Source organism: Dendropsophus ebraccatus, chromosome 3 (assembly GCF_027789765.1).
Source record: "Dendropsophus ebraccatus isolate aDenEbr1 chromosome 3, aDenEbr1.pat, whole genome shotgun sequence".
NCBI lineage: Eukaryota > Metazoa > Chordata > Amphibia > Anura > Hylidae > Dendropsophus > Dendropsophus ebraccatus.
Window position 1 is genome coordinate 103,265,880 of NC_091456.1, and position 72,089 is coordinate 103,337,968.

Genomic DNA, 72,089 nt, shown 5'->3' on the forward strand with positions numbered 1-72,089 from the left:
CGACCGCCGCGGCCTGTGATTGGATGAGTGTGGCCTGTCAGCTGACCGGCCATTCAGAAGATAGAGCGCGGGGGACCCGGGGAGGAGACGGAGCGGAGGACAAGCCCTGCAGCCAGGTAATGTATGATGCTGCAAGGGCTGCAAGGACATCGGTAACAATGTCCTTGCAGCCCTCGCTCAACGATCATCGGGCCGTGGAATAGGCCCAGTAAACGAGCGGCGATCTAGCAGATCGCCGCTCGTTTACATCGTTGATCAGGCCCTCCTCGGCCCGTGGAATAGGACCCTAAGGGGTCTCAGGGCAATATGGTCTAAAGGAGTGACCGCAAATAAGGTCTTAATGTGTGAAATTACAAAGAGCTCCCGTCTGGAGGAAGCGCAGTCAAGGGAGATTGGCACCAAGCATTTCAAACCTTAGTGAATTTCCTAGGCGCACATAAAGGACTTTTTCATACAGTAATACAGTATTGACTTTTTGCTCCACATCATCACAGATGGAGGGCATGGATCCATCATTCTAATTGCTATGGATTTCCTGGCCAAAAAAAGGGTTTCCCTCAAAAATACACATGTGGTGTGTCGAATCCTCCTCCTCAGGAAGCCCAAAGAGGGAAATAGACAGGGTGAGCAGTACTGGCATAGATAGTACTATAGACAACATCTGAACCACCTCTCCCCAAAAGGAGGATATAGATAGGCACATCCATACCATATTCCAGAAATTGCCAGGTTCAAATTGGCACTTAGGACAAGTAGGCACTTGCATGCGACCCATACGATGCAGGTGCAATGGAATTAAACACGCCTGGTGTATATAATAAAGCCGGGTCAGCTTATTGTTCACAGCCGGCGATACTAATTTGTGGGATTCCAGAGAGGATTCACAATCATCCTCATCGAGTTCTAGGATGAGAGATTCACATTTTCCTAGTGCTGGAGGAGGAATGGATGCTACCACCGCTTTGATCAAGTGAGAATGCAATGATGACACCAAACACCCTGATCCCTGTGATCTTATTACTCCTATCAATGGGTATGAGGAAATATTAAAAGATGGGGTGGGAAACTGCACGTTCACAGTATGGCATAGTTGCAAATAAAGGTATAAAAAAGGTACGAGGCAAACCAAAGTTAACCCTCAACCAATTCAAAGGTAATTAGGGAATTATTTACATACAGATCCAAGACATGTATGTGTGGTGCCAGTAGTTGTAATCTTGTAATTGTTCTAGTTCAGGTAGGACTCTATTTAACCAGAGAGGCACCTCTAGGGGGGTACCTTGGAAACCTAAGGTTTGCTTATCCACTTCCCACACCGGCCGTTCAACTGTATGAGCTGGAGTTTGTAGACCAGGGGACGATCCACAGGGGAATCCACAAATGACCACAGTGTATCCAGGGTAATACAATCTGCTAAATGTAGTTCCGGGGAAGTGGTGGGAGATTTTTAAGCTGATCATTGCGGAGCCCAACTCCCGAAAGAAGGACTTGGGGACCGGGACAAGTACATGTTGTAGTGTGTAAAGGCATTTGCGCAACACCACCATTTTTATAAGATTGAACTGTAGCAACGACTTCCCCAATTGATAGTTTAGCCTGAAAAAATCAATGAAGTGAATGACCCTGGACAGGGATGCCTCTGGATTGGACATGAACAAGATTAAGTCATCCATGTACAACTTGACTATGTCCTTCCCAGCAGAATGTGGAACTCCTGACAGATCTGGGCATGCTTTAATTAGGGTGTCTAGGGGTTTAACAGATAAAAGGAGGGGCAGCAGTGGGCATCCCTGGTGAATCCCACATTGTAGTGAAAACAATTGGGAAACCAAGCCAATTAACTGCTATAGTGGCTTTGGGGTCTTTATATAGAATAGAAATCCAATTAACAAAGTTTTGCCCGAATCCCATCCGCCTCAGCACCTCAATAAGAAAAGGTATCTCAAAGGCTTTGGCTGCATCAAGTGAGGCCAAGACCCAATCCCCTTGCACACCGCGTTGTACTATGAGTTATACTCTGTGTAAGTTATCAGAGGTGCTGTAGCCAAGGATAAACCTCGACTGGTCTGAGTAATGTAGCTACTTTGTTGTCTTCAATTGACTAAGCAATGAAAATGGACTATATTTTCTGCTGTTGAAAAAGATGCCAAGGGGGCATCGAAACGCATCCAGCCATTAGAAGTAACTAATACAGATATATCCATTCATCTTATTTGCAATTTGCACATAGCAGCTTACCTTTTTGAATTTGGCGCCAAAACCCACACGAGGTCCTACAGGCAACAACTGCATCGGAGCATGCTCTAAAGTAGTTATCCTATATACCAAGCACCAGCAAGCGCTGAAAGACCCGAACACCGCAGAGACACCAACATCACCACTGAATTGGCTGAAACGTCACCAGTCAGGACACTGTTGCCGGATCAAACCCAATCCACTGCACGGACTTTAGAAGGGTGAAAGGTGTCTAACACCAACCTATATGCACGCTATTCAGTGAATCTCTGTAACCTACTTGGAAAGCTCTGACAATCTCTCGCAACACAGAGAGCTACAGCGTTCTTTTCAAATCACATGTACTGTATTGGCCATTGAGATAAAGGTAAAAGAACACAGCGCTGTCATAAATTAAGCTGAGAGGACTAACCACCTAAACACTGCCCATTATCAAATACTATTCAACATCTAAAGCCAATCATCTATTATTGCTAATATCTAATGCTGCTAATTATACAATGATGCTAACTATCTAATGCTGCTAACAATCTAACAAATACACTATTATGCATATCGGATGAATGTGATAAAAACTATGAACTATTACTAACTGATATGGATTACTTTTAACTTTTTTTTTTACATGTTCTTTGATTTTTACCAGACCTATTATACATCCTTGAACTTTCCTCATATAGAATCATTCATTTTTTACACTTGGACTTATCTATTTTTATTTTAAATTTTTTCCTTTTTAATCTTATTTTTATACTTTTTCCATACTCCCATCAGCTTTTTTAATTTATTTTAATAATTTTAATGTATTTAACCCCTTGCCGCAAAAGCAGGTAGTTCCCGCAACATGACGTTCCCCAAACGTCATGCTTTCCCTGCCTCCCCCCTCTGTCCCTGAGTGAGATCGGGCAGCGGGAGGAGCATACAGCATCCTCCCGCTGCCTATGCCCGGAGGGGAGCCGCGACCGCAGCGTCTATGGGGGGATCTGCTGTCTGCCGGCAATCGGGCAGCGGGAGGAGGCTGCAGCACGTTGCCTCCTCCCGCCGCCACTGTAACTGTGTCTCCCGGCCCCCCATCCCCTACCGCCGGTACCGGAGATTGCCGCGATCAACGTTATAGCGGCGATATCCAGTACCGGCGCCGCCGATCGCTTTCATCTCCCCCCACCGTGAATCCACGGTGGGGGGAGATGAAAATGTATTCAGCAGACCCCAGATCAGCCCCCTAGTAGCCAGTAACTAACCCGCTCCCCTCCCCGGGCGGCCATCATTTCCAAGATGGCCGCCCCCATCCCTGTGAACAGATTATATCTGTTCACAGGGATAAAAAATAAAAAATGAATGAAAGCTCCATGCTCTCCGCCACCGAAGGTAGCAGAGAGCATGGGGCAGTGATCGGGGACCCCCCTGTGGGGTCCCGGTACAAGCGATCAGCGGTATATACTATATACCGCTGATCGCTTGTGCCATGTGCCGATCAGCACTTTTTATCCCCTGTCACCATGAATGATTGGTGACAGGCGATAAAAAGTGATAGTGTCCGTCCCCCAAGTCGCCCCCCACCCCCCCAGTCACCCCCCGTCCCCCAGTCACCCCCCCCCCCCTTCCCCTTATACGTTACCTGATCCTGGGAGCTCCTTCCTCCTCGGCGTCCGGGCTGGTTATGAAGTGCATATGCGCTCCACAACCAGCCAACTCATTTGGTCTCTGTCACTAAACTATGAATACTGTGATAGAAAATATCACAGTAATCATAGTAATATAGTGAAAATGAATGTATAAAGTACAAAAAGTGAAAAACATACAAAAAAATAAAACACACTTTTTTTATTATAGTAATAATTGCAGTTTACTCCCAAATTACCCGTAACCACCACAGGTTTCCCGTAACCACCGCAGGTTGCCCGTAATCACACCAGATTACAAATAACCACCGCACGTTGCCCGTAACCACTGCACATTGACCGTAACCACCAAAGGTTGCCCGTAATCACGCCAGATTACCCGTAACCAACGCAGGTTTCCCGTAACCACCGCAGGTTGCCTGTAACCGCCCCAGGTTGCCCGTAATCACAAAAGATTACAAGTAACCACCACATGTTGCCCGTAACCACCGCACGTTGACCGTAACCACCCAAGGTTGCCCGTAATCACGCCAGATTACACGTAAACACCGCACGTTGCCTCTGACCACCGCATGTCGCCACTGACCACCGCACGTCGCCACTGACCCATGCACGTTGCCACTGACCACCGTATGTTGCCAATGACCACCGCACGTCGCCTCTTACCACCACACGTCGCCTCTGACCACCGCACGTCGCCTCTGACCACCGCACGCTGCCATTGACCATCAAACGTTGCCTCTAACCACCGCACACTGCCTCTAACCACCCTAAATTGCCAATGACCCCCCCCAGATTGCCCGTAACCACGCTAGATTGCCGTAACCACACCAAATTACATATAAGCACTTCAGTTTGTCCGTAACCACCCCATGTTGCACGTAACCACAGGAGGTTGACTGTAACCACCCCAGATTGTCTGTAACCTCAGCAGGTTGCCCGTATCCACCCCACGTTGCCCATATCCACCCCACGTTGCCCGTAACCACAGCAGGTTGCCTGTAACCACAGCAGGTTGCCCGTATCCTTCCCACGTTGCCCGTATCCATCCCACGTTGCCCGTAACCACCCCACATTGCCCGTAACCACAGCAAGTTGCCTGTAACCACAGCAGGTTGCCCGTATCCACCCCACGTTGCCCGTAACCACTTCACATTGCCAGTAACCACCCCAGACTGTCCGCAACCACCCCGCATTACCTGTAATCTCATTTTTTTATTGTATTTTAGTAACTGCACTATTCTAATAACTATTACTAGCTGCGGTTTTGCTCCAGCAAATTGGCGCTCCTTCCCTTCTGAGCCCTGCTGTGTGCCCAGACAGTGGTTTATGCCCACATATGGGGTACCGTTGTACTCAGGAGAACCTGCGTTACAGATTTTGGGGTGAATTTTTTCTCCTTTTCCTCGTGAAATTTAGAAATTTCAAACGCAACAAACATTTAATTGGAAAAATTCAGGTTTTAAATTTTTAATGGCCAATTTTGAATACTTTCCTCTAATACCTGTGGGGTCAAAATGCTCACCACACCCCAAGATTAATTCTTTGAGGGGTGCACTTTCCAAAATGGGATGATTTATGGGGAGATTTTATTCCGCTGGCACCACAGGGGCTCTGCAAACGCACCTGGCGCTCAGAAACTTCTTCAGCAAAATCTGCACTGAAAATGCTAATTGGCGCTCCTTTCCTTCTGAGCCCGGCTGTGTGCCCATACAGTGGTTTATGCCCACATATGGGGTACCGTTGTATTCAGAAGAACCTGCATTACAGATTTTGGGGTACTTTTTTTCTCCTGTTCCTCGTGAAATTGAGAAATTACAAACTAATCAAACATATTATTGGAAAAAATCAGGTTTTTCATTTTAACTGTCTAATTTTGAATACCTTCCTCTAATACCTGTGGGGTCAAAATGGTCACCACACACCAAGATGTATTCTTTAAGGGGTGCACTTTCGAAAATGGGGTGACTTATGGGGGGGGGTTCTCTCTGCTGACACTACAGGGGCAGCTGGCGCTCAGAAACTTCTTCAGAAAAATCGGCATTAAAAAAGCTAATTGACGCTCCCTTCCTTCTGAGCCCTCCTGTGTGCCCATACAGTGGTTTACGCCCACATATGGGGTACCGTTGTATTCAGGAGAACCTGCGTTACAAATTTTGGCATGATTTTTTTCTCATGTTCCTTTTGAAAATGAGAAACTTTAATCTAAACGTATATATTATTGGAAAATTTAAATTTTCCATTTTTTTACGGCCTAATGGTGAACACTTTCCTCAAGCCCCTGTAGGGTTAAAATGCTCATTATACCCCTAGATTAATTCTTTAAGGTGTCTAGTTTCCAATGGGGTCACTTATGGGGGTTTACAGTAAACAAGCCTCCTAAATCAACTTAAAAAAAGAACTGGTCCCTAAAAAAAAATCCGTTTTGGAAATTTCATGAAAATTTGATAATTTGCTGATACATTTCTATGCCCCATAACACCCTAAAAAAGGAAAATATGTCTACCAAATCATGCCAGAATAAAGAAGACATATTGGTAATGTGACTTAGTAACTAATTTATTTGTTATGCCTTCCTTTTTTAAGAAGCAGAGAATTTCAAAGTTCATTAAATGCAAATTTTTCTAATTTTTCATGATATTTTGATGTTTTTCACACAAAAAAACACAAAGTAGTGACCAAATTTTGCGACTAACATAAAGTGCCATATGTGACGAAAAAACAATCTCAGAATCGCTAGCATACGTTAAAGCATCACTGAGCTATAAGCGCATAAAGTGAGACAGGTCAGATTTTAAAAAATTAGCTCAAACAGGCTTTAGAGGCAAGGGGTTAATATAAGTCTCTGGTACCAGAACAATCGTTTTTATTTCAAGTTGTGCATTTATTTTGAATAAATTTTACACTGAACTTTATATTTGATGTATATTTACACATAATTTAAATTCTACAATTCATAAACTCCCTCCTATTCTAACTTCTTACTTTTGTTCTTTTCTCAATGAAAATGGACTCTAACTTAGAGCAAGTTTCCGCAAGCCTATCCTCCACCAAGGGTAGCTTACCACTTAAGAAAGGAAATGGAGAACTGAACACATCTCTATAGGTACGCCTTCAAGGCTTCCCAGAAGCATACATAATTGACATCAGGGAGATTAGCCTGGAGGAACAAACACAATTGGTGTGGAATACTATTATGTTCTCTGAACAGCGACAACCAGAATGGATGTATCTTCTATGGGTCTAAGGACACAAATAAAGGGGCAAAGTCTAGCTCCACCAATAGAGGAGAGTGGTCTGACACCGGACTCTGTTGTTTGTGGGTTGTAGCGGACATAGTTGCTAAAGCTTGGGGATTACTAAACACGTAATGGTTCCATGAAAGAGTGTTTCTACCCACTGTATGGCAAGTATATTCCCAAACCCCGAGGTGAACCTCCCACCACAAGTCCAACCACCCACCTTCCATTATTAGCCTTGCCAAGGGGGTGGTCATTGTCACCAGGCATCTCCTGAGTCATAAACCTGTCCAGGCATAGGTCATACAATGGATTAAAATTGCCTATACATAAAATTACCGAATACAGATACAGGTAGCTGCAAATCAGAAAACTTCATGTATGACAGATATAGGGGCTGGGGGTGATCATACACAAATTTCATTATTTATTTTTGAGAGAGAAAGTAGGTTACATTCAGAAAAAGATCTATTGTCATATTTTCATACTTTCATTTACTACTCTATGTGTACACACTGTATAAAATAACATCTGTAATTGAGTATGACCATCCTAGTGATGAACTTGCTTATTATTTAAAACTTATTTACTTTTACAAAATATGGCCTTTTTTTTCATCTGTTGACACTGATTTATCTTCATCTGATTTATGGCTATAGTTCGCTTTTATTTTACTATGAGTAAACATAGATGACTTTTTTGGCTGCCCCATACACATTAGATGATTATCTCATCCGGACAATTTTTTTTCTTGAGGTACAGCTTGTCTTATAGAGAGCCAGCACAAGCACAGGTTATGCCTTAAGAAATAATAAAAACTACAGATGTCAATCTAAATATAACACCACATCAAAGATTCTTCTATATCTTGAAACAGATGGCAGTCGGCTAAACTGAATCGTGAAAGTTACTGCTATCTAGCTATGATTCATTTAAAGCCTAAATAGGCGTTTGAAAAAGCCTATATCTGATTATTGCTGCTTCCCAAGATGATGACTCCCCTAGGTTTGTAATTTTGCTGGCATTTTTACGAAATTGTGGCAAAAATGTTGATATTCTATCATGAACTAAGCAATTTGCAGCAAAATAAAGCTAATTATCGCTAAATAAATGTGCATTAAACGGTATGTGTGAACATAGGTTTAGATATCTTTTAAGTAGCTTTGGGACAAGGCAAGAATGCCGACTCCCACTTCTTTTCTTTGCCATTGCAAATGAACTGTTGGCAACTGTTGGCAACGGACCATACTTGTGGACCCTTGATAGAAAAAGGATCCATGTATGCCGATATACATAGTAACATAGTAACATAGTAAATAAGGTTGAAAGAAGACAAGAGTCCATCAGGTTCAACCTAGGAAAATCCTACTGTGTTGATCCAGGAAGGCGAAAAACCCCTATGAGGCAGAAGACAAACGCCCCACCACAGGGAGAAACTCCCCCCCCCCTCCCCCCTCCCCCCTCCCCCGACTGCAATGGCAACCAGAACAATCCCCGGATCAACGTATCACCAGAAATCTAATGCCCATAACTTGTAATATTATATTTTTCAAGAAAAGCATCCAGGCCTCCCTTGAACTTATTTACTGAATCAGCCATGACAACATCATGTGGCAGAGAGTTCCACAGTCTTACCGCTCGTACAGTAAAGAACCCGCGTCGATGCTGATGATGAAATCTTCTTTCCTCTAGACGTAGAGGATGCCCCCTTGTCATTGTTACAGACCTAGGAGTAAAAAGACCACTACAAAAATCTCTGTACTGTCCATTCATATATTTGTACATTGTGATCAGATCGCCCCTAAGACGTCTTTTTTCTAGCGTAAATAACCCCAAGCGTGATAACCTGTCCTGGTACTGTAACCCACCCATTCCCTTAATGACCTTTGTTGCCCTCCTCTGCACCCGCTCTAGGTCAGCTGTGTCCTTCTTATATACCGGTGCCCAAAACTGTACACAGTATTCCAAGTGTGGTCTGACCAGTGATTTATAAAGAGGCAAAACTATGTTCTCATCTTTAGCATCTATACCTCTTTTGATGCATCCCATTATTTTATTAGCCTTGGCAGCTGCTGCCTGGCACTGATCACTAAAGTTGAGTTTACTGTCCACCAATACCCCCAGGTCCTTTTCGGAAGTAGTTTTACCCAGTGTTTTATTATTTAGCACATAACTGTACTTATTATTTCTATGGCCCAAATGCATAACCTTACATTTATCCACATTAAACTTCATTTGCCATTTCTCCGCCCAAGCCTCTAGCTTCTCCAAATCCCTCTGTAATATGATATTATCCTCCTCTGTACTGATTACTTTACCCAGTTTAGTATCATCTGCAAAAATGGAGATTCTGCTCTGTAGCCCCTCTACAAGATCATTAATAAAAATATTAAAAAGAAGTGGACCCAACACTGACCCCTGTGGTACCCCACTAGTAACTAAAACCCAATCTGAATATGTTCCATCAATGACCACCCTCTGTTTTCTATCACACAACCAGTTACTTACCCATTTGCATACGTTTTCCCCGAGTCCCAGCATCCTCATTTTGTAGACCAACCTTTCATGCGGCACAGTATCAAATGCCTTTGAAAAGTCCAGATACACAACATCCACAGCCTCCCCCAGGTCCAGTCTATAACTTACCTCTTCATAGAAGCCGATCAGATTAGTCTGACAGGACCGATCCCTCATAAATCCATGCTGGTGCTGAGTCATAAGATTATTTTCATTAAGATACTCCAGTATAGCATCTCTTACAATCCCCTCAAATACTTTACCTACTATAGATGTTAGACTTACGGGCCTGTAGTTTCCAGGATCACTCCTTGACCCCTTCTTGAATATTGGTACCACATTAGCTATGCGCCAGTCCTGTGGAAGAATCCCTGTCGTAATAGAATCTTTAAATAATAGGAATAACGGTCTGTCTAACACAGTATTTAATTCTTGCAAAACTCTAGGATGGATACCTTCTGGGCCCGGTGACTTATGGATTTTAATATTTTTAAGGCGTTTCCCCACTTCTTGTTGTGTTAGGCAGGTGAGATTTATGGGAGGATTAACATTATCCCTAGTCATATCGTCTGTTATGGGATTCTCCTCTGTGAATACAGTAGAGAAGAATGTATTTAGTAGATTGGCCTTTTCCTCTTCCCCCTCCACCATTACACCCAGATTATTTTTGAGGGGACCAACATTTTCGGTTTTAAGTCTTTTGTTATTTATATAGGTGAAGAACATTTTGGGATTTGTTTTACTTTCTTTGGCTATCCTTCTTTCTGTTGCTATTTTTGCTTCTTTTATTTGCGTTTTACACATTCTATTCTTCTGTCTATAGTTGCTCAATGCTTCCCCACTACCTTCTTGTTTTAGTTGTCTGAATGCTTGTTTCTTATCATTTATTGCACCCCTTACAGCTGTAGTTAACCACATTGGATTTCTCTTATTTCTACTACGTTTATTCCCATATGGTATGTGTCGTTCACACGATTTACCCAGGATGCTCTTAAATATGTCCCATTTCTCTTGTGTACTTTTATTTCTGAAGGCATTGTCCCAGTCTATGTTCCCAAGGTCCTCTCTTAGTTTTTGGAAATTAGCCTTCCTGAAATTTAATGTTTTTGTAGCCCCTCTGCTAATCATTTTATTGAAGGATAATTGAAAACTTACTATGTTATGGTCACTATTACCTAGGTGACCCCCCACCTCTATTTTTGATATTCTGTCTGGCCTATTGGTTAAGATCAGGTCCAGAAGGGCCCCCCCTCTTGTTGGTTCCTCTACTAGTTGGGAAAGGTAATTATCTTTTACTATTTCCAAAAACACGCTTCCCTTCCTGGAGCTGCAGGTTTCTGCTTTCCAGTTGATATTTGGGTAGTTAAAGTCCCCCATAATAATGACTTCCCCCTGCTTCGCTGCCGCATCTATTTGTCTTATAAGAAGATTTTCTGATTCTTCCACTATACTTGGCGGTTTATAAATCACTCCTATAAGAATTTTATTATTCTTCGTCCCTCCCCTTATTTCTACCCAAAGAGACTCCACATTATCATCACATATATCCTCCCGCAGAATAGGCTTAAGGCATGATTTAACATATAGACAGACCCCTCCCCCTTTCTTATTTTTACGGTCATTTCTGAATAGACTATAACCCTGGATATTAACAGCCCAGTCATAACTCTCATCCAGCCATGTCTCGCTTATCCCCACTATATCATATTTCTCTTCAACCATTATGAGTTCTAATTCCTCAGCTTTATTAGTGAGGCTTCGAGCATTAGTATACATACATTTAATATATTTGTCCATATTCCCTTTCCTTTTATCACTAGTGACTGTTCTAACCCCTCCCGCCGCTCCACCCCCAGTTCCATAATCTAGGCCCAGCTCTCCATCTACTCTGTCTTTACTTACTATATTGTAGTTGCCCTCCCCCCCGGTCCCTAGTTTAAACACTCCTCCAACCTCTTAGCCATCTTCTCCCCCAGCACGGCTGCACCCTCCCCATTGAGATGCAGCCCGTCCCTACCGTAGAGCCTGTAACCGACCGAGAAGTCGGCCCAGTTCTCCATGAACCCAAACCCCTCTACCCTACACCAGCTCTTGAGCCACTTATTTACCTCCCTAATCTCCCGCTGTCTCTCAGGTGTGGCTCGTGGTACAGGTAATATTTCGGAAAATATCACCTTGGAGGTCCTAGTTTTAAGCTTCCTGCCTAAGTCCCTGAAATCATTTTTAAGGACCCGCCACCTACCTCTAACTTTATCATTGGTGCCAATGTGCACCATGACTGCTGGGTCATCGCCAGCCCCTCCCAGTAATCTGTCAGCCCGATCCGCGATGTGACGAACTCGAGCGCCAGGAAGGCAACACACTGTTCGACGATCCCGGTCTTTGTGACAGATTGCCCTGTCTGTCCCCCTAATAATTGAGTCCCCCACTACCAGTACCTGCCTGGCCTGCCCTGAACTCCTGTTTCCCACCTTACTGGAGCAGACACCCCCCTGGCTTTCAGAGGCAGTGTCCTGCTGCAGCAATGCCACCCCTGAATCAACATCCCCCTCATCCGCCAATTTGGCAAACTTGTTGGGGTGTGCCAGATCAGGACTGGCCTCCCTCACACTCTTCCCTCTACCCCTTTTTCTAACTGTGACCCAACTAGCTGCCTCTTCCTCCTGTACCTCCATGCTATCACTCTCTCCCCCATCTACCCCTTGGAGTGCTTGCTCAGTCAGAAGCAGACCCCTTTCCAGTTTGCCAATGCATCTCAATCGTTGCAGCTGCTCATTTAGATCCAGGATCTGGGCTTCCAAACCAGCAACATGCACACATCTCCCACAATGGTATGCACCCTCGATCGGTTGATCAAGGATTGCATACATCGCACAAGATGTACATTGGGCCGCATTGTCAAACATGGCTCTCATTTATATGGGGATTATACCTTGTGGATGATAGCCCTAATTATTATCCAGGTAGAGGTAAAAAAAAAATGAACTTTCTGCAGAAGCAAATAGCATTACTTACCATTCTATCCCAGTTTTGCAACTACCAAAAATCCATTTGTTTGGGGGGTCTTTGTTCTGTATTCTGTACTTTCTGATTGAGCAGTTGTACACAGTACTACAGGTTCCAGAATGCATTGCTCTCCCTCAGCTGTTCATCACAGCCCTCCACCCTGCCAATTTCCTGCCCAAATCTGTTGCAGAACATCTAGACTATATTCACACATTGCAGTTTAATTGTGTTACTGAATTATTTAAAGTACTTATTTCATTGTGGTCCCACCCACACAGCATGCTCTATTCTCTACCTGTAACACCACACAGCACGCTGTATTCTCTACCTGTAACACCACACAGCACGCTGTATTCTCTACCTGTAACACCACACAGTGCTGTATCCTCTACCTGTAACACCACACAGCACACTGTATTCGCTACCTGTAACACCACACAGTGCTGTATTCTCTACCTGTAACACCACACAGCACACTGTATTCTCTACCTGTAACACCACTCAGCACACTGTATTCTCTACCTGTAACACCACACAGCACGCTGTATTCTCTACCTGTAACACCACACAGCACGCTGTATTCTCTACCTGTAACACCACACAGCACACTGTATTCTGTACCTGTAACACCACACAGTGCTGTATTCTCTACCTGTAACACCACACAGCACACTGTATTCTCTACCTGTAACACCACACAGCACACTGTATTCTCTACCTGTAACACCACACAGCGTGCTGTATTCTCTACCTGTAACACCACACAGCGTGCTGTATTCTCTACCTGTAACACCACACAGCGTGCTGTATTCTCTACCTGTAACACCACACAGCACACTGTATTCTCTACCTGTAACACCACATAGCACACTGTATTCTCTACCTGTAACACCACACAGTGCGCTGTATTCTCTACCTGTAACACCACACAGCAAGCTCTATTCTCTACCTGTAACACCACACAGCACGCTGTATTCTCTACCTGTAACACCACACAGCGTGCTGTATTCTCTACTTGTAACACCACACAGCACACTGTATTCTCTACCTGTAACACCACACAGCACACTGTATTCTCTACCTGTAACACCACAAGCACACTGTATTCTCTACCTGTAACACCACACAGTGCTGTATTCTCTACTTGTAACACCACACAGTGCGCTGTATTCTCTACCTGTAACACCACACAGCACGCTGTATTCTCTACCTGTAACACCACACAGCGTGCTGTATTCTCTACCTGTAACACCACACAGTACACTGTATTCTCTACCTGTAACACCACACAGCACACTGTATTCTCTACCTGTAACACCACACAGCACACTGTATTCTCTACCTGTAACACCACACAGTACACTGTATTCTCTACCTGTAACACCACACAGCACACTGTATTCTCTACCTGTAACACCACACAGTGCGCTGTATTCTCTACCTGTAACACCACACAGCACGCTGTATTCTCTACCTGTAACACCACACAGCCCGCTGTATTGTCTACCTGTAACACCACACAGCGTGCTGTATTTTCTACCTGTAACACCACACAGCGCACTGTATTCTCTACCTGTAACACCACACTGTATTCTCTACCTGTAACACCACACAGCACACTGTATTCTCTACCTGTAACACCACACAGCACACTGTATTCTCTACCTGTAACACCACACAGCACACTGTATTCTCTACCTGTAACACCACAAGCACACTGTATTCTCTACCTGTAACACCACACAGTGCTGTATTCTCTACCTGTAACACCACACAGCGCGCTGTATTCTCTACCTGTAACACCACACAGCATGCTGTATTCTCTACCTGTAACACCACACAGCACGCTGTATTTTCTACCTGTAACACCACACAGCCCGCTGTATTCTCTACCTGTAACACCACACAGCACACTGTATTCTCTACCTGTAACACCACACTGTATTCTCTACCTGTAACACCACACAGCACACTGTATTCTCTACCTGTAACACCACACAGCACACTGTATTCTCTACCTGTAACACCACACAGCATGCTGTATTTTCTACCTGTAACACCACACAGCACGCTGTATTCTCTACCTGTAACACCACACAGCATGCTGTATTTTCTACCTGTAAGACCACACAGCACGCTGTATTCTCTACCTGTAACACCACACAGCCCGCTGTATTGTCTACCTGTAACACCACACAGCGTGCTGTATTTTCTACCTGTAACACCACACAGCGCACTGTATTCTCTACCTGTAACACCACACTGTATTCTCTACCTGTAACACCACACAGCACACTGTATTCTCTACCTGTAACACCACACAGCACACTGTATTCTCTACCTGTAACACCACACAGCACACTGTATTCTCTACCTGTAACACCACAAGCACACTGTATTCTCTACCTGTAACACCACACAGTGCTGTATTCTCTACCTGTAACACCACACAGCGCGCTGTATTCTCTACCTGTAACACCACACAGCATGCTGTATTCTCTACCTGTAACACCACACAGCACGCTGTATTTTCTACCTGTAACACCACACAGCCCGCTGTATTCTCTACCTGTAACACCACACAGCACACTGTATTCTCTACCTGTAACACCACACTGTATTCTCTACCTGTAACACCACACAGCACACTGTATTCTCTACCTGTAACACCACACAGCACACTGTATTCTCTACCTGTAACACCACACAGCATGCTGTATTTTCTACCTGTAACACCACACAGCACGCTGTATTCTCTACCTGTAACACCACACAGCATGCTGTATTTTCTACCTGTAAGACCACACAGCACGCTGTACTCTCTACCTGTAACACCACACAGCATGCTGTATTTTCTACCTGTAACACCACACAGCGTGCTGTATTCTCTACCTGTAACACCACACAGCACACTGTATTCTCTACCTGTAACACCACACAGCACACTGTATTCTCTACCTGTAACACCACAAGCACACTGTATTCTCTACCTGTAACACCACACAGTGCTGTATTCTCTACCTGTAACACCACACAGCGCGCTGTATTCTCTACCTGTAGCACCACACAGCATGCTGTATTCTCTACCTGTAACACCACACAGCACGCTGTATTCTCTACCTGTAACACCACACAGCGTGCTGTATTCTCTACCTGTAACACCACACAGTACATTGTATTTTCTACCTGTAACACCACACAGCACACTGTATTCTCTACCTGAAACACCACATAGCGCACTGTATTCTCTACCTGTAACACCACACAGCACACTGTATTCTCTACATGTAACAACACACAGTGCTGTATTCTCTACCTGTAACACAACATAGCGCACTGTATTCTCTACCTGTAACACCACACAGCACACTGTATTCTCTACCTGTAACAACACACAGTGCTGTATTCTCTACCTGTAACACCACACAGCACACTGTATTCTCTACCTGTAACAACACACAGTGCTGTATTCTCTACCTGTAACACCACATAGCGCACTGTATTCTCTACCTGTAACACCACACAGCACACTGTATTCTCTATCTGTAACACCACACAGCACACTATATTCTCTACCTGTAACACCACACAGCACACTGTATTCCCTACCTGTAACACCACACAGCACACTGTATTCTCTACCTGTAACACCACACAGCACCCTGTATTCTCTACCTGTAACACCACACAGCACACTGTATTCTCTACCTGTAACACCACACTGCACACTGTATTCTCTACCTGTAACACCACATAGCGCACTGTATTCTCTACCTGTAACACCACACAGCACACTGTATTCTCTATCTGTAACACCACACAGCACACTGTATTCTCTACCTGTAACAACACACAGCGCTGTATTCTCTACCTGCAACACTTATATTAGAGTTTTTTACATTTAATTTAACTTTTTTTTCTTTTCATCTACACGCACATATTATGGTCAACCATCTTTTATCTTTGAAGTTGAGCCCCACAATAAGGACTTAAAGGGGTATTCCAGGTTATTTTGATATTAATGCTACTGATTTCTCTTGTAATATAATTAATATATCTCATTGGTTTCTATAATAAATTTTGTCTCTTTCTCTCTATTTTTATGTAAGTCACGTGTTTCTGTGACGTCACCGAACCGGAAGTGTGGGGACTTCCCCGACTCGGCCGGCCTCTTGGTGTTTATGTAGTTAGAAAGCTAGCAGAGCTTTACAAACGGCCTCCCTGCACACGGGAGGTCACATGACACCCTGTTCCCGGGCGGCCTGTCAGTGTGAAGGAGGTCGCATCCACCTCCTGTATAATCACTAAAACCCTCCACCCCCTGCCAGTGTAACCATCCCGATGTCCCCCCCGGCCCCCTCCATCCTGTGTATACAGTCCTTTTCAAAGATCTCTCACCCCATCCCCCGGTCTCGGCACCTCTTGCACTCAGCTGACAGGCTCTCTCTCTCTCTCTCTCTCTCTCTCTCGCTGTGTGTGAAGCAGGAGAGATTTCTTACCTGCTCTGTACACAGCTCCTGTCAATTGCCCCGATAAAACTCAGCTGCCAGGCACTGTGTACGGAGCAGGAAAGAAATCTCTCCTGCTTCACACACAGCGAGAGAGAGAGAGAGAGAGAGAGAGCCTGTCAGCTGAGTGCAAGTGGTGCCGAGACCGGGGGATGGGGTGAGAGATCTTTGAAAAGGACTGTATACACAGGATGGAGGGGGCCGGGGGAGACATCGGGATGGTTACACTGGCAGGGGGTGGAGGGTTTTAGTGATTATACAGGAGGTGGATGCGACCTCCTTCACACTGACAGGCCGCCCGGGAACAGGGTGTCATGTGACCTCCCGTGAGCAGGGAGGCCGTTTGTAAAGCTCTGCTAGCTTTCTAACTACATAAACACCAAGAGGCCGGCCGAGTCGGGGAAGTCCCCACACTTCCGGTTCGGTGACGTCACAGAAACACGTGACTTACATAAAAATAGAGAGAAAGAGACAAAATTTATTATAGAAACCAATGAGATATATTAATTATATTACAAGAGAAATCAGTAGCATTAATATCAAAATAACCTGGAATACCCCTTTAATCCGATATTATCTTACATGGGATATACTGTGTATGCCTCGTTGGGACTGGCAGTATCGGCTCTGAACCTCCGTGCCGTTTAGCATCATTAAACCTCTTAAGGACCGGGCCAATTTCGTTTTTTCTTCCTTGTGCTTAAAAGGCCATAGCACTTGCATTTTTCACCTAGAAACCCACATGAGCCCTTATTTTTTGCACCACTAATTGTACTTTGCAATGACAGGCTGAATTTTTCATAAAGTACACTGCGAAACCAGAAAAAAATGTAATGTGTTTTTTCGCCATTCACCCTGGGGTAAAACTGATTTGTTATATATGTCCGTCAAGTCGTTACGATTAAAACGATATGTGACTTGCATAACTTTTCTTTTAAGTGATGGCTTGTAAAAAATTCAAACCATTGTTAACAAAAATATGTTCCTTAAAATCGCTCTATTCTCTGGCTTATAGTGCTTTTATCCGGGGCTGTGTGAGGTGTCATCCCGGGGGGGTGATCTCCGCCACTAGACACCAGGGAGCGGCTGCATCAGGTAATCGCTCTGAACTCCCTTAACGACCGCAGGACGTAAATATACGCCCGCGGTCGTTAAGGGGTTAATTTTGTTGCTGCATCATATTTGTTAAGAAGCTGCAGTACTGCCATGATGCTAAAACATGTGTGAACATAGCCCTAATTTCACTGCACATTCAGTGAAGGTATAGCAGCTGCTTCTGGCTGATCAGAGATGGTGAATCACTCAGGGGATTGGGGGATCCAGCCAAGCATCCTGTGACATCCCGCCCCGCTCCCTGTCTGCATTATCAGCAAACACAAACAATGTGAGACAGAAGAATCTTTGTCTCCTAAGGTGGGAGAGCATTGGAAGCAGGAGACAATGTGGATTGGCACAGAAGCTAATTTTTCTTCACTTTCTGGATGTAAATCAGCTACCAGTGTGGCAAAACTGCACAGATATGGTAATACATAACTTTTCATGTACTTTTAATAGAAAACAAGTTTTCCTTATGGTGGAGTTCCCCTTTAACATTATTTAGTCTTTTGGTTCTGTTTAATCCCCAAATTTTAAATGGACTAGACATCATTAATGCCTTTAACTGCTATCATACCATATGCCAGTATGCATAGACTCAATCTTAGCTCTCTCGAGGCATCCAAGCATCAGGGAGGTTTGATTTGACTTATCCTAATATGTAACATTATTTTCTAGCATCCCAATTGGTATATGCACACTTGTGGCTGGACTTGCAGCTTGCCAACACAGATATAGCATTGGTAGGCTCCTATGTAGGATTGGTGAATCTGCTCTATTGATTTCAATCCCCTTCCCTGCTTCTAGCTCATCTCAAAACAATGGTCTGTGGTCCACAAGAAGCTTCCTAATCCTCATCTCACCCCTAGAACACACTCTTGTGACATAAAGCGACTCTGTACCCACAATCTGACCTGCCAAAACCACTAGTACCTTCGGATAGCTGCTTTTAATCCAAGATCTGTCCTGTGGTCCGTTCGGCAGTTATTGTCCTAAAAAAATATGTTTAAATTTGAAGCCTGTGCCAAACAAGAGTATCTGTGCCCTAACTTTTCACCATCCCTCTGTCCCTCCTCCCCACCCTCTTCATCATTAGGAATGCCACTGAACCATTTTCTCCATGCTGAACATTGCACGGGTCCTTAACGATCCAGCCCATGTGCAGGGCTGATACAGGTGGGGAATAGGAGGCAATCTGCCTGGAGCATTAATAATGATGAAGAGGGTGGGGAGGAGGAGGGACAGAGAGGTTGTGCAAAGTTAGGGCACAGATACTCCTGTTTGGCACGGGCTTCAAGTTTAAAGGAGAAGTCCGGCGAAAAATTTTATTAAAGTATTGTATTGTAACCCAAAAGTTATACAAATCACCAATATACACCTATTACAGGAAATGCACATAAAGTGCTTTTTCCCTGTTCTTACTACTGCATCAAGGCTTCACTTCCTGGATAACATGGTGATGTCACTTCCTGGATAACATGGTAATGTCATGACCCGCCTCCCAGAGCTGTGCGGTCTGTGGCTGCTGGAGAGGATGATGGCAGGGGGACACTGAGGGACACAGGGCACTGGAGGGACACTGAGCATCCCTCTGCCACAACTCGCACAGCTCTGGGAGTCAGGTCGTGACATCACCATTTTATCCAGGAAGTGAAGCCTTGATGTATTAGTTAGTGCAGGAAAAAAAGGACTTTATAAGCATTTCCCGTAATAAGTGTATATTGGTAATTTGTATAACTTTTGGGGGGCAATACAATACTTTAATAAAATTTTTTGCCAAACTTCTCCTTTAACCTCTTAAGGACCCATGACGTACCGGTACGTCATGGATCACTGTCACTTAAGGACCCATGACATACCGGTACGCGGGTCCTTTAAGAGGGCGCCGCGGACCGGCCGCATGCGATCGGGAGAGATGGCCTGCTGAAATACACTGCAGGCCATCTCTCCCTGTCGGCATGGGGGGTTCCTAACCCCCCCCATGCCGACGATCGCTGTTATTGGCTGATCAGTTCAGATCAGCCAATAGCGGCGATCGGAACCTTTCCGGGCCATCGGTGACCCGATGATCCGGAAAAAATGGCGGTTGTTGCTGTCCGAGGACGGCACCGACTGCCATTACTGTAAAAAGTAATGGTGGTCACGGTGCCACCGGCCCGATCGCCGTGATCACGGCCTGATCAAAGTCCCCAAAAGTAATAAATACCTGCTCTGGACCCCTCAGCCAGGTAGCTGAGGGGTCCAGAGCAGGTATTTGTACATTACTCACCTGTCCCGGGGTCCTGATCGGCGTCTTCCGGGTTTGCGGCGTCCTCGTCTTCTCTTCGGGTCTTTGGCTTCTTCTGTGCGGTCCCCTTCGGCTTTTTTCAGCTCCAGCGTAGTCTTTTTCCGGATTTTGCGCTCTGCTGCCCTCTAGCGGCTGATAAGTGTAATACACTTATCAGCAGCTATAGGGATGTTCAGTATGTAGTAAAAGTTTTTTTTTTTTTTTTTTTTTTCTTCTATTTTCCGCACCCTATCGCCGCTGGGTGTTGATCAGCATCGCACGAAAGTGCGCTGCTAATCAGCAACTCCTCCTTTTTGGCATAGGGTGTTTTTTTTCTATATCCTACTGCCACGGTCTGCTGATAAGTGCCACACATAAGTGCGGCATTTATCAGCAACACCATTTTTGGCGTAGGTTGTTTTTTTTATACTTACTGTAAAAAAACACGTAAAAAACACTACATTACACCACACTACACTACACTGAATAAAGTTTGACACTACACCACTACATACCCCATATACCAATCCCCATATAAAAGTGGCCCCCGGCGTGTTTTCGGTATCAGACGCATACGTTGTTATTATTGCCTCGGACACCGAAACAGCCAGTGAGGATGAATGGGGGATCCTTTTTTCCTCCATTCATCCTTATCCTCATCATCCAGTGACGTGTCTGGGGGTAGCGTAGCGTACGCTGCCCCCCAGACACGTCTTTTCCGCCTGTACCGTCCCAATAAGAGATGACGGTATGGCGTGAAATTCTACAAACTCTGTGAGAGTACCTCTGGATACACTTATAGATTTAGGGTACGTGCACACTGCGGAATGGCGAAGGATAACCCTTTGTGCATTCCGCAGCTGGCACCCGCCGGCGGACTGATGCAGGCATGCGTCTCTGCCCGTGTCATAGACTCCATGTTATGCATGGGTGGATTCCATCGTCCGTCTAAAGAATGAACACATTGGACGGAGAGCGGAATCCGCCCGTGCATAGAATAGAGTCTATGACACGGACGGAGACGCGTGCCAGCTGCGGAATGCACAAAGGGTTATCCTTCGCCATTCCGCAGTGTGCACGTACCCTTAGAGTGTATGAAGGAAGGGACACCCGAATCCAGCCCCCAGATGCACCCCAAATCCTCGCAGTTAGTGGGAAGATCATTCGGGAACCGATCTTCCCACTGCTGGATAAAGGTCACCACCTGTACGGGGATAACTTTTATACCAGCACCCCTCTTCTGGTCCCTCGCTGCCCGAGCTACTGTAGCTTGCGGCACGATCCGAAAATATCAGAAGCAGTAATAAAACCCTAATATTTAGCAGCCATGGAGCGGACCCAGCGCTTCTGGATATGAGGGTCCCCATATCGCACCAGGGCAACATTTTCCAGGTGACGTCCCCCACACTGGAAAACAGGAGACCCCAGAAGAGTTGCAGAGTGTGGTGTAACAGGGGGATCAGGAAGGACGCCATTTTCCAGTGTGACACCTGTCCTGATCACCCCGGCCTCTGCATGCTGGATCGCTTCAAGGCGTACCACACGTCATCGGTGTTCTACATTTTCTAAATTCCTTCCCTTATTCCTATTTCAGGGGTCACTTTTATCCAGGGATTATTCTGATCGCCATTATGGAGTCGGGAAGGAATTTCTTCCCAGTGATGAGGCTACTTTTGTCTGCCTTACGAGGTTTTTTTTTGCCTTCCACTGGATCAACACAGGTTGAATTTGATGGACACCTGTCATTTTCAACCTTATAAACTAATAATTGGCCTAATACCCCCAAATAAATTAGAATTGTCCCTTTTCCCCAGCTAAATAGGTATGGCCGCCATTCCCATTAGAGACTTGCCATGATGCAATTACAAAGCCTCTGTGCTGCCAGGACAGTAGAAACCCCTCACAAGTGACCCCATTCTGGAAACTACACCCCATAAGGAATTTAACAAGGGGGGCAGCGGGTATATGGCCCCCTGGTGACTGCCACATTTGGGACGTGAAAATGAAAAAAATGGTATTTTTTATTTTCACGGCACATGTTCTACATATGTACCTGTTACCAGTGGGGTCCATATGCTCACTGCACCCCTCGTTAGATTCCTTATGGGGTGTAATTTCCAGAATGGGGTCACTTGTGGGGGGTTTCTACTGTCCTGGCAGCACAGGAGCTTTGTAATTGCGACATGGCCTCCATCCTCCATTCCAGACTCTAAATGGCGCTCTGTCCCCTTGGTGGCTTGCCCTGTGCTCATATGGCACATTATGTCCACATGTGGGCTATTTTCGTACTCAGGGGAAATTACCCTACACGTTTTGCGTTTATTTTCTTTTTTAACCCCTTGTGGAAATGAAAAAAAAATCAAGGCTAGACCAACATTTAGTGTAATTTTTTAAATTTTTTTTACTCTAAATCATTGATCTTGTCTTGATTTTTTCATTTTCACAAGAGGCTAAAAGATAAAAAAAAAACAAAAAACACAAAATGTGTAGAGCAATTTCCCCTGAGTACGGAAATACCCCACATGTGGACATGCGGGTGCAGGGTAAGCCTCCAAAGGGAAGGAGCGTTATTTGGTTTTTTGAGGCTGGATTTGGCTGGAATGGATTTCGAGGGGCCATGTTGCATTTAAAAGGCCCCTGTGTTGCAAAGACAGTTGAAACCCCCCACAAGTGACCCCATTATGGAAACTACACCCCTCAAGGAATGTAACAAGGGGTGTAGTGAGCACATGGACCCCACTGGTGACGAGCACAAATGTGGAACAATGCGGCGTGAAAATGAAATATTACATTTTTTACACTATAATGTTGGTCTAGCCTTGAATTTATCATTTTCACAAGGAGTTAAAAGAGAAAAAAAAACACAAAATGTGTAGAGCAATTTCCCCCGAGTTTGTAAATACCCCACATGTGGACATAAAGCGCCATGTGGGTGCAAGGCAAGCCTCCGAAGGGAAGGAGCGCCATTTGGATTTTGGAGGTTAGATTTGGCTAGAAAGGATGATGAACGCCATGTCGCATTTACAGAGCCCTCGTGCTGCCAAGACAGTGGAAACCCCCCACAAGTGACCCCATTCTGGAAACTACACCCCTCAAGGAATCTAAAAAGGGGTGCAATGAGGATATGGACCCCTTGATGACGGGCACATTTGTGCCGTGAAAGTGAAAAAAATGAAAATTTTCACTTTCACGTCACATTTTTCCTCATTTGTGCCAGTCACCAGTGGGGTCCATATGTTTACTGCACCCCTTGTTAGATTCCTTAAGGGTTGTAGTTTCCAGAATGGGGTCACTTGTGGGGGGTTTCCAGTGTTTTGGCAGCACGAGGGCTCTGTAAATGCTACGTGGCCCTTGAAATCTATTCCAGTGAAATCCAGCTTCCAAAAGCCAATTGGCGCTCCTTCCCTTTGGAGGCTCTTGCTGCGCCCGCTTGGCACTTTATGTCCACATGTGGGGTATTTACGTACTCGGGAGAAACTGCGCTACATGTTTTGTGTTTTTTTCTTCCTTTTATCCCTTTGGGAAAATGAAAAATTGAAGGCTAGAACAACATTTTAGTGTAAAAAATACTTTTGTCTTTTTTCACACCATATTGTTCGGAAAATCTGGGAAGCACCTGTAGGGTCCAGATGCTCACCGCACCCCTTGTTACATTCCTTGAGGGGTGTAGTTTTCTAAATGGTGTCCCTTTAGGGATGTTTTTTAGGTTTTGGCACCCCAGAGCCTCTGCCAACCTGAAGTGGTACAGTCAGAAATTACCAAATATAACGGAGCCATTGAAATACACTAGGCGCTCCTTTATATCTGAGGCTTGTGGTTGAGTCAAATAGTGCAATAAGGCCACATATGGGGTATTTCTATAAACTGCAGAAACAGGGCAATCAATATTGGGGTGCATTTCTCTGGTATTAGGTTTATAATTATGAAAAATATTGGATTACAATAAAATCTCTGCACAGAAAATTAAAATTTTCAAATTTCTTACACACTTAGCTTTTATTTCTGTGACTCCCCTAAAGGGTTAAAAAAACTTTCTGGATGTGCTTTTGCAGAGTTTGGGGGGGGTGCAGTTTCTGAAATGGGGTGCTTTGTGGGGCTTTCTAACATACAGTCCCCTCAAATACACTTTAATGAGTTCACACACAGTATATTTGAGGCTGTATTTGTGAGGCTGTATAGCAACCAAAACCAGGAGTGGATTGAAAACACAGAAAGGATCTGTTCACATAATGTTGTAATTGAGTGGATGGCTGTCATTTAATGGCAAATTTTTGCTGTTATTTTAAAACAACGGCTGTTATATTGAAATAATGGCAGTTATTTACCGTTATATGACGGCCATCCACTCAATTTCAACATTGTGTGAACAGAGCCTTTCTGTGTTTTCAATCCACTCCTGGTTTTGGTTGCAATGAGGACCTGACATGAGGACCAAATACAGCCTGAAATATACGTAGTGTGAACCCAGTTATAAACCTGAACAGGTCCCTAAAAATATCTGATTTGGAAATTTGCTGCTAATGTTTTACGCTTTCTATTGTCTAAAAAAAATGAAATATAGTTTAATAAATGCCGCCAACATAATGTAGACATGTTGCTAATGCTATATAATATATAGTTGATGTGGTATAACCATTTTCTGTATAAGAAGAAAAGTTTTAAAGTTGGAAAAATGCATATTTTTACAATTTTTCACGCTATTTTGTTTTTTTTTTCATAAAGATTCGTTATAAGTATCGACTCCAATTTACAAGAAATGTGAAGTACAATACGTCACGAGAAAACAATCTCAGAATCAGCCGGATAGGTAAAAGCATCCCGAAGTTATTAATGAATAAAGTGACACAGGTCATATTCATAAAATTTGCTCCGGTCCTTAAGGCCATTTCAGGCCTAGTCCTTAAGGGGTTAATAGTCTTTTTTTAGGACAATAACTGCTTCACCTGCCGAATGAACCGCAGGACAGAGCTTGGATTAAAAGCAGCTATCCGAAGGTAAAAGTGGTTTGAGGGAGTCAGATTGTGGGTACAGTGTTGCTTTAACTCCCACCTGCCACATCTCTTGTCATCTCATACCCCAGAAAACGAGAAATAAAAAGCTATTAAAAAATCCTATGTACTCCAAAACTACAGACTAAGAGGCAACATAATTAGCCCTTGCAAATATTAGTCCTTACATAGCCCTTTAGATGGAAAAATAAAAGTTATAAGGCTCACAATATCATAATTCAGTTAAAGGGAGTAAAATAAAAACGTGCAAGATGAAGTTAAAGGCAAACTGCTAACACTCTAAAGGCCCTTTTACACAGGCCAATTATTCGGCAGGAGAATTGCTAGAAACGCTCCTTTGGCCAATAATTGACCTGCGTAAAAAGTGCCAGCGATGAGCTGAGGAGCGGGAAAACGCCCAATCTTACGCTGGTTGCATCTTTTGTGCTGTGGCAAAATATATTGCTATCGGCTCCACACAGTAGTGGATTACAATAGGGGCGTTTCGGGCGGCAGCCCGGGGCCCTGAGCTCCTGGGGGGCCCATGACCACCCAAAAAGACTTACTTTCAGTGGTGTACTGTCTCCTGGCTACACTTCCGCCATGATTTGCAAAAAATCACAGTTTTTTATGTCAATTTTGCACAAATCAGGACATCATGACATTATCTATCCTGTACTATGAACGCCAGGCTAATGCTGCCATAGTTACAGTGGGGTGGGGGGGCCCAGGCTTGGTGAACAGCCCGGGGCCTATGGTAAAGTTAATCCGCCCCTGGCTCCACATCTTCCTGTGTGAACAGGGGATGTGCAGCAGATAGCAATACATTTAAATTGCCACACATAATGTAAAAGGACCCTTAGGGGTCATTTACACGTTTGCAAAATACTGTCCATGCATGGACAGTATTCTGTGGGTGGGACTTCGGAACTCCCAGCATCAGCATTTATTATGATGGCAGGAGCTCAGAAACTGTTTAAATATTTGTGCTACTGTATTGACATGCTGTGTCAGTACAGTAGCGTGAATACCTTAAGGGTTCACACAGAGCAAAAGCAGCTAAATTTCAGCTGTTAAAATAGGTGCAGAGCATTGTGTTGAATGGAAATTCTGCTCTGCAGTTCACACGGTGGAATTTCTTTGCTGAACGTTCCGCGGCTAATCCGCTCTCCACCAGAAGAATGAAATAGCGGAAGCCTATACAAATCAATGGGGGAATGGAGGAAAAAAGGGTGGGGAAATCCCAAGACAACCCAAAGAAGGTGATACCAGGGGCCCACAAGAAAGAAATAACAATGTCAGCATGCACACAGCATATGACCACAGCAAAAGTTTCCCAAAAAAAACATACATACAGTGCATCTCCATCAATTGCAAAGCAGTGATATTTTGCCATTTCTGGTCAGCTTCTCTCTGCTCAGTTCCTTCTCCTCTGCCAGAGCTGAGGTGATCTGTTCAAGAAAATTCAGGTACCATATAGTCTAGTCTCCAAAGTCTGCAAAATTGTTGTTGGCACCTCCCTCAGCGCTGAATGCATGCGGAATCAACGCGGATTCCTCGAGTATTCCGCGCTGAAATACACAGGGATTCCGCTTACATTCTGCATACATTCTGCTCGGAATTCAGTGTCAGTTGATTTCAGGTGGAAATATTTCCTCGCGTAACCCGCCCCTTTTGCTCTGTGTGAACGTAGCCTAACAGTTTCAGAGCTCCCAGCATCATAATTAAAGTTAATGCCAGGAGCTCAGATGTCCTATCCACAGAATACTGTCCGTACATGGACAGTATTTTGTGGATGTGTGAATGGCCCCTTAGATAGCTGTTAGATCAAGGAGACACATGGCACCCCTGATATAAAATAATTTTATACGTTCTAGAAGCGCAGAGGGATATATGAAAGACACTGTGTGTCTTATTGACCTAACAGCTATCTAACAGTGGCAGCAGTTTGAGGTGTGAATTGGAGCTGACAGATTCCCTTCAACATTTCAGCTTTATTGCATAGTGAATAGCAAAAAAATTTTAAAATTAGCAGATTTTTTTTTTTCACCCCACATTTTCTTTTGTTTGACGGTGCGTGTTGTAAAATGAAGTGTGCCATTAAAAAGTTCAACAAGTCCTGCAAAAGTCCTCCTATGGCTATATTGATGGAATTAAGGGTCCATTTACACAGATTATCTGCCAAAGATTTGAAGCCAAAGCCTGGAACAGACTATAAACAGAGATCAGGTCATAAAGGAAAGCCTGAGATTTTCTCTCTTTTCAAATCAATTCCTGGCTTTGGCTTCAAATCTTTGGCAGATAATCTGTCAGATAATCTTTCTGTGTAAATGGACCTTAATGCTGGGTTTACACGAAACGATAATTGGCCCGATCGTACAATTAACGATGTCGGAGTAACATTTTTTTTTCATAACGATCAACGTTTAGATGGTACGATATATCGTATGGAAAAATCACTTTGCGATCGTTTTGCGATCGCACGCCCGCAGCCCGGCCCGCCCGCAGCCCGATCCCTCGCTCGCAGCCCGGCTCCCCACTCAACCGCAGCCCCCTGCGCCGCCCCGATCGCCACCCCCGCTGCTCTGATCGCCACCCCCGCTCCGATCGGACTTTCGTGCGACGACTGTTTACACGGAACGATCAGCGAATTTTTTACGAAAGCCGAACGACGATTTAAGAACAAGATAAAAGATCAAAATGAACGAGTTCTCGCTCGTCGTTCGATCGCTCGCTGCGTTTACTTGTAACATAACCATTCAAATTCGATAGTTATCGTGCAAATTCGAACGATAATCGTTCCGTGTAAACCCAGCATAAGGTGGGATAGACCACCATCTCTTGGCACCCCTGTCAATCAGCTGCTTGATGGCACTGCAGCACTTGTGAAAATGTCACAGCAGCTTCATTGCGTATGGGCACCAGTACCTGCATTACCATATATCAGTAGCTGTGGTGCTATTGAGTTTGGTTTGTTCTATTCAATTAAATAGCTGCAGTTCCTCCCTTCATTTCTTCCTTCAGTAATTTTCCTAATTTTTATGGACTTGTGACTTATGCCATTAGTCTAACATGTCTATTTAAAAGCATTTTTGCAAATGAGCTAATTTCAATGCAAAGCTTTATAAACACTTTTTACACCACTTCTGTCCCTAATTATGCTTATCCATTAGTATTAATTTTCAGGCTTTTACCCACTTATCTAAATATATATTTACTATTATAGATTATAGATTGTTGCCTTTAACTGGGAAGACATATATATTTAGTAAGATGGTATGGACTAAAGGTCCTTCTAGATGTACTTATCTCTGATAATCTGCGCGTGCAAATGAGAACTGATTAGCGAAATCGGCACTTGTTTGCAGTGTTTTCATACAGCACGACTAATCGAGTGGCCTGGCTGCATGAATAATCCCAGTATTGTTTGTGTGGCTATTTAAAACGATTCTGTACCCACAATCTGCCCCCCCCCCCCCCCCCTAAACTGCTTGTACCTTCGGATAGCTGCTTTCATTCGTCCTGGGGTCCGTTTCGCAGGTGATGCAGTTATTAAACTTTTAGACTTGCAGCTCTGTGTCAAATTGCCGTGGCCTAGAGTGTCTGGGCATTAGGCTTGCACCACCTGTCTGTCTCTCCTTCTCGCCCTCTTCATCATTAGGAATGTCCCTGGGCAGGATTTCTCCTAATCATCGCTTGTCTGAACACTGCACATGTGCTCGATCGTTAACGCACATGTGCAGTGTTCAGACAAGTGGTGATTAGGAGAAATCCTGCCCAGGGACATTCCTAATGATGATCAGGGCGAGAAGGAGAGACAGACAGGCAGTGCAGGACTAGGGCACAGGCACTCTAGGCCACTCCAATTTGACAGAGGGCTGCAAGTTTAAAAGTTTTTTTGGGGGGACAATAACTGCATCTCCTGCCAAATGGACCCAGGACAGATCTTGAATCAAAAGCAGCTATTCGACAAGCGGTTTGGGGGGCAGATTGTGGGCACACAATCCCTTTAACCTCTTAAGTACGGAGCCAATTTTCGTTTTTGCGTTTTCACTTTTTCCAGTTGCATTTTTTCACCTAGAGACCCACATGAGCCCTTATTTTTTGCGTTACTATTGTACTTTGCAATGGCAGAATTATTTTTTGCATAAAATATGCTGCGAAACCAAAAAAAATTATATGCACAGTAAAATTGAAGAATTGACATGTTATATATGTTCCTCAAGTCGGTACGATTAAAATGATATGCAGCTTCTACAGCAAAAAAAGTTCCCTAAAGTCACTCTATTACCATGCTTATAGCGCTTTTATCCTTTGGTCTATGGGGCTGATTGAGGTGTCATTTTTGGCGCCATGATGTGTTCTTTCTATCGGTACCTTGATTGCATATATGCGACTTTTTGATCGCTTTTCATTACAATGTTTCTGGATTTGATGCGATCAAAAATGCGCAATGCTTGCACTTTGGCGAGTCTTTGCGCTTACGCCATTTACCATGCGAGATCAGGAATGTGATAAATTAATAGTTCGCGCGATTACGCATGTGGCGATACCAAACATGTTTATTTATTTATTTTTATTTATAAAATGGGAAAAGGGGGGTGATTCAAACTTTTATTAGGGGAGGGGGTTTTGTATTTATAAAAACACTTTTTTTTTTCTTTTACAGTAATTTGAAATCTTTCTGGGGGACAATTAATACAACTCCACTGATCTTTCATAGAGATCATTGTAGCTGTATTACACAGCACCGATCCATGAGATTGGTGCTCTATTGTTATGGTCTGCTGCAGACCATTACAATAGAATACCGAGCCGGGATCAGCGTTGTTACATCGCTGAGGTCCGGCCTGGTAAGACCAAGGGATCCCCCCCTCCGCAATCGGGGGGGGGGGGGGGGATTCCGCGACTAGACACCAGGGATGAGCTGCATTTAACACTGTCAGATGCAGCTGTCATGTTTGACAGCTGCATCTAACGGTGTTAATTAGTGGGAGCGGCAAAAGGGCTGCTCCCACTAATAGCTGCGGTCCCGTGCTGCAGATAGTCGGGATGGCGGCAGTTCAGAGCGGGGTCGCGGCGCGGCCACCCTCTGAACACCTCTTGCAGGCATATGCCGTACGGGTACGGCATATGTCCTTAAGAGGTTAAATTAATTGCTATCAGCCGCATATCTCCTCTTTAAACAGGAAGATGTGCAGCCGATAGCAATATATTTTGCCGCAGTACAAAAGATGCAATCTGCCAAGAATCAGGTATTTACACTTCTAGCAATGCTTCTTGCCGATAATCAGCCAGTGTAAAAGGGCCTTTAGACTTCAGTGATTGTTTCCATTTCCTAGGCCTCAACATTTATACTTAGCTGATCTTTGTACATAAATTCTCATACCTTACTTAGAGTAATTTTTAAAGTTGTATAACTTTGTAATGTGTGTTATTCTGTGAATAATTGTTTACCGCCGCACTACCCCTTTAAGAGCTTTCCACATTGTGTGAACCCAGAGCCCTCTTGTGGTTAGATCCTGTAATTAGTTGTTAATTTAGACTAGTTATTAGAGAGAAAATCTTTTTGCAATTGAAGGGAAATGAAATACATATCCAATTTTTAGCCTTCATTGTTTAATATGAAAATTTATTTTCAGAATAGTTACATAGTTAGTAAGATTGAAAAAAGACACATGTCTATTAATTTAACCAAGGAGGGCATAATGAAGGGAAGGGGATGGTAAATTCTATGTTCCTACATTCCCTAAATTACTGTGTAAAAGTTAAAGTATCCCTTTATACCACACAGTGGACACCATAAAAAAGAAACCTGGACAGCAAAATTACAGTTTCCTGGATGTCCTTGACAGCACAACAATGGGTTACATTTACGTCCTCTGCAACTAGACAGAGGAGACTTTGATTAATAAAAATCAGTGATTATACTAATAAGACACCATAAATAGCCTAATTGAACAGAGACAAAGTGAGTTTTATTTCTTCTGTACAGGGAAGGTGCTTATGTTGAGACATAATTGCTCTTTTTTAATCTTATTTTCTTTTATTACAGTGTCATTACACTACAAGTGTTTTCTATTCATGGTCATCATAATCTTCTGTTATACAGTGAAGTATCCCTCATTACAATATCATCATCTGTTATGCAGGGAGTGATCCCTCCTTACAGTGTCATTATCATCATTATCTGTTTACAGCGAGTGATTCCTGCTTACAGTGTCATTGTAGTGCCCCAGCACAAGGTGCTGCACTAAGTTTCATATGCACCTCTGTAATGTTTCCTCTCAGGTGCACAAAGTGGGAGATGGTCTAAGTATATTTTATGTTGTCCCCCAATAGGTGTCACTACTGTGGTTTTCTATAACTTATTTGGTGCACAGCTGAGAAAAGTATTGGGTTTTCTACCCTGTCCTATCTCTCTCTCTCTCTCTCTCTCTCTCTCTCTCTCTCTCTCTCTCTCTCTCTCTCTCACACACACACACACACACACACACACACACACACACACACACACACAAGCCCCCACCAATCACAGGAAAGCTTAGTAGCTCAGAGAAAAGGAGTCTAGTTCCTGCTGCAGTTAAGCCAGGGCCTGGTTTTAGGCAGGACCCTTTGTCAGGGACCCAGAGACTTTATTTTCTAAAGCAAGCAACTACTAGCGGGGATATCTAGAACCCCCTCAGGAGGAAACAGAAGTTCTCTGAAGAACACCCACACGCAGTACAGAGCAGTGACCCCAGCTGCAGTTACACTATGTATTCCACTGCGTAACACACACCTATCCTGGAAAGGTTCCGGAAGTCTGTTCAACCCAGAGCAGAGACGTGGGGCCTTGTACTATCCCCACAGGAGGAGTACCTCAACATTGTAGGGCATTAGGCGGTTCAGTAAACGTGAGAACAAGGATCTTCTCTTCTTCTTTTCTACTACACCCAGCTACGCTATCCCAGGCAGAGTACAATCCTACATTGGGCAGGGCCCTCAAGACGCTCCACTACTCCACTTCCTTCCGTTCACAGATTAACAATTATTCGATCTCCTGTCTGCACCTATTGTTGTTGAAGCAGAAACCTAACGGACGTTATTTTGGTTAAGTTGTTGGACTTATTGGATTGGATTTATTTGCCCCAACACACCAGTGTGTACTTGGGCTACCTAAACCTGCGGGACCGAAGGCCAACCGACTGGGGGTGGAGTAACAATGCCACTCCAGGCTACCGTGACAAGTGTCCAAGTGACCCTCACCCACATAGCTGCCACAACACCGCCAGAGCTACCCCGGTTACTGGACTCATCATCATCATGTTATGCAGCAAGTGATCCCTCCTTACAGTATCATCTGTTATGCAGCAAGTGATCCCTCCTTACAGTGTTATTTTCATCTGTTATACAGCAAGTGATTCCTGCTTAGGGTATGTTCACACTGAACAAAATCAGCAGAATGTCAATTCTTTGAGCGGAGAAGCGGAGGGCCGCAAGCCCTCCCACTAAGACGCCATTTGACACTGAGGCAAGCGGGATTCAGGGATCATCTTCTGTTATGCAGCAAGTGATCCCTCCTTACAGTGTTATCATCATCATCTGTTATGCAGCAAGTGATCCCTCCTTACAGTGTCATCATCATTATCCGTTTACAGCAACTAATCCCTGCTTACAGTATCATTATCAACTGTTATGCAGCGAGTGATCCCTCCTTATAGTGTCATCATCATCAGTTATACAGCAAGTGATCCCTGCTTACAATGCCATAATCATTATCTGTTTACAGCAACTAATCCCTGGAATCATCATTACCTTCTATAAGATTATCTTTCTGGCACCATATCTGTATTGTTTTAACAAATATGTACAGTTTCCCCCTTAATTTGCCAGTTATCATCGCTGGAATCTATTGCTCTTTACTTGGTTGCAGGGTCTGTAATGGTGCTGCTCTCCCTGTTGGCAAGTATTCCACAGGGAAGAAGCTTGGAAGAAGTATGCACTCACTGTCTTATTATAAACTTAAAGCTGTTGTTCAGCAAAAATCTTTTTTGTTCAAATCAACTGATATCAGAAATTTACATAGATTTTTAATTAACTTCTGCTCTCTGCTGCCATCTCTGGACGAGACACAAACTCTGTCTCAGTTTTCTATAAATCCCCATAGAAAACCTATCCTGCTCTGGACAGTTCCTGTCTCGACCAGAGATGTCAGCAGAGAGCACTGTGTCAGACTGAAAATAAAACATTTCCTGTATGACATAAAGTAGCTAATAAGTATGGAAAGACTTGAGATTTTTTAACCCTTTCCCATCAGCAATCTGTATGTATAGGTTCCTACTGCACATACCCCGTGCAGTAGGAATGTATATAAATGTTCCTGCACTGACAGGGCATTGTGTCCTAAAAAGTAAAAAAAAAAAAAAAAAGTTTAAAAAAGTATTAAAAACCCCTTGTAAAGCCCCCTGCCAATAAAAGTTTGAAATACCCCCTGCCCATTATAAAAAAAAAAATATTAAAATAAAAAATTAAAATAAACATATTACATATCGTAGCGTGCCGAATTGTCCGAACTATTAAAATATTACATTATTGTTCCCGCACGGGGAACGGCGTAAACGGAAAAAAAAAGCACACCAGGATTAATGATTTTATTAAATTATATATCAGAAAAAAATAATAAAAAGCGATCAAAATTTTTCTGCTACACCAGTATTAATAAAAAGTAGAGAAAGAAATGACACCTCAACCAGCCCTGTAGGTGGAAAAATAAAAGAGCTATGGCTCTTAAGGTACTATTAGACGGGCCATGGGTGCCCGATAGTGATGAGCGAGCATGCTCGTCCGAGCTTGGTACTCGATCGAGTATTAGGGTACTAGATGGTACTCGTCACTCGGACGAGCATCTCGCGATACTCGAGAAAATCTCATCATCCGTTTTCCTGTAAGTTTGGGCGCTATTTCTCAGCCAATGAACATGCAGGAGGCTCTTTGGTGCATCCTGCGATCACGTGGGACCCATATATGTCGATAGCAGTGATTGGTTGACAATATCAGATGACCCTGCCATATAAAACTCGGAGCTGGTAGTACTCGCTTCAGACATGTGCTGGAAGAGATCAGGGACAGAGCCGCTGCTGGTCAGGGAGAGTGTCAGTGTAGGATTTAGCATTATAGTAGGCAGGGAATACTAGCAATACAAACAAACAGCCCTTTTCAGGGCTTAAAAGCATTAAGGTCAAAGCCAATTTTCGTTTTTGCACTTTTGCTTTTTCCACTTTATGTTTAAAAGTCCATAGCGCTTGCATTCTTTCACCTAGAGATGTATATGAGCGCTTATTTTTTGCAAAACCAATTGTACTTTGCAATGACAGGCATTATTTTTCCATAACATATGCTGCAAAACCGGAAAAAAATCATTTGCGCTGTCAAATTGAAAAAAAAAATAAAAAGGAATTTGTTTTGATTTCAGGGAGTTTTGCATATACACCGTTTGCCCTATGGTAAAACTGACTGGTTATGCATGTTTCTCAAGTCGTTACGATTACAACAATATGTAACATGTATAACTTTTATATTATCTGATGGCTTGTAAAAAATTTAAACAATTGTTAACAGATATATGTTCTTTAAAATCGCTCTATTCCCATGCTTACAGCGCTTTTATCCTTTGATCTATGGGTCTGTGTGAGGTGTCATTTTTTGCGCCATGATGCGTTCCTTCTATCGGTACCTTGATTGCGCATATATGACTTTTTGATGACTTTTTATTAAATTTTTTCTGGATTTGATGCGACCAAAAATGCGCAATTTTGCACTTTGGAATTTTTTTGCGCTTACGCCGTTTACCGTGTGAGATTAGTGATGTGATTAATTAATAGTTCGGGCAATTACGTGCGCGGCGATACCAAACATGTTTGTTTATTTGTTTATTTATTTATATTTATAAAATGGGAAAAGGGGGTGATTTGGACTTTTAATAGGGGAGGGGATTTTTTAGTAATAAAATAACATTTTTACTTTCATTTTTACTGTAACTAGAAGTCCCCCTGGGGGACTTGTATATACACAGCAAAGATCGATTAGATTGGTCATAGATTGCTATGGCCTGCTGCAGGCCACAGCAATCTATTGCCGAGCCGGGATCAGCGTCATTCCGACGCTGAGGCCCGGCACGGGCAGAAGAACGGATCTCCGTCCCACTAGAGACACCAGGGATGCACGGAGGAAAGCCTCTAAGTGCAGCTGTCAGGTTTGACAGCTGCAGTTAGAGGCTTAATTAGCCGACGCAGCAACGGGACCCGCGCCGGCTAATAGAGGCACTGCCCAGGTGCACATGTCAGCCGGGATCAGCGCCGTTCAGAGCGGGGTCCCGGCGGAACCCCTCTCTGAACACCACGCACGGCACCATGACGTATCAGATACGTCATGGGTCGCTAAGGGGTTAATAGTATTACTACAGACTGCTGGCTGGGACTTGCAGTGCTGCTACCACGATTTCACCAGCACACTGTGGTGACCGGCTTTTGGCAGAAAGGGGACATTAGGTGTTGCATACACACCCCTAAGAAGTGCTCAGTGTACTCTTTTTTTGATTTTGGGGCTGGTGGTCCTGGTGTACTGCACTGTATTGCTGGGATTTGTAGTACATCCTGCATAGAACTTCACTGCTCATTGTAAGGGGGTGTCAAAGAGTGTGTGTATAGTTCCGTCCAATACCAGATTGTACCATACAGCCAGGGCTGTATTAACAGCTGCTGCTGCCCTAGGCACTAACCTGAAGACGCCCCATCTTCATGCACCTATTGGCGATACCAGACCTGACCAATACCACCATACCCCCCATCCCCGTGGAAAAGACACCAGATTTACTGGCAAGTCTGAACGGGAGGAGGGAAACTAAAAAAATAAAAACAAAAAAAAATAGTTTTTTCGGTTCCCCTGCTCCCTGGTGCTGCCCCCCTGCAAAGTGCTGCCTTAGGCACCGGACCACGGGTGCCTAGTGGTAAATACGGCCCTGCGTACAGCCCCCCCCCCTAAACTCGTGGGGACTACACTGTATTGCTGGGATTTGTAGTGTATACCTTTATAAAATTTCACTGCTCATTGTAAGTGGGTATCACAGCGTGTATCTAGGTCCAGCCAGTACCAGATTGTACCGTACAGCCCCCCCTAAACTAGTGGGTACTACACTGTATTGCGGGGATTTGTAGTGCACCTTTATAAAACTTCACTGCTCATTGTAAGGGGGTATCACAGCGTGTATCTAGGTCCAGCCAGTACCAGATTGTACCAAAACTTGTGGGAGCACAAGTATTTTTCCTGATTTCTGTATCTCATACACAAGACCTATCTAAGTTCCATACTGTGCAGTGTCCATAAAATGGTGAACCCCAGGGGTAAGGGTCGAGGACGAGGGCATGGAGTTCCAAGCGATGCCGTTGCCGGAGGCCGTGGTTTAGGGCGGGGTGACACAGCAGCACCTGTTGGAGGTAGCAGTGGCACACCGCAGACATCCACTCCCTAGCATCTTTGCCCAACTTACGGGGTCTCATAGTAGACCGATATTGAAACCGCAGCAGTGTGAACAGGTGATCACGTGGATAGCGGATAATGTGTCCAGTAACTTATCCACCACCCAGTCTTCCACGCAGTCCACCCACGCTACCCAAGGGAGTGAAACCCTTGCTCCATTAGCTCAGCCTCCTTCCCCACAGCCTGGCCCCTCCAGAGAAACAAGGGAATCAGATCCACCACCACCATGCTCCCAGGAACTCTTTTTTGGACCCTTCCCTGAGCCAGAGCAACCGGAGCAGTCGATCTGTCCCGATGCCCAAACTATGCAGCTCACGCAGTCAGTGGATGGTGAGAGTGGGGACTTGCAAGCGGGGTTGGATGAGGTGTCTGATGATGATGATGAGACCCGGTTGTCAGACAGTGAGGTTGTTGTCATGGATGTAACTCAAAGTGAGGAGAAGAGTGAGGAAATGGAGGAAGAGCTGGTGGATGAGGACAAGGTGACTGACCCAAGCTGGGTGGATAAGCCTAGTGAAGACTGTGCTTCTGAAGGGAGGCAAGTTCACCCGCAGGACCGCTTGGAAGAGGAAGAGGGGTGGGCAGAGGGAGAAGCAGGGGCAGAGCGAGTAGATCAGCAACTGTTTCACGGAGTCAAACTCCGGTGGCCAGGGCTAGATGTTCCCAAGTCTGGAGGTTTTTTAAAGAAATTGCGGATGACCGACGGACTGTGTTGTGCAATGTGTGCCACGCCAGGATCAGCAGGGGAGCCACCACTACCAGCCTAACCACTACTAGCATGCGCAGGCATATAAGTGCTAAACACCCCACTCAGTGGAACGAAGGTCGTTCAGTGACTGCAAGTCGCACACCTGCTCCTTCCCCTGTGTCACGTGCTGGCTCTGTCAGTCCCCCCGCTCAGGCCCCAGGCACGAGGGCCTCCCGCCCTACACCCACCCGCTCACCTCCACTATGCTCCACACCCTCCAGCAAGGTGTCCAAGCGCAGCGTTCAACTGTCCCTACAGCAACTGTCCCTTGCCTCCATGTTGACTACTGCTGTGCCTGCCCTTACCTTCCTTGTCTTGTCCATTTCAAACCATATTATCTGTGGATGTCATCTTATCTTACGGGTGTCCTATGCCATTCTCTCACCAGTAACTTCTACCTTTTTTAAATGTTGTAGCCGTTTTTAAGGCAGGATTGACCACAGCAGAAATGGACATCCATGTTGACTACTGGTGTGCCTGACCTTGCCTCCATGTTGGCTACTGCTGGGCCTTAACTGGCATCCCGGGTTCATGTGTAATTAGCAGTGAGCTTGGTTGCGTGTGAAAAGGGGCGGAATCTGGTCGCTGCTCTGCAACTCGGCAGCCTCACACATGTACCATGCCTGGCCCACGTCTTCAACCTAGTGTTGCTGCGGTTCCTTAAAACTTACCCAAATGTGGCTGACTTGCTCACTAAGGTGCACTGCAACCAGTTAAACTAACCCCAACTGCTAAAGTCAAATTCAAACTCAAAACAACGGTGGGGGGAGAAGTGGGCAGTCACATGATGCAGGGAATGTTACCCCAACTGCTAGAGTCAATTTCATAGTCAAATTCAATTTACCTTCCTTGTCTTGTCCATTTCGAACCATATTATCTGTGGATGTCATCTTATCTTAGGGGTGTCCTCTGCCATCCTTTCACCAGTACCTTCTACCTTTTTTCGATGTTGTAGCCGTTTTTAAGGCAGGATTGACCAGAGCAGTAATGGACATCCATGTTGGCCACTGCTTGGCCTTAACTGGCATCCATGTTGACTACTGCTGGGCCTTTACTGGCATCCATGTTGACTACTGCTGTGCCTGCCCTTGCCTCCATGTTGGCTACTGCTGGGCCTTAACTGGCATCCATGTTGACTACTGCTGGGCCTTCACTGGCATCCATGTTGACTACTGCTGTGCCTGCCCTTGCCTCCATGTTGGCTACTGCTGGGCCTTAACTGGCAACCATGTTGACTACTGCTGACAACTGGTGTGCCTGCCCTTGCCTCAATGTTGGCTACAGCTGATCCTGCCTGGCCTCCATGTTAACTACTGTTACTCCTACCTGGCCTCCATGTTGGTTACTGTTGCTCCTGCCTGGCCTCCATGTTGGTTACTGTTGCTCCTGCCTGGCCTCCATGTTGGCTACTGCTGCTCCAGGGAGTTCTCTGAGTGCTCAATGCCATGCAGTGTCTGGCCTAATTTTGGGGAGGCTCACTTGCTTCCTCACTGACTTTTAATGGTTCTCATGCTCACTGCCATGCTAGGTCTGGTATAATTTTTGAAAGGCTGACTGGCTACCGCTTCTACCTTGTTCACTTTGTCCTCACCGCTATGCTGTGTCAGGCTGAATTTTTGGCTGGTTCATGATATGCTACCTCTGTTTTAATGGTTCCCTGTGTTCTCACTGCCATGCTGTGTCAGGCTGAGTTTTTGGGTGGTCCATATGCCTACCTCTGTTTTAACCAGGCTGTTGCACAGAATTAAGGCATAATGGTGCCATTAGGCAGCCTCAGAGGCATGCATACATGCTGCCCCTGCTGTTTCCTGTCCATTTCCATTGTGTTTCCATTAATTTCTGAGGTTGACAGGTTTTCACACGACCTTCCCTCTACCGAACTTGAGTCTCCTGCAAAAATGCTCGAGTCTCCCACTGACTTCAATGGGGTTCATTACTCGAAACGAGCACTCGAGTATCGGGAGATATTTGTTACCGATGTCCTTGCAGCCCTAGTTTAAACGTTATACATTACCTCTACAGAGGAAGAGGAGCCCTGACAACCTGGACAGGTAATGTATATCGTCAGTCGCCAGCCACGCACCGCTATTACACGTAGTGGTGCGCAGTCGGCGCCTGACAATTATAGGTCAGAACCTATATCAACAATCAGCCGATTACAACGATCATCGGCTGATCGTTGTCTTTTTTACACGGAACGATAATCGGCCGATTATCGTTCCGTGTAATAGTACCATTAGAAGGCAGGGAGGAACATTGCCAGCTGTCCAGACTCCTGCTGCAGCTCAGTATGCATGTATACTGAGCTGCGCTGCTCCCCTCTGCACAGTAACTATGAGCACTTGTAACGAGTGTTCATAGTTATCGTGCAGGAGCAGCACTGACAGAGAGGGAGCGATCGGCTGGTCTGTCCTGTCTCTGGTTTCAGCGTTCGTGTGACGTTACTGGAGTGCCAGCGCCAGGACAAAGGGAGAGCGGCCTCTAGTGACCGCTGCAGTGTGGCCAAAAAGGGGGAAGAGAAGAGGAGACGCCCAGACCCAGGTGAGTCTAAAGGTGTTTTTTTTTTAATGTTATATACTATATGGAAGGGGGAGCACAAAGGGGCTATATACTACAGGGGAGCACACAGCAGGGGTGCTATATACTACTGGGGGGGGGAGTACAGGGGGACTATATACTACTGGGGGACCACACAGGGGGGGCTATACACTATTGGGGAGCACAAAGCGGGGGTCTATATATACTACTGGGGGAGCGCACAGGGGGTCTATATACTACTAAGGAGCACAAAGCGGGGGTTATATACTACTGGGGGAGCACACAGCGGGGGGCTATATAAAACTGGGGGAGCGCACAGGGGGGCTATGTACTACTGGGGGAGAGCATAGTGGGACTATATACTACTGGGGTAGTGCACAGGGGGGCTATATACTACTGGGGAGCTATAAACATTTCACCCTTGGTGCAAGTATCGCTTGTGAACGAAGAACTACATTAATCAATAAGGGGTTAGGATTCGTTCCAACCCGGGACATTCATAACTTTGATTTTTTGGTTTATTTTTATAGATTTTGTCGTAGTGTCAGATTAAAAAGGCAGTTCTATGATGTAAAACGTGGAAACAAAAGAGAGTCTGAATTACCCTTGGCATTACGTACCAGGAGTAAATATGATCCAGATGTACAGTGCCCGCTATTTGAGAGCTTTCAGCAGGTCGTCACTGCTGAGGTTCTCGAAAGGTGGGACGAGTTTAATAGCTCTAAAAGTAGGAATCTGATGGCTGGTGAGAACAGGGCCTTAAAGGAATTAAAAGATGATGAAGGGTTAATTATAAAAAAAGCGGACAAGGGAGGAGGTATAGTGGTGATGGATAGAGAACAATATATAGAAGAGGCTATGATTCAACTCAGTGATGGCAAGGTGTATGAACGTTTAAAGAGCGATCCCACTCAGATCTATAAGAAAGAACTTGATGCCATCATTGAGCAAGCATATGTTGAAGGTATCATTGATGCTGAGATCAAAAGTGCCCTTATTAGTAACTATCCCAGAGTACCACTACTATACCTCCTCCCCAAAGTCCATAAGGATTTAAAAAAGCCCCCCGGACGCTCCAAATAGTTTCGGGGGTAAATTCCGTATTTCATCCTGTACCTGTGTATCTCGACAGTTTTATACAGAAACAGGTTATGAATTTGCCGAATTGCTTGAGGGACACTAGACAGTTTCTAGAGATTATTGATAACATTGATATGTCAAGCGTGCATTGGTTGTGCACGCTTGACATTAAAAGCTTGTACACCAACATTCCCTACCATGATGCTGCTGATGCCATACGTGATGTCCTTTCTATGAATGCCTCACTGGATAATCGCAAAATAGCCTTTCTAATGGAACTTTTAGAGTTCATCTTGTTGAAGAATTATTTCCGTTTTGGTGACGATTATTATTTACAGCTGCAGGAGACTTCGATGGGGTCCCCTGCAGCACCAAGTGTTGCCAATATCTTTATGTCTCAGTTCGAGCAAAAGAATGTATGGACTCACGAACTCAGCTCCCATGTCAGGCTTTGGACAAGGTATGTTAATATAGTTAATACGGTTGAAAAAAGACACATGTCCATCAAGTTCAACCAAGGAGGGGATGGATACAGGGAAGGGGGAGGGGTGATAGGTTCTATACATATGCATTTATATTATTTTGGTCTAAGAACTTGTCTAGCCCTGTTTTGAAGCCCTCTACTGTTGTTGCTGTGACCAGATCCTGTGGTAGACTGTTCCACAGATTCACAGTTCTCATGGTAAAGAAGACTTGTCGCCTCCGGAGATTGAACCTTTTTTTCTCCAGGCGGAGGCAGTGCCCCCTTGTCCTTTGAGGGGGTTTTACCTGGAACATCTTTTCCCCATATTTCTTGTAGGGGCCATTTATATATTTAAATAAATTAATTATATCTCCCCTTAAACGTCTCTTCTCTAGACTAAACAAATTTAATTCTTTTAATCTCTCCTCATAACTAAGATGCTCCATTCCCCTTATTAGTTTAGTTGCCCGTATTTGTACCCTCTCCAGCTCTAGAACGTCCTTGTCATGAATGATACTTTGGCGCAGTCCTCGGTGCGTAAGGTACGACCGAGACTGCGATTTTGGCCATAATCTTCCATTTATTCTGTGTTTTGTTTGCCTTGTTTTTGCCCTGTCTGAACTGTGTCTTATTTCTTCTGGTCTGCTAATTGTTTTCCCTGCCCCACCCATGTCTGTTCTTCTAAGCTTCCCTGGTCATGTAACGGTTAACCTGCCTTTGCCTCAGTGATTGACAGCTGGTCCCTCCTATCATCTTCTGGACTGGGTTCCTGGTGTCCTATTTAAGATTTCTGTTTCTGCCTGTGCGTTGCCGGTTATTGACTTAGTCTCTGCCTGCTTGTGTGTTCTGTTTTCTGGTTTCTCCTGACTCCTGCTTAGTATTTTTGACCTCCCTTGTTTGCCGCCTGCCCCTGACCTTATTGCCTGTTTTCTGCGTACGCTTTTGGATCCGATTTTGTACTTTTGCTGCCAGACTGTTGTGACCCGGATTGCTGACCATTCCTATTGTGTTAGTTTGTTTTGTCTTGTCTATTGTTTCACGTATCCAGGCCAGGGATCGCCGCCAAGTTGTCCGCTGCCATTTTAGGGCAGATTGCGGCAATTAGGTAGGGACAGTGGGCGGCGCTGAGCTTAGGGCTCACTGTCTCTGTGTGTTTGGTGTGACTGGTCCTGACAGTCCTTTTTATGAATCGGGTTCCAAAACTGGACGGCATACTGCAGATGAGGCCGCACCAAAGCTTTATAAAGCGGTAATATTATATCCCTGTCCTGAGAGTCCATGCCTGTTTTAATGCATGACAATATCCTGCTGGCCTTAGAAGAAGCTGACTGACATTGTGTGCTGTTCTGTAGTTTATTATCTACAAGTACACCCAGATCCTTCTCCATCAGTGACTCTCCCAGTGTAACTTCCCCCAGGACATATGATGCATGTGGGTTATTAGTACCCAGGTGCATAACTTTACATTTATCCACATTGAACCTCATTTGCCAAGTGGACGCCCAAACACTCAGTGTGTCTAAGTCATCCTGTAGCATCTGCACATCTTCCATAGACTGTACTGTACTACAAAGCTTGGTGTCATCTGCAAAGATAGAAACATTGCTGTTAATTCCATTCTCAATATCATTAATAAACAAGATAAACAGAAGAGGACCCTTGGGATACACCAATTACCGGGGACCATTCGGAGTAGAAATCATTGACCATCACTCTCTGGGTACGATTATTAAGCCAGTTTTCAATCCAGTTACACATTAAACTTTCCAAACCGATAGATTTTAACTTACCCATCAGACGTCCATGAGGAACTGTGTCAGACGCTTTAGCAAAATCCAGGTACACAATATCCACAGCTGCGCCCCCATCCAGGCTTCTACTCACCTCTTCGTAGAAACTTATCAGGTTGGTTTGACATCTTCTGTCCTTAGTAAAACCATGCTGGTTATCACTTATAATACTATTAGCCACTACATATTCCTGGATGTAGTCCCTTATAAGCCCCTCAAATAGTTTCCCCACAATGGACGTTAAGCTTACAGGTCTATAGTTACCTGGGGAAGTTCGAGAGCCCTTTTTGAAAATCGGCACTACATTTGCCTTACGCCAGTCCCTCGGCACAATACCAGTAAGCAAAGAATCACTGAATATTTCATTTCATACAAGGGTAGAGAAATTACAGAACTGAGTTCCCTAAGAACTCTGGGGTGTAATCCATCAGGCCCTGGAGCTTTGGTTACATTGAGTTTATTTAATTTATCTTGGACCATATCTATAGTAAACCAGTTCAGTACATTACATGTGTTAGCAGCACTGGCCCCACCCACCTCAGTACTGGCCCCACCCACCACAGCTCCATCCTCTTTTGTATATACAGAACTGAAGAACCCATTAAGTAACTCAGCTTTCTCCTGATCTCCAGTTATTAACTCCCCATCGTCATTATTTAGGGGTCCTACACACTCTGAATTTTTTGGGGTTTCTTTTGCTATCTATGGCTACCTGCCTTTCATTGTGAATTTTTGCTGCTTTTATTAAATTTTTACAGGTTTTGTTGACTTCTTTGTAATGTTTAACCCCTTAAGGACAGAGCCTGAAATGGCCTTAATGACAGACACAAATTTTATGAAAATGACCTGTGTCACTTTAGTCATTAATAACTTCGGGATACTTTTACCTATCTAGCTGATTCTGAGACTGTTTTCTTGTGACATATTGTACTTTACATTTCTGTTAAATTGGAGTCGATATTTATAACGAATATTTATGAAAAAACCCCAAATAACGTGAACAATTGTGAAAAAATGCATTTTTCCAACTTTGAAACTTTTTTGCTTATACAGAAAGTGGCTATACCACATAAATTATATATTAAATAGCATTAGCAACATGTCTACTTTATGTTGGCGGCATTTATTAAACGATCTTTCATTTTTTTTTAGACAATAGAAAGCTTAAAACATAAGCAGCAAATTTCCAAATTTTCAGTAAAATTTCAAAATCAGATATTTTTAGGGACCTGTTCAGGTGGATGCTGCGTTCACACTACATATATTTCAATCAGTATATGTATATTTCAGTCAGCATTGCAACCAAAACCAGGAGTGGATTAAATTACAGAAAGGATCTGTTCACACAATGTTGAAATTAAGTGGATGGCTGCCATTTAATGGCAAATATTTGCTGTTATTTTAGAACAACGGCTGTTATATTGAAATAATGGCAGTTATTTACTGTTATATGGCAGCCATCCACTCAATTTCAACATTATGTGAACAGATCCTTTCTCTGTTTTTTATCCACTCCTGGTTTTCGTTGCAATACTGACTGAAATATACGTAGTGTGAACGCAGGGGGCGTGTATTTGAGGGGCCTGTATGTTAGAAAGCCCCACAAAGCACCCCATTTCAGAAAATGCACCCCCCAAATTCTGCAAAAGCACATCCAGAAAGTGTTTTAACCCTTTAGGAGAGTCACAGAAATAAAAGCTAAGGGAGGCATTTATTAAGTCCGGCGTTTTTTACGCCGGACTTAAAAATGCCCCCGCAGCTCCGGCGGTACGGGGATTTATGTAGAGGCGGACTGCCTGTACATAAATCCTGTGCGCGCCGGTGCGCACCGCCGAAAACCTACGCCAGCTGAGGACTGGAGTAGGTTTTCGGCGTACATTTGGGCGGAACGGATGATAAATCGACTCTGAGTCCGCGCCCTCCGTTTCGCCCACTTCCCGCCTACTTTCCGCCCCCTTTCCGCCCCCTGGCGTACTCGGCGGAAAGTGCCGATTTGCGATTATTTTATTCGCAAATCGGCCATTTGCATATAAAATAATACGCAAATCGGCACTTTCCGCCAAAAATCATCCGTCCGCCGGATGATACATGTGGCCCTAAGTGTGTAAGAAATTTGAAAATTTAAATTTTCTGTGCAGAGATTTTATTGTAATCCAATATTTTTCATATTTATAAACTTATTACCAGAGAAATTCACCCCAATATTGATTGCCCCGTTTCTGCAGTTTATAGAAATACCCCATATGTGGCCCTAATGCATTGTTTGACTGAACCACAAGCCTCAGATACAAAGGAGCGCCTAGTGAATTTCAATGGCTCCGTTATATTTGGTCATTTCTGACTGTACCACTTCAGGTTGGCAGAGGCCCTGGGGTGCCAAAACCTAAAAAAACACCCCTAAAGGGACACCATTTAAAAAACTAGACCCCTCAAGGAATGTAACAAGGGGTGCGGTGAGCATCTGGACCCCACAGGTGCTTTACAGATTTTCAGAACAATGTGGCGTGAAAAAAGAAAAATTTATTTTTTACACTATAACGTTGTTCTAGCCTTCAATTATTCATTTTCACAATGGGATAAAAGGAAAAAAAAAAAAAAAAAAAGCGTGTAGCGCAGTTTCTCCCTAGTACAGAAATACCCCACATGTAGACATAAAGCGCCATGTGGGCGCAGGGCAAGCCTCCGAAGGGAAGGAGCGTCATTGGGATTTTGGAGGCTGGATTCGGCCAGAAAGGATGATGAACGCCATGTCGCATTTACAGAGCCCTCGTGCTGCCAAGACACTTGAAACCCCCCACAAGTGACCCCATTCTTGAAACTACACCCCTTAAGGAATCTAACAAGGGGTGCAGTGAGCATATGGACCCCACTGGTGACGGGCACAAATGTGGAACAATGTTACGTGAAAGGGAAATTTTTCATTTTTTCACTTTCACGGCACAAATGTGCCCGTCATCAAGGGGTCCATATCCTCACTGCACCCCTTGTTAGATTCCTTGAGGGGTGTAGTTTCCAGAATGGGGTCACTTGTGGGGGGTTTCCAGTGTTTTGGCAGCACGAGGGCTCTGTAAATGCGACATGGCGTTCATCATCCATTCTGGCCGAATCCAGCCTCCAAAATCCAAATGGCGCTCCTTCCCTTCGGAGGCTTGCCCTGCGCCCACATGGCGCTTTATGTCCACATGTGGGGTATTTACGGATTAATTTAAGGCTAAACCAACATTATAGTGTAAAAAATGTAATATTTCATTTTCACGCCACATTGTTCCACATTTGTGCTCGTCACCAGTGGGGTCCATATGCTCACTACACCCCTTGTTACATTCCCTAAGGGGTGTAGTTTCCATAATGGGGTCACTTGTGGGGGGTTTCAACAGTCTTGGTAACACAGGGGCCTTTTAAATGCAACATGGCCCTCGAAATCCATTCCATTCCAAATCCAGCCTCCAAAAACCAAATGGTGCTCCTTCCCTTTGGAGGCTTACCCTGCACCCGCATGGCTCTTTATGTCCACATGTGGGGTATTTTCTTACTCAGGGGAAATTGCTCTACACATTTTTTTTTTTTTTTTTAACCCCTTGTGAAAATGAAAAAATCAAGACAAGATCAATGATTTAGTGTAAAAATTAAGCATTTTTTACTCTAAATGTTGGTCTAGCCTTGATTTTTCCCATTTCCACAAGAGGTTAAAAAAGAAAATGAACACAAAAGGTGTAGAGTAATTTCCCCCGAGTACGAAAATACCCCACATGTGGACATTAGGTGCCATATTGGCACAGGGCAAGCCACCAAAGGGACAGAGCGCCATTGCTGGAATGGAGGATGGAGGCCATGTCGCAATTACAAAGCTCCTGTGCTGCCAGAACAGTAGAAACCCCCCACAAGTGACCCCATTATGGAAAGTACACCCCATAAGGAATCTAACAAGTGGTGCAGTGAGCATATGGACCCCACTAGTGACGGGCAAATTTGTCGAACATGTTCCAGGAAAATAAAAAATACCTTTTTTTTTAATTTTCACGTCCCAAATGTGGCCGACACCAGGGGGCCATATCCCTGCTGCCCCCCTTGTTAGATTCCTTATGGGGTGTAGTTTCCAGAATGGGGTCACTTGTGGGGGGTTTCTACTGTCCTGGCCGCACAGAGGCTTTGTAATTGCATCATGGCATCCTCTAATGGGAATGGCGGCCATACCTATTTAGCTTGGGAAAAGGGACAATTATTAACTTATTTGGGGATATTAGGCCAATTATTAGTTTATAAGGTTGAATGATAGGTGTCCATCAAATTCAACCTGTGTTGATCCAGAGGAAGGCAAAAACCCTCGTGAGGTAGACAACAGTAGCCTCATCACTGGGAAAAAATTCCTTCCCGACTCCATAATGGCAATCAGAATAATCCCTGGATCAACGTGACCCCTGAAATAGGAATAAGGGACAGAATTTAGAAAATGTAGATCTCCAATGACGTGTGGTATGCCTTGAAGCGATCCAGTATGCAGAGGCCGGGGTTATCAGGACAGGTGTCACACTGGAAAATGGTGTCCTTCCTGATCCCCCTGTTACGCCACACTCTGCACTTCTTCTGGGGTATCCTGTTTTCCAGTGTGGGGGGCGTGACCTGGAAAATGTTTCCCTGGTGCGTTACGGGGTCCTTCATATCCAGAAGCGCTGGGTCCGCTCCATGGCTGCTAAATATTAGGGCTCTATTACTGCTTCCGATATTTTCGGATCGTGCCGCAAGCTATAGTAGCTCGGGCAGCGAGGGACCAGAAGAGGGGGGTGCTGGTATAAAAGTTATCCCCGTGCAGGTGGTAACCTTTATCCAGCAGTGGGAAGATCAGTTCCCGAACGATCTTCCCACTAACTCCGAGGATGGGAGGGGTATGCAGGATTCAGGTGTCCCTTCCTACATACACTCTAAGGGTACGTGCACACTGCGGAATCGCGTCTCCGTCCGTGTCATAGACTCCATTCTATGCACGGGCGGATTCCGCTCTCCGACCAATGTGTTTATTCTTTGGATGGACGATGGAATCCGCCCGTGTATAGAATGGAGTCTATGACACGGGTGGAGACACTTGCCTGCATCAGTCCGCCGGCAGCTGCCAGCTGCGGAATGCACAAAGGGTTATCCTTCTCCATTCCGCAGTGTGCACGTACCCTAAATCTGTAAGTGTACCCTGAGGTACACTCACAGAGTTTGGAGAATTTCACTCCATACCGTCATCTCTTATTGGGACGGTACTGGCGGAAAAGACGTGTTTGGGGGGCAGCGTACGCTATGCTACCCCCAGACACATCACTGGATGATGATGAGGAGGATGAGGATGAATGGAGGAAAGAAGGATCCCCCCCCATTAATCCTCACTGGCTGTTTTAGTGTCGGAGGCAATAATAGCGTATGCGTCCGACGCCGAAAACACCCTGGGGGCCATCTTTATACCGGGACTAGTATATGGGGTATGTAAATGTGTTCTGGTGTAGTGTAAAATTTTATTTTGTGTAGTGTGATTTAATGTAGTGTTTTTTTGACAGTAAGAAAAAATATACCTACGCCAAAAAAGAACTGCTGATAAATGCCGCACAGTGGCGGTAGGATATAGGAGGGGAAAAAACACCCCTACGCCAAAAAGGAGGAGTTGCTGATCAGCAGCGCACTTACGTGCGATGCTGATCAGCACTCAGCGGCGTTAGGGCGAATAAAAAGAAAATTTCTTTTTTTTTTTTTAAAAAACAACAAACTTTTTAGCCCAAAGCAAATGATCAGTGTATAATATACATTGATCAGCCACTAGGGGCAGTAGAATGGAGATGGCCAAAGATGGGGGCGACGGAAAAGCCCGAAGAGCCGAAGATTCCCGACGAAGACTGAACGAACCCGGAAGTGGCGGCGACGAGGAGAAGAGGACGCGCGGGACCGCGAATCTTCGTTCGAAGGCCAGGATCAGGTGAGTATGGTACACCTGCACCACACACACACCTGTTCTGCACCCCTCAGCTACCTAGCTGAGGGGTGCAGAAACTGGCCGGACACTTTTTAACTGTTAGATCGCCGTGATGGGCCGGCCGGCCGGCACTGGCCGGCCTATCACGGCGATCGTGGGGGTGGCACCATCTTTGTTGGGGACACTAATGGCGATTGGTGCTGTCCCGGACAGCACCAATCGCCATTGCTTTCCGGGTCACCGGGTCACCGATGACCCGGAAAGCTGTATTCAGCTGCCATCGGCTGATCTGTATTGATCAGCCGATAGCAGCGATCGTCGGCACGGGGGGGGGGGGTTAATCACCCCCGTGCCGACGAGCAGAGATGGCCTGCTAACTCCCTGGGGGGGCTGGGGATGACCCAGCTGTCGTGGTCCATGTGGGAACCAATGACAGGATACAAGGTAGGTGGAGGTCTATTAAAAATAATTTTAGAGAACTAGGTGCTAAGTTGAAGGGAAGGACCTCCAAGGTTGTATTCTCTGGAATACTGCCTGTGCCATGTGCATCGCAGGAAAGACAGCGGGAGCTTAGGGAGTTAGTCCCCTAACCTGTGGTTACAGGCAATCTGGGGTGATTACGAACAATCTGGAGGGGGTCACTGGCAACGTGCGGTTGTTACGGGCAACGTGCGGTGGTTACGCGTAATCTGGGGGGTTACGCGCAATCTGACGTAATTACGGACAACCTGGGGTGGTTACGGGCAACCTGCTGTGGGTACGGGTAATCTGGGGGTGTTAGGGGTAATTTGGGAGTAAACTGCAATTACTACTATAATAAAAAGTGTGTGTTATTTTTTTATGTTTTTCACTTTTTGCACTTTTACACATTTATTTTCACTATATTACTATGATTACTGTGATATTTTCTATCACAGTAATCAAAGTTCAGTGACAGAGACCAAATTGGTCTCTGTCACTTTAAATTTTCAGAGTTGGCTGTTTCTGGAGCGCATAAGCAGAAGCAGCCTGGACGTCGAGGAAGAAGGACCTCCCAGGATCAGGTGAGTATATGGGGAAGGGGGGGTGACTGGGGGGGGCACAGTATCACTTTTTATCCCCTGTCACCAATCATTCATGGTGACAGGGGATAAAAAGTGCTGGGGAGCACATGGCACAAGCGATCAGCGGTATATAGTATATACCGCTGATCACTTGTACCGTGACCCCACAGGGGGGTCCCCGATCACGTCGCGCAGCAGGGAGAGGACGCCTAGCCTCCAGCGAGCTCCAGTGTTCTGATCACACGCAGCCAAACTTTGCAATCAAGCAACAATAAATCCAGGTCGAAGTGAAAACTACAAAACGTGAGTTGTTGTTTTTCAAATACTATATACTCACATGAATAAATGTCAAGTCAGTACAGGATACACTATGAATGAAGTTGTATGAGCCAAGGAAGTGGGAATTGGCTGTATCCGAAACATTGCTCATAATTGAGTTAAATCACGCAGTTGGTCCATAGCCAGACTAAGCGTTTACAGGTCATATTCATAAAATTTGCCTCGGTCCTTAAGGCCATTTTAGGCCCAGTCCTTAAGGGGTTAAGGAACGTATATTTGTTAACAATGGTTTGAATTTTTTACAGGCCATCAGAAGAAAAGTTATACGTTATACAGTATATTGTTTTAATCGTAACGACTTGAGGAACATGCACAACAAGTCAGTTTTACCCCAGGGTGAATGGCATAAAAACAAATACCCCCCAAATAAAAGAAATGTGTTTTTTTTCAATTTCACCACACTTTGATTTTTTTTTCTGGTTTCGCAGTGTACTTTATGCAAAAATTCAGCCTGTCATTGCAAAGTACAATTAGTGATGCAAAAAATAAGGGCTCATGTGGGTTTCTAGGTGGAAAAATGCTATGGCCTTTTAAACACAAGGAGGAAAAAACGAAAACGCAAAAATGGAAATTGGCCCTGTCCTTAAAGGGTTAAATCACTGATTAGAGCCATGTGCATATTGTCTGACGGAATTCTCACCACAGGATTGGTAGGCAATAGCTGCAGGCGTCACATTTAACTAGGCCATTCCAGACCTGACCAAGGCCACCACACTGTGACTGGATAACACCCATACCAGACCTGACTAGTACCGCCATACCATGAGTGGATAACACCGCCATACCAGACCTGAACATTTCCATTATTCCCCCCCCCCCCCCCCCCCCCCCTTTGAAAAGACACCAGATTTACTGGCAAGTCTGAACAGGAGGTAAGAGACTAAAAGAATAAAACATTTAAAAAAATGTTGTTTCTTTCCCCCTGCTCCCTGGTGCTGCCCTAGGCACCGGACCACGGGTGCCTAGTGGTAAACACGGCCCTGCTGGAAGCAAAGTCTCTCATATTATGAGGGCAACACTTTCCCAGCTAAGTCCTTCAAACTGCAGAGAAGAGAAGGTCACAAAACCAGGAGCAGACTGTGTTCCAAAAGGGGGATAAGGAAGAACATAATTTGTAGGAGCCAAGCCTAGCCTGTGCACAGGGCAGATTAAGGGTAGTATGGGCCCAGGGCGGTTCAGGAATTATGAGCCCCTTAACCTCGCGTGGTGTCAATGCTTGGGAAATGGCTTTAGCAGCAACAAAGCAAATGTACTCTTCTGCTACATTATGAAATGGTGCTGAAGACTGTGGCAATCTGAACAATGCATCTGCTGCATTGGTAGGTCCAGGTCTGTATCACAACGGGGTGGTGTCATCGCCCTTCCCTGGCCAAGTTGCTGGGGGTCCGCCGGCCATATTACATTTACCCACTGAGCAGTAATGGAATATACTGCCCTTGCCCGTAATTACAGCTCCAGATGTCTGTGGTAAAATGTACATGTCTGCTCACTGAATGGCTCAGCGAGTCAACAACCTTTTCGCGAACATACCTATACATGGCCGGCATAGCTGTGTTGAAAAAGTAGTGTTGACTCGACCACTTTAAACGGCAGAGCCTGGAGCACCAGTTACTTGGCCAGGTGGGCGTTCAACTTGACTGCTGCAGGATTTCTGGGTTCATATGTCTGCCTCCGGTATAGGGAATCCATGATGACAGGCTGCCTACTGCTAGCAACACAGGGGCCGCCAGCTGAAGAAGGGAGTGAAGCCACACTCCCTTCCACAGAGGAGGTCTGACTTTGTGAAAGGCCCCCCTGACTACTGCTGCTTCCTGCTGCTGTTGACCGCGGGTCTGCCTGGGCCTGCTGTGACCCACAGTATGGTAGCAGACGAAGAACCCATCTTTCAATTCTGGCTGATGGTTTGGACGGAGGAGAATATATCGCTTCCAGTGGTTTGTGATCTGTTACAATTTCAAAATCAACACCATAGAGATAGATGTGAAACCTTTCACATCCCCAAACAACAGCCAAAGCTTCTTTCTCAGTCTGAGAATAACGTCTCTCTACATCAGTGAGGGATCGGCTTGCATATTGAATAGGTCTATAGTCGCCTGTGTGTTGACTCTGGACTAAAATGTGCATTAGTATTAAAATAGGCTAAGGTTGTGGCACAGGTAAGCCGCCTTTTAAGCTCATTAAATGCGTCTTATTCCACACAGCCCCACTTCCAGGGAACTGCTTTGCGAGTTAACTGTCTCAGGGGTTCACTTATAGTTGCCATATGTGGAATAAATTTAGCACAGTAATTCACTAACCCAAGAAAACTTCGTACTTCAGCAGGGTTTTCAGGGTTCCTGGCATCAGACACCGCTTTGATTTTACTGTCTTCTGGACCAATACCTTTGTCAGACAGCACATGGCCCATGAAAGTCATCTTAGGGTCGGCCACACTAGCGTTTTTACATGAAACTGACGGATCCGTTCATTTTTTGTAAACTGAGGCTATAAAAGAAGGCTTTTTGGAATGAAGGCTAGTCTAAAGATCAAGCACAGAGAGATAGGTGGCCCTATTCTGCTGTCTTGACTTTGACTGCCCTTTTTCCCCAAAAAATGTTGCCTTCTCATTTGCTTTACAGCTTCGACATCATGATGATCTGGATGAAAAATTGTTGGCGTGCTAGGAAGAGATGATCTGGACGATGTTTTTGGGTTCACCCAATCACCACCTGCCGAATGACCCGTGGTACCTATGCAACCCTTTATGTGGAACTATGCAGAGACCCCCCAGAAGCTCTTTCACTACTAGGATGTCGAAGTTTTGAGGATCTTCTTCTTGTGGGTCCAACCATCCAGCAACAGAACACCAGATTCCGCAGAAGCGTTTCTCCAGAAGAGCGCCTAATGGTTACTTTGAGGTATGCAATTAAATATCCCCCCCAAAAAATTAATTTTTTATATTTATTTATTTTTTTTCTTTACAGATATCTTGCCACAGGAGAGAGCTTTTCTTCTCTGCATTTCCAGTTTCGACTTGGAAAATAAACCATTTCCGGAATCGTGCGGGACACGTGCACGGCCCTGTGGGACTCTCTTTGAGAGGACTTCACTCCACATCCTTTCACACAGCAATGGATGGACATTACAGATAAATTCTTCGAAGTTACACAGTTTCCCAACTGTGTTGGTGCTGTGAATGGCAAGCACATCCGGATCCAGAAGCCTCAGAACACTGGCTCTCAATTTTACAACTATAAGAAGTACTTCTTAGTCATCCTCATGGCCATAGCTGATGCCCAGTACAATTTGTAGCTGTGGACATTGGTTTATTTGGGCAGACCAACGACTCCAGAGTCTTCAAGAACTCTGCTATGGGTAGACGGCTCTACACTGGAAATTATCGACTTCCTGATCCAAGGCTCTTTCCTGGAACTGATGGACCTCCTGTGCCTTTTGTTGTTGTTGCTGATGAGGCCTTCCAGATGTGCGAGAACCTTCTGAAGCCATATTCCAGTCGTGGCCTTAACTACCGCCAAAGGATCTACAATTACAGACGGAATCCTGACGGCAAAATGGAGAGTTTTTACCCAGCCCATTCAACTGTAGCCAGATGTCATGGATGAACTGATCAAAGCTGCACAACTTTGTGTTATCTAACTTTGTGTTATCTAAAGAGCCAATCTCATCTGAGCTTACAGAAATGGACACCATATTGGCTCCCCTCTAAGACGTTGCACGAAGATCAACAGTAGCAGTCAACCAGATGAGGGACCAGTTTGCAGAATATTTCCCTTCCAATGCCGGGTGGGTGGACTGGCAAGAAGGAATGATTTGAACTGTACTTTAATTTTTTTTTTTTCAGGATTTCTGATCCATGCAGTGGCCAAAGTGTGATGTCTTCTGTTTCATGGGGACTTTGACTAATTCAGACAGTCTGGGCTCCCAAAGCACTCAGGGGAGAGGGGAGCCCAGACCCTGTGCAGAAGACAAGCAAAATTCACATGCTGTCCTGACTTGAATTTAAAATCGACATAAATAAAAAAATAAAATTGTAGAATAAAATTTTATTTTAAAATCAACAAATGTCAGTAGTAAAAATACTAAATTTTTCTCCAAACATAACACTGTTTGGATCCATTGTAAAATATTTCACTCCAATAAAACGTTTTTTAAAACAAAACGATTCTTTTTTTTTTCCCCCTCAACTTTTCCCAACAGGTTGAGAACGTTTTTCTCCTTTATAACTAGAATACTAGGAGTATCTTTGAAAAGGATTTTCCAATCCCTGTCTGGCCATTGTTTCTCTGTCACTTGCATTGCGACGTCCGGATTGGTTTTCTTGATGTGTATGGTTGCCAAAGGGATTTGGCGTTTAAAGGGAATAGGAATCAGAAAAAGATTGGACATGGTGGGTTAGTGGTGTGGCAGGGGTGGCGAAAGATGATGTATAAGGTGGAGTTGAAGGGTTTGGAGAGGTTACAGATGGGGTGGTGGAATGCAGAGAGGCTTCAGCCAAGTTTTGGCATGGTATGGAGTGGCAACTTGGAGGTGGAGGTGAAGGTGAAGGATTTTGTCCCATTGCTCAGGCACTGGCTGGAGAATCGGACAGTGACCTTGTGGTTGGTTGAGCCAGTGAGCTGCTTTGAGGATTGCGGTACTCAAACAAGGGGAGTGGGTTTGCGGGCATTTCCAAAGACTGTGTACTGGAAAATAAACGTGGTGCAGGAGGCATGGGGGGAGTATAGTAATTCTGGGGTTGGGATATGGGACGAAATGTCTGTTGATGGGACATGGGTTGTACACATGACCCAGACTGTGGGAAACTTGTCTGATGGGACATGGGCTGAGCATATGGGTGGAGCTGTGAATAACATTGGTTAGGTGCAAAAGATTGCTGCTCAGATCTTTGTTGATTATAGGGCTGTGGAAATGAGGCTCTGAATGGTTGGTTTTGACGCTGCAATATCTCACAAATTTAGATATTTATGCAATTTCGGAGTTCATACTGCTGATCTGGTGTTATTGTGCGTATATCATCAATAATTGTTTTAAAAAAATATTCTGTTGGACCTTAAGGGCCAGAATAGGTAGCATTGCATTCTAGGGGCGTTATATGGGCCAAGAACTCTTCTTTCAAATTTTCTAGTCTCACATCAACAGTTATCAATGCATCCCTGGGGACCCTTTTTTCTTTTCAGACCCTCCCACACCTGTGGACGCCTTCTTCCAGATCTACCAGGCAAAAGCAGACTACTAAAAATTTTCCCAATATTGGTGGAAGATGTTGCAGCATTTGTCTGTGTGGGATTGTCGGCTGTTGACAGCAGATCGGGAGTCTCTAAGCGTTGTTCAATTGTCTCTGCTTGTGTGTCCTCTGTCGCTCTCTCCGGCATCAGATCACAAGCACTGCCAACAGTTCTGGAACCAAAAGGTACAGTGTGTAAAAATCAAAGTATGTTTTATGATTTCACCAAAATATATCAAGAATTTGAAAATACGTACAAACAAAGTTGTGCACATCGTCTCAGAAAATCCAAGGCATTCATTTATCTGTATGAAAGTCTCGAATATATCAGTCCCTCATTCATCTCCATCTGATGATGACTACGTTTTTTCCTAAAAACAAGGTAGGACATATGTTTGATCTGAAAGCACTCCTACAGTACATACCTGCTTTTCTTTTTTCAGGTTGGGACAAGTCATTCCAGATGACCACGCTACGAACTTCATCCCACAACGACTGTGTTAGGTGGTGATCAGAATGCGCAGGGTCAGTGTGGTCCCATAAAGCACTCCTCTCTTGTACCATCTGGATTAGAAGGTCATTTTTGATTCTCACTCTAGGTTCTAGACTTCTAACTGCACCCTAAAATAAAAATTTGATAAATAAACATTGTCTTTCAACTATTTTTTTTATAATGTGAAACTCTGACAGCTATGTACTCACTTTACGTATAGCACCACGCCCTCGACCTGCACATGTTTGATGCCTTTTGCTGGTTTCAGTTGTCTGTCGAGGTTGGTCAACAGTCTGAAACATAAAGGAAATTTTAGGCCTTATTTTTTTTCCTTGCAAATTTTAAAAATACATACAGTGAGAGTAGGTTTGTACCTGTCCACTTTGTGCAGAGGTAGCACTTGCTTGAGTATCCTCTCCACTTTGTGCAGAGGTAGCAATAACAGCACATGCTTGGCTATCCTCTTCATCCTCACTGAAAAAAAGCATACTATAAGCTCTTGCCTGCTTTAAATTTTTTTTTATTGAACACTAAAATTATTAAATACCTGTGACACTTCCCTGCATCCTGACCAGATAACATTGGGGAATGTTAAAAAAAAATAGCATAAATTAAAAAATGACTACAGGTATAAAAAAAAATTTTTTTTTCCATTTTATATCTAAAAACTTACAAGTGTACGTCTCTGGGATGCAGGAGTATCATCATCTTCACTGGACGACATTCTGTGAAAAATACCAATTGGTGAACATCAGTCACATGTCACATTGCAATGTGATGAAATTAGCATGAGTACAGAACAAGGCCCACCCTCCTTTGGTATGAAAAAAGCAAGACCTACATTGAATGTGAAGCAAATTCTCCCTGGGATGAAGACAGCAAGCATGTCTGACTACAGCACAAGGCCAACCCTCCATTTTGACTGAAATCAGCAAGCCCTATAATGAACTGTGCAGCATAATCTCCCTGGGATGAAGACTACAAGCATGGCTGACTAACACAGGGCACAACCTCCATTTTTAATGAAAATGGCAAGCCCTTTAATAAACAGTGCAGCATATTCTCCCTGGGATGAAGACAACAACTATGTATGACTACATGGCCCTCCCTCCATTTTGACTGAAAACAGCAAGCCCTATAATGAACTGTGCAGCATAATCTCCCTGGGATATAAACAACAAGCATGGCTGATATAGATTATTAGACTTTGAAAAGATACAGCGATCGGCACAGCTACTGGCTCTAGTTTATTTCTGGTGGTGGGTATTGTGATCGTGATCCGGTAATACTAAGTGTTCTTATGGGGGTGCTCACTCTATGAGGGCAGTATAAGCCATAAAATTCTAACGTACTTCATAAAAGAGACTCACCCGTAGTTTCACTTCTTTATTCTTATTTCATGCAGCCATAGACCATGAACCTGCACTCGCTGGCGAGGACGCCAACCCCCTCCACAGACACGTGACAGCTGTTTCGCACGTTACCTACGTGCTTCGACTGACGCTCGCCCTTCACGCAGGCTCCAGGTTAAATATCACCTGAACAGCTTGTGTGAGTGGGCGTTACACTGTGATTAAAAACATGGTTATTACAACTGTGACGTAACTAGATTGACATCTTCATAGAAACATACTTAGATCAATACGATCATCCAGGCCGCTTACCCCCTGCGCTTTAGTGGACAAAATTAACCTGGCTTCTTTTTGTAATAATAGTTTATTCGTATCTTGTCCAGCCTTATTGACTACTCGTTCTAAGCCCATGAATTTTAAACACTGTGTATCACCATTGTGTTTCTCGTTGACATGTTCAATTAAACGCATTGAACCTTTTCCTGTTCGGCAGGAGTGAACATGTTCATAAAATCTGCAGTTTAAAGGTCTTATTATACTATATATACTATAGTGTATACAACCCACTTAGTTTTACAGAAAATGAAGTAGTTGATTTTACACTCTATACCTCCTAGTGTGATCGCTGCTCCTTGTTGAGCCCGTTCACACCACGTGCAATTTCTGCATTTGAACATTCCTTTAGGTGTAGTTTTATTTAACCAGTTTTTGTTTTCTCGTGTAAATTTACTATGAATTAATAAATCTTTTAAATTCTTGCTTCTTTTAAGTTATTAATGGTTTCTCTGTATATAATTGGGATAGAATAGGATCTTTTTGTATCAAATACCAGTTAGCATGAATTACTTTTTTTTATTTTATCTGCAAGTGGATTATATTGAAAAGAAAACGCAAATCTAGTTTTTTCTGACTTTTTTCTATTTTTATTTTTGCTCTTTAGTAATTGCTCTCTGTCTTGTTTTAAGGCTCTCTCCTTTGCTCTCTCAAGACTCTCCATGGGATATCCCCGTTGGAGCAGGCGCTGGGTAAGTTTCTCAGCTTTTTTCAAAAAGAATTCATTAGAAGTATTAATCCTTCGTAATCTTAAATATTGTCCATAAGGGACGGCAATTTTGGAGTGTCTCGGGTGATAACTATCAAAATGGAGGAGTGTATTGGAGGCAGTAGGTTTACGATAACTCAAAGTGTTTAAAGTATTCTGTTCAAGTTTAACCAGTACATCGAGAAATTCTATTTCAGTTTGACTCCATTTTGAAGTGAATTTCATGTTAAAGGAGTTCATATTCAGGTATTTTACAAAATTCTCAAAGTCTTCTGCTGTTCCATCCCATACGACAAATATGTCGTCTACTAATCTGTAATAATGTTTGATCTTATCTATGTAGGGTTTTTTTTCGGTATAAACCATCTCTTTTTCAAAAAATGCCAAAAAAAATTTGCAAAAGTACATGCGACTGGTGTGCCCATCGCTGTACTGTGTTTTTGTATATACCAAGTACCATCAAATGTAAAGGCATTATTTTCGAATATGAACAATAGGGCATTGCAAACGAAATCCACGAATTCATTACTTTTCCCCAGACTAGTTAATAGGGACCTTATGACGTCTACACCTAATTTTTGTGGAATTTTAGTATATAAACTTTCGACGTCTATAGTCCCTAATAATGCTCCCTCTGGCACATCACTCTCACTGATGGCTTGTAGGAATTCATTCGTATCTTTCACCAGTGCTGGTACTCCATTCAAAAGTGGTTTTAATAACCATTCTATGTACTTGGACAGGGGTTCTGAAACTGACCCAACTCCCGACACAATGGGCCTTCCTGGGGGAGAAATTAAGGTCTTATGTATTTTGGGGATGAAGTACCAGCATGGTTCTTTGGGGAATAGTGGTAGCAGTTTCTCTGCTTTTTTGTGTGAAATTATATCTTTTTCTACATTTACCCGTAAAAGGGTTTGCAGATGTGCCTTTATTTTTTCAGTTGGATTACTGCTTAAAGGGGTATTCCAGGGAAAATCTATAATTTAGCAAAGGAAAGGGTTAACCAAAGTTAACCCTTTCCTAATATACTTACCTGTTGTTTATTGGCCCCCCAAGGAGATCTCCGGTCCGGTTACGTGATCTTCCAGCTTGTGGCTCGGATCCTCTTCTCCTTCCGGTTCGGTGACGTCACCACCCGGCCGGCGTCGCTCTCCGTCTCATTAGCAGCAGAGCACTGAACCCTGACTGGCTTGGTAGCGTGTAGCCAATCAGGGTTCAGTGCTCTGCATCCCCACACGCTTCAGAGTGGGGGTCCCCTGAGGCTGCAGTAAATTATCAGGGGTTGTCGGGCTCAGTGCCGGTCACCAGTTACATGGGCCGGCACTGCACTACAGCAGGTGAATGCGGGGTCTGGCGTCAATCATCACTCCGCTGACCCCCCCCCCCACCTTGTCAGCGATGCCGACCGAGTCCCGGGAGGGGATGCGGCGGGCGGCATTACTTCATTCATAGCTACCAGACATCCGGCTGCCCGCCGCAGCCCCTCCCCCCAGGGATTCAGGGTCGGCATCGGTGGGGAAGTAATGTTTATCGGCTGCTGATCCCCCCGGCCCCCCCTCCCTGTGTCCCTGTCAGAGATCGCTCACCCCCACCCCTGGAGCGTGCTGCTGGCCCCGATCTCAGCACTGGTCTCAGGCACCTGTACTCAGCTGACAGGCGCTGTGTACGGAGCAAGACAGAAATCTCTCCTGCCTCACTCACACAGAGCCTGTCATCTGAGGGGGAGGGGCTGCGGCGGGCAGCCGGATGTCTGGTAGCTATGAATGAAGTAATGCCGCCCGCCGCATCCCCTCCCGGGACTCGGTAGGCATCGCTGAAACAGGGGACGGGGGGCGGGGGTTCTGCGGATTGATGATGGATGCTAGACCCCGCATTGACCTGCTGTAGTGCAGTGCCGGCCCATGTAACTGGTGACCGGCACTGAGCCCGACGACCCCTGATAATTTACTGCAGCCTCAGGGGACCCCCACTCTGAAGCGTGTGGGGATGCAGAGCACTGAACCCTGATTGGCTACACGCTACCAAGCCAGTCAGGGTTCAGTGCTCTGCTGCTAATGAGACGGAGAGCGACGCCGGCCGGGTGACGTCACCGAACCGGAAGGAGAAGAGGATCCGAGCCACAAGCTGGAAGATCACGTGACCGGACCGGAGATCTCCTTGGGGGGCCAATAAACAACAGGTAAGTATATTAGGAAAGGGTTAACTTTGGTTAACCCTTTCCTTTGCTAAATTATTGATTTTCCCTGGAATACCCCTTTAACTTCAGATATATCTCGCAGTCATCCAACTGCCGCATTGCCTCTTGCACATAATAACTTTTGTACATCACAACAACATTACCACCTTTATCTGCCCTTTTAATCTCGATGTCTCTTCTATTTCTGAGCCATGATATAGCTTTAAAGCGTAACTGTCATTTCAGGGTCATTTTTTTTAAAACAGTAAATATCAACAGTTCAAGCGATTTTAAGAAACTCTGTAATAGGTTTTATAAACCAAAAGAGTTTCCTTCTGGACTGAAAAAGCAATCTCCCAGCCTCCCCCCCTCACATCAGATGAAGCAGGATTTCTGTCTCCATTATGTGGCTATGGAGAGGGGAGGGGCTGTTAGGAGTGACTGAGCACAGAGCAGTCTTGCAAAGCACAACACCCTGCAATCTTCTCTCAGTAAGTTCATAGATAAGCACTGACCTTTCTGACCCCTGAATCCTGCGGTTTAGGTGCCCAGAGAGTCTACAAACAGCTGACCTTCATGTCACCTCTTCCTGCTCCCTCATCTCCCCCAGCCCCTACCCCCTCCATAAGGATAGAATGGAGAGAGCAGAGCCCGTCTTCACTGGCTTCTCTGTAATGAAGACGTGTTTGCCTGATAATGCACAGATAAGAAGTCAGGGGGGGAGGCTGGGAGATTGCTTCTTGAGTACAGAAGGAGGCTTTTTTGGCTTATAAAACCTATTACAGAGTTTCTTAAAATTGCTTATACTACTGATTTCTGTAATAAAAAAAAATATGACAGTTACGCTTTAAATTCAGCAGGTGTGAGGTTGTTGGGAGCTTCAGGATATATTAGCGCTTTCATTTCCTCCATCACCTTGAATTGAAAGACATCGAGATTACTACCTTGGGCTATGGGTGGGGAAAAATTTGATTTTATGCCTCTCCTGAAAAAAGATGTCATCAAAAACATTTTCTGGACTAGTCGCATGACCTGCTAATTCTAACAGAGTACTGATGGCATCTTTTTCTTCTTCTGTGGTTGCACCTCCTAGGCTAAATCCTAGATTCCCTACTGTCACTGGTACTTCACCCTCTAGTTTTTCTTTGCTATCTGTAGTACCTTGAGAAGAAAAAAACTTTTTAAGGTTTAATTTTCTAATAGATTTAAAGAGGTCGATCTCAAAGTCCACTGTGTCAAAAGGCTCTGGGATGCAAAAGTTTAGTCCTTTCTTCAATAGGGATATAACATGTTCATCTAAAATGATGTCTGTTAGATTCACTACTGTTGGCGGATTTAGTACTAATGGATATGGTCCAGAAGTTTCCAAGTTACTTGTTTTCTCTTCACACTTTCTGTTGTCCCTGTTCTTCCTCTGACCTCGACGGATTCTCCTTCTAAAGGGATATCTTTTCGATGTTTTTCTTCTTTTTCAGATGTATGCGGTTTTTCTGCGATTTCTGCGCTCATCTCCATTTTCTCAGGTATGTATTTATTTAAAGAAATTGTTTTTTTGTTTTTATTTTTATATTGTACTTTTCTTTTTTCTTTACCTTCTTCACTTGATGAAGAGGATTCTGACTCCGTAGTCCAGAAATCAGAGTTTTTTTCTTTCTTTTTTTGTTGTTCATTAATTTGGTTTTTAGGTATTTTTCTCCAATTTCCTTTTGATTGTGTCCTTTTTATGAATATTTTGCCCGATTCGTAATCCATTTTATCTCTTATGAATTTATCTTTCTTCTGATCTTTTATTATTTTCTGTGTCTTTACTAATTTTTCTTCTAGTTTATCCATAAAGGTTTTGAAATCATTTTCTGTTGTTCTCTTACATAATTCTATCTTCATTTTATCAAGTTCACACGTTATTCTTCATATTCGACTTCATTTTGTTGTAACACGAGGTTTACTAAGTTCAATGCATGTTGTTGATACAGTTCATTCCATTTCAGGACAAAATTTTCGTCATCAGTGAACTGGGATCTTAGTCCACGTGGTGCCCGTTCACACTGGGCATAAGATTTCAAAGAACTTATCTCCAAAAAAGCTGCAGTTCCTTGTCGGCTAATTGTTGTATTTTATATTGGAGAGTCTTGATACTCATTACTTGTGTAGACGACATATTTGTAGATTTGTAGACGACATATTTGTCGTATGGGATGGAACAGCAGAAGACTTTGAGAATTTCGTAAAATACCTGAATATGAACTCCTTTAACATGAAATTCACTTCAAAATGGAGTCAAACTGAAATAGAATTTTTGATGTACTGGTTAAACTTGAACAGAATACACTAAACACTTTAAGTTATCGTAAACCTACTGCCTCCAATACACTCCTCCATTTTGATAGTTATCACCGGAGACACACCAAAATTGCGGTCCCTTATGGACAATATTTAAGATTACGAAGGATTAATAGTTCTAATGAATTCTTCTTGAAAAAAGCAGAGGAACTTATCCAGCGCCTGCTCCAATGGGGATATCCCATGGAGAGTCTTGAGAGTAAAGGAGGGTTACTAAAATCATCTAACTATCCCCTTCCCACACCACCCTAACCCTAACCCTCGGGGTTGGTGCTAATCAGGAGGGTTAGGGTTAGGGTTGGGGCTGTGGGGAGGGTTAGACATGAGAAATCAGTGGACGTAACCCTAATCCGACCCCCAACCCTAATACTAAATGCTCAGATTAGGGTCGGGGGTCCGGCAGGGTCTGATTTTAACTGATAGGAAGCCCGGAGTGGAGCAGCCAATGAAATCCGGCGGGGGCGGGGCTTGCCTGGGAGCTGTGTGCGCGCACCCAGTGAGGTCCCTTTGTGGTATGGAATTTAGACACTACCGAGGAAGAAAGAAGATACAGGTGTGTGGGAAGGGGAGGACAATCAGGGGTGTACAGTCTGGGGAGGGGGACAGGGGAGTACAGGGTGACACTTGTCTGGGATGGGAGGGCACACAAGAGAGTTGGGGTCCAATGTCTATTTAGGGGTCTGGCTGTACATTATTCCATACTTAACCCCTTAATAACTGCCCTATCTAAATATATATCACATTTATATAAACCTTACCTAGTATCTGCAGGGGTAGGGAAGCTTGGCTCTCCAGCTGTTGCAGAACTACAACTCCCATCATGTCTGGACAGCCAAAGTTTTAGCTTTGACTGTCTATGTATGATGGGAGTTGTAGTTTTGCAACAGCTGGTGAGGCAAGGTTCCCTATGCCAATCTATAAAGCACCTGTACCTGTCATTTTTCTAAATTATTTCTATTTTGAATTTGGTGATGGAAAACCTTACTGGAGGTGTTACTGCTGTTGTCTCCGCTGCTGAGTGGAGTTGATCGAACATCGGGAAATCCTAGGTTCTATAGAACTTGAACATTCACGAACCTGACGCATTACATTGGTGATGCCTTCTCGGTCCGTGGAGAAGGAGGAGACAGCCCGGGTACCGCCTGGAATTACGGGATTCAGCCTTTGTAATAGCTGGGTACTCTCCTCCTTACCCATGGACGGGGAAGGCATCAGCAATCTAATTCGGCAGGTTTGTGAATGTTCGAGTTAAATCGAACCTAGGATTTCCCGAAGTTTGATCAACTCTACTGCTGAGCGTATCTGTGCATTAGGAGACGGCACCATAGTATCACATTACACTGGGTGTCACACTGGAGATAGATCAGGAAGCTTTGCCTCCTAATTCACAGGTACAGACAGCAGGTAGCGGAGACAACGGCGCCTCCTCAGGTACAGACAGCAGAGAGCGGAGACAACGGTGCCTCCTCAGGTACAGACAGCAGGGAGCGGAGACAACGGCCCCTCCTCAGGTACAGACAGCAGGGAGCGGAGACACCGGCGTCTCCACAGGTACAGACAGCAGGGAGCGGAGACAACTGCGCCTCCTCAGGTACAGACAGCAGGGAGCCGACACAACAGCGCCTCCACAGGTACAGACAGCAGGGAGCAGAGGCAACGTCGCCTCCTAATTCACAGGTACAGACAGCAGGGAGCGGAGACAACAGCGCCTCCTCAGGTACAGACAGCAGGGAGGGGAGACAATGCCGCCTCCTAATTCACAGGTATAGACAGCAGGGAGCGGAGACAACGGAGCCTCCTCAGGTACAGATAGCAGGGAGCGGAGACATCGGCGCCTCCGTTGAGGTACTTAGGGACCAAATTTTAAATGGGAACATTCCAGGTACACAGTAAATATTACATTATGTATCCTATATTGTGAACACCACACTAGTGCTGCCGGTAAAGATGACCGAATCGCTCATCTAAACTATCGCTCACCTAATCTTCATTAAAAAAAATTATATATATACATGGGCCCCCCTGTGCTTACTGCGCACACAGGGGGGGCGCCAAATTGAATCTTTGCCCCGGGTGCAGGAGAGCCTAGCTACACCTCTGAATCCAGGAATCTCACCATCCTTGTCGCCAAAATGTAGTGTATGAACACAGACCAGGCTTTTGGGCTGCTTACTTTATTCCATGCAACTCAGACTGGCCAGCCTCACCCAGCAACCAGACAGATGTACATAACATTGTATCATTTTGCAACCAGCAAGTTAACACATTACCTTCCAACATACTACAGCCCCCTCTAGCCTTTCCCCCACCCCAACTATCCTTGTCTGATAACTATGCCCCACTCACTTCCCACAATGCACCACAAGCCAGCTAGACGCAAGCCTAGAAGAAGGACCAATATATAGGTTGATTCTAACTAATGAAAATAGAAAAGCTCATCAGGGGCACAGGCAGGTAGCAGGACTAGTTAGATGCAGATACTGCTGGGAAAGAAATTTGTGTCATGTATTTCAAGCACTTTCTTCCTACTCTCTCTCTCAAACTAATGTATCTATAGCTGCAACAAAACTACAACTCCAATCATGTCTTCACTGCATATACTAGACCCGGGGCCGGATTAAAGGAAGGGCACCCGGCGCCCCCCACCACCCAGGGGCCCCCACCAGCCCAAACCCGGAAGCAGTGTTCCGGGTTCAGGCTGGTGGATCTATGGCAGCGATGGGGAGCCGCATCAGGCCCCCGACATCACCTTATGCAGCCCGTGTGCACATCGCACAGAGCAATGTGCCTTTCAGCCCCTCTCTGGCACGCCGTGCACGATGACATCATTTTGCAGGAGATGCCAGGACCCGTCCAGCTCTGGAGTGAGGAAAGGTGAGTGAGGAGGGGGGGGGTTAGTGAAATAGAGCTACCAGGACACCACTGGGGGCAGGAGGGAGAGCTACAGGTACCAGGACACCACTGGGGGCGGAGGGAAAGCTACAGGTATCAGGACACCACTGGGGGGTGGAGGGACACCTACATGTACCAGGACACCACTGGGGGCAGAGGGAGAGCTACAGGTACCAGGACACCACTGGGGGCAGGAGGGAGAACTACAGCTACCAGGACACCACTGGGGGGGGAGAACTACAGCTACCAGGACACCACTGGGGGGGGAGAACTACAGGTACCAGGACACCACTGGGGGGGGGGGGAGAACTACAGGTACCAGGAGACCACTGGGGGGGGAACTACAGCTACCAGGACACCACTGGAGGGGGAGAACTACAGCTACCAGGATACCATTAGGGGAGGGAGAACTACAGGAACAGGACACCACTGGAAGGGAGAACTACAGGTACCAGGACACCACTGGGGGTGAACTTCAGCTACCAGGATACCACTGGGGGGAGGGAGAACTACAGATACCAGGACACCACTGGGGGGGAGCTACTGGAACCAGGACACCACTGGGGGGGAGCTACAGGTACCAGGACACCACTGGGGGGGAGAACTACAGCTACCAGGACACCACTGAAGGGGGGACTACAGGTACAAGGACACCACTGGAAGGGGAGAACTACAGGTACCAGGACACCACTGGGGGGGAGAGCTACAGCTACCAGGACACCACTGGGGGGGGGGCACAGCAGGAGACATTATTACTATATGGCGGCACAGCAGGAGACATTATTGCTATATGGGGGCACAGCAGGAGACATTATTACTATGTGGGGGCACAGCAGGGAGCATTATAACTACATAAAGTACAGCAGGAGACATTAATACTATACAGGGACACAGCAGGAGACATTATTACTATATGGGGGCACAGCAGGAGACATTATTACTATATGGGGGCACAGCAGGAGACACTATTACAATGTGGGGGCACAGCAGGAGACATTATTACTATGTGGGGGCACAGCAGGAGACATTATTACTATGTGGGGGCATTATAACTACATAGAGTACAGCAGGAGACATTATTACTATATGGAGGGCACAGCAGGGGGCATTATTTCTATATAAGGGGCACAGTAGGGAACATTATTACTATATAGAGTACACAGCAGGGGTATTATTACTTTATGGAGGCAAAGCAGGAGGCAGTATTACTATATGGAGGGCCCACCAGCAGGAAACATTATTACTATATGGGGGGCACAGCAGGGGGCATTATTACTGTATGGGGACATAGGGATTCTATACCTATTTGGGGGCAGAGCAGGCAATCCTACATACAGAGGGCAACCCACATTCCTACTGACTTTACTGGAAATCACACCAAAAAGTGGAATTACTACTGTTTGGGATCTTATGGGTTCGAATAAGGGAAGAAGGTTGCTGGAAAAGTGTGGAATCTAAGATGTTTGTCTGGCAGGTTCTGAAGAGATGAATTGTAGCTGAATGAAATCACCATGGTGGTCCGGGCCCGATGGAGAGGAAAAGGGAAAGTGATGCCTCAGATCAAAAAAGATGTCACCTGTGAGTCACTGAATGACTTTTCTTTTGTATTTTTTAGAACATTATTCAGTAGGGGTGCCCTGGGGTAAAATAAAAGGTTAGCCATAATACTCACACTGCTTCTCCCTAGCAAAATCCCCCCCATTAACTGATCGATGTCTTTCTACATGTTCAAAAATCATTGGCCACCGGCCGTGCATTGCTGCGTTTAATAGTGATGTGTGACTGATGACTGATCCAGAATTATAATAGGCTCTGTAAACGAGCGCCTATCTAGCAGAACGGCGCTGCTTACGCATGATATCAGACTATGTAATATGGCCCTAACACAGTAGGTAAGAACACAGAGAAAGTGCTAGGTTCTCACATTGTGTTATTAACACAAACACAACGTGAGAACACTGAGCCCTCCCCATCTACTGTCTCTAGGGCCTGGCATCTTCCTCTGCACTGCAGCCTCTTGTGACCATCACGTGGACAACAGAGGAGGATGCTGAGGATGCTGATAGTCACATGATTTTTCAGTCTGGTGATGGGTAAAGATCCCTATACTAGCTGTCTATTATTGCTACTGTTTTGCCCTAGAGCTGCTGATCCCGGCCGGCATTGACAACGGCGGCATTATAACGGCGGGTGGTTGCCCAGATTGCCCTCATTATAATCTGCCTATGCCTGTGCATAAAGAATTACGCTAATGTTCAAGCTACTGTTCTGATACAGCTGCATGTGAATGTCTCCTTAGGCTCACACACAGTATTTTTGCTCAGTATTATGGTCAGTAGCAGCCATCCACTATATTTCAACAGTGTGAGAACATAGCCTTTCTGTGTTTTCAATCCACTCCTGGTTTTGGTCGAAAAATACTGACCAAAATACTGTGTGAACATAGCCTTACAGTGGGTTCATACATAGCAGAATCGTAGCGGATTTCACGCTGTAAGTATGCAGCGAAATCTGCTATGATTCCCGGCACAGTCAGTTTCAATAGGTTTATATACTCGGAGCAGAATTGGGTGGGGTGAGTAACTGTGTGGCAGAGGGTGCAGCTGGGGGGCAGGGGAGCAGAAAGGGGCAGGGGAGCAGCAAGGGTGGCAGGGCGAAAAGATGGGTAACAGGGGGAGCAGCTGGAGTGGCAGGGGGAGATGGGTGACAGGGGGAGATAATGGGGGTGGGGGAGCAGGTGGAACAACTGAGGGGGGGGGGCAGCGGGAGCAGCTGTAGTGACAGGGGGAGAAGCTGGGGGCAGGGGGAACAACTGGGGGGGGGGGGCAGGGGGAGCAGCCGGTGGGGGCAGGGGGGAGAGCGAGAGGCAGGGGGAGGTCTGTCCTACTTTATATGAATACGTTATGCTGGATACCAAGTTGGGCATCTTGTTTTCAGGACTGAGTCACACAGTGCGTTTAGGCACTAGCCAAAATACCTTTGCTGTGTATAGTGTACTGTAGCTGGCAGTCCCCTAGTGAGCATGGTGCCTTTTGGTAATTTGTTCGTGCAGTGGATTATGTACAATCTCACGTCTCCTACTGTAATGAAGAGTCAAAGAAGAGTTGTTTGTACCACATTCTGGCACTCCTTACCACTCCTTCCTCCTCCCTCATCTTCATGAATAATCAATGCTGCCAAGAGGGAAGAGTGCCCAATGTTACTAACCAAGCGATCCCACCCTTGCCCACTCCCAGGAGCTCTTTTCGGGTCCTTTTCCAGAATCGGACTCCTCTCAAGTACATCAAGAATCGCAGGAGCTACCTGAGGATTTTGTGTGTAGTGATGCCCAAACACTGGAGCATCCACCATCTCTTGGTGATTTTAGTGGTGTGGACTGGCAACCTGTGTTTCAACTCATGAGCGATGATGATGATGAAACAAAGCTGCCAGCAAGAGAAGCTGTTGTTATGTACAGTGGGCAAAAGGAGGAGCAGAGTGAAGAAGTGAAAGAGGAAGTGGTGTTCCATGAAGTGAGTGACCCGACCTGGCCAGGGCTCATGTCTAGCGGGGAAAGCATTGGAGATGCAGAGGCCTGCACATCACCACATAGAGTCTAGAGGCAGAGGACAGTCCATTCAGAGAAGGCAGGCAAGAGCCAGCAGGGCCGCAGCTCTTCCCTGTAGCAGCCACTTGTGCAAAGCTCCCCTATCGAGGGGACGTTCTTTTTTGGTGTGGAGTTATTTAAACGTGTGCGTGGGAAACAAACTGAGCGGAGTTTGCGCACTGTGCCACTCAAAGTTTAGTAGAGGCTCTAAAAAGAGCAACTTGACCACCACCAGCTTGCGGCAGCACTTAGAAGCCAAGCACTGGACTGACTGGGAGAAAGCCAACAGACAACAACCTGCACCAGGCATTGCTGCCGCTACCTCTTCCCGTTTTGTGAGCTGGCACTGAAGTCCAGACCACCAGCCAGGACACCTGCACATCTGCTTCAGCTCCTTTGGCTTTCACTGTTCCTTCACCTTCAGCCTCCCCTTCCCCTGCTTCCACTCCTTTGCCTGCACCATCATGTGCCTCGTCCTATCACTTGTCCATTTCCAAGACATTGGATTGCAGGCGGAAGTACACTTCGACTCACCCACATGCCCAAGCCTTAAACTGTCACATCTCCAAACTGCAGGCCCCGAAGATGTTGTCGTTTTGGCTTGTTGAAACCTAAGTCATCCGCGAACTGATGGTGGCCACTGTACCTCGCTATTCTGTCCCTAGCCCTCCCTACTTTTCCCGCTGTGTCGTCCTCGCTTTGCACCAGTACGTGTCCCGTAACATCAGGCGGGCCCTGACTTACGTGGTTTTGCCATTCAGAATTTTGCCATTCAGCTTTGAGATAGTCAATGAGTTATTGATGAAACATGTTAGTGTAAATAGGCAAAAAAATTTGATTTTAAGCATTTGGTGAGGGACTGATTTAGCATGGAGTGGGATGAAGGATTCGTATACTAAATTGCATGGTTGGACACCTTAGTCAGAGGTGCTAACATTTGTCGGACGGTGTATTCAATGAGGAGAAATTGAGGATCCAAGACGGCAGCGTGTCTTAAGCTTTATCGCTGTCCATTTTAGTAATGTGAGTCGATGGAACAGTAGTTCTTTAGCCCAGCAGCCATGGCCAGGGTGCTTCTACAGACCGCACCTCCAGTGAATATACCGGTACCCATACCCACCCATTACCACGCGTAACCCTACCATACTTTTAATTCACTCATGCACTCTATTGTGAGCATCTATCGATTTTTAAGATATGAATAAAAGTTAATTCTTAGCCTCCAAGTAACCACGGGCATTTAGGGTCCTTTCCCACTGTACGACATTATATCGTGCCTCTTGGACTTGGCTTCCAGAGTCTGAGGACATCCAGCAGGTCCACAGCCACCAGGGAAAAACTCTCCAGTATGTGGCAAAGTGTGGGACATTTTCATGGTACCCCCTTGGGAAGCTTCCACCACTGGAGGCCTGTTGTGAGCAGGAGGGACAGGTATCCGGGGTTGTTGTGAGAGTACCTGGTCGACCGTCACCCTGTCCTCCCCAATCCCTCTGCGCCCTTCACTTATTGGGTGTCCAAGCTAAACATGTGGCTGGAATTGTTCCTGTAAACCTTGGAGGTGCTGGCATGCCCTGCTGCCACCATTCTATCAAAGAGGGTATTCAGCGCAGTCGGGGGCATTATCACGGATAAGCGCAGCCGCCTGTCCACTGACAGTTCTGACAGGCCGACGCTTATCAAAATGAACAGCCACTGGATTGACCCAGACTTTGCTTCTCCACTGGTGAAAAGCAGCAAAATGTGAAGTGCTATGTGTCTTCTGAAGCTCTGCCAGAAAATTCCCATGCATCCCTATCACTCCAACAAAGTGTATGAAGTGCATGGTTTAGCTTATTTTTTCCTCCTCAACCACCAAATTATTGGGCCATTCAAAATAATTTTTTAAGGCAGGACGCCACAAGACTCTCGCACACAAATTCTGTTGGGCTCAAGTCAAGGGCCTAAAATGTCATGTTTGTAGAGCTCACCACAAGGGCCTAAAAATTTATATTTTTTGGGCTTACCTCAGGAGCCTAAAAATTTATGTTTGTTGGGCTCACT